Source organism: Eubalaena glacialis, chromosome 13, assembly GCF_028564815.1.
Source record: "Eubalaena glacialis isolate mEubGla1 chromosome 13, mEubGla1.1.hap2.+ XY, whole genome shotgun sequence".
NCBI classification, from domain to species: Eukaryota; Metazoa; Chordata; class Mammalia; order Artiodactyla; family Balaenidae; genus Eubalaena; species Eubalaena glacialis.
Window position 1 is genome coordinate 78,571,794 of NC_083728.1, and position 66,880 is coordinate 78,638,673.

At 51.2% G+C, this 66,880-nt stretch overlaps 8 protein-coding genes and 1 pseudogene across 13 annotated transcripts in view; 5 read left to right on the forward strand and 4 right to left on the reverse strand.

Moving 5' to 3' along the window:
* The first annotated feature begins 4,322 nt into the window (after positions 1 to 4,322).
* Positions 4,323 to 4,744, forward strand: LOC133103507 (large ribosomal subunit protein uL1-like; annotated as a pseudogene).
* Positions 4,745 to 13,961: 9,217 nt separating this feature from the next.
* CD2BP2 (CD2 cytoplasmic tail binding protein 2) lies at positions 13,962 to 17,376 on the reverse strand. Of its 4 annotated transcripts, none has more exons than XM_061210058.1 (7): positions 17,361 to 17,376; positions 15,648 to 15,751; positions 15,289 to 15,421; positions 15,004 to 15,161; positions 14,484 to 14,919; positions 14,296 to 14,402; positions 13,962 to 14,208 (listed from the first exon to the last, which is right to left on the reverse strand). In XM_061210058.1, the coding sequence occupies exons 2-7, from the start codon at positions 15,723 to 15,725 to the stop codon at positions 14,098 to 14,100; spliced, it is 1,023 nt and encodes a 340-aa protein (XP_061066041.1). In that variant the 5' UTR covers positions 15,726 to 15,751; positions 17,361 to 17,376; the 3' UTR covers positions 13,962 to 14,097. The 4 variants fall into 4 exon arrangements, with proteins under 4 accessions (XP_061066041.1, XP_061066038.1, XP_061066039.1 ...); XM_061210055.1 differs by lacking the exon at positions 17,361 to 17,376 and adding an exon at positions 16,287 to 16,380; XM_061210056.1 differs by lacking the exon at positions 17,361 to 17,376 and adding an exon at positions 16,103 to 16,278.
* LOC133104233 (uncharacterized) lies at positions 15,903 to 18,116 on the forward strand. The gene is made up of 5 exons (XM_061209869.1): positions 15,903 to 15,970; positions 16,058 to 16,194; positions 16,236 to 16,451; positions 16,955 to 17,037; positions 17,338 to 18,116. The coding sequence occupies exons 1-5, from the start codon at positions 15,903 to 15,905 to the stop codon at positions 17,962 to 17,964; spliced, it is 1,131 nt and encodes a 376-aa protein (XP_061065852.1). The 3' UTR covers positions 17,965 to 18,116.
* Positions 18,117 to 18,119: 3 nt separating this feature from the next.
* On the reverse strand, positions 18,120 to 29,074 carry TBC1D10B (TBC1 domain family member 10B). The gene is made up of 9 exons (XM_061210054.1): positions 27,771 to 29,074; positions 24,711 to 24,810; positions 24,297 to 24,404; positions 24,089 to 24,195; positions 20,745 to 20,859; positions 20,553 to 20,618; positions 20,144 to 20,333; positions 19,663 to 19,817; positions 18,120 to 19,574 (listed from the first exon to the last, which is right to left on the reverse strand). Exons 1-9 carry the CDS (start codon positions 28,712 to 28,714, stop codon positions 19,017 to 19,019), a joined length of 2,343 nt encoding a protein of 780 aa, XP_061066037.1. The 5' UTR covers positions 28,715 to 29,074; the 3' UTR covers positions 18,120 to 19,016.
* A 4,157-nt stretch (positions 29,075 to 33,231) lies between these two features.
* On the forward strand, positions 33,232 to 34,705 carry MYL11 (myosin light chain 11). The gene is made up of 6 exons (XM_061208476.1): positions 33,232 to 33,321; positions 33,574 to 33,649; positions 33,850 to 33,954; positions 34,063 to 34,141; positions 34,427 to 34,475; positions 34,567 to 34,705. The coding sequence occupies exons 1-6, from the start codon at positions 33,286 to 33,288 to the stop codon at positions 34,669 to 34,671; spliced, it is 450 nt and encodes a 149-aa protein (XP_061064459.1). The 5' UTR covers positions 33,232 to 33,285; the 3' UTR covers positions 34,672 to 34,705.
* Positions 34,706 to 34,961: 256 nt separating this feature from the next.
* On the reverse strand, positions 34,962 to 38,770 carry SEPTIN1 (septin 1). Its single transcript, XM_061209870.1, has 12 exons — positions 38,761 to 38,770; positions 38,582 to 38,691; positions 38,320 to 38,410; positions 38,141 to 38,227; positions 37,768 to 37,891; positions 37,323 to 37,457; positions 37,106 to 37,223; positions 36,373 to 36,474; positions 36,153 to 36,252; positions 35,805 to 35,970; positions 35,483 to 35,573; positions 34,962 to 35,378 (listed from the first exon to the last, which is right to left on the reverse strand). The coding sequence occupies exons 1-12, from the start codon at positions 38,768 to 38,770 to the stop codon at positions 35,292 to 35,294; spliced, it is 1,221 nt and encodes a 406-aa protein (XP_061065853.1). The 3' UTR covers positions 34,962 to 35,291.
* A 6,947-nt stretch (positions 38,771 to 45,717) lies between these two features.
* Positions 45,718 to 49,149, forward strand: ZNF48 (zinc finger protein 48). Its single transcript, XM_061208723.1, has 3 exons — positions 45,718 to 45,859; positions 46,021 to 46,114; positions 47,279 to 49,149. Exons 2-3 carry the CDS (start codon positions 46,036 to 46,038, stop codon positions 49,078 to 49,080), a joined length of 1,881 nt encoding a protein of 626 aa, XP_061064706.1. The 5' UTR covers positions 45,718 to 45,859; positions 46,021 to 46,035; the 3' UTR covers positions 49,081 to 49,149.
* Positions 49,150 to 53,939: 4,790 nt separating this feature from the next.
* ZNF771 (zinc finger protein 771) lies at positions 53,940 to 62,503 on the forward strand. Of its 3 annotated transcripts, none has more exons than XM_061208972.1 (3): positions 53,940 to 54,023; positions 54,675 to 54,824; positions 61,450 to 62,503. In XM_061208972.1, the coding sequence occupies exons 2-3, from the start codon at positions 54,684 to 54,686 to the stop codon at positions 62,251 to 62,253; spliced, it is 945 nt and encodes a 314-aa protein (XP_061064955.1). In that variant the 5' UTR covers positions 53,940 to 54,023; positions 54,675 to 54,683; the 3' UTR covers positions 62,254 to 62,503. The 3 variants fall into 3 exon arrangements, with proteins under 3 accessions (XP_061064955.1, XP_061064956.1, XP_061064954.1); XM_061208973.1 differs by lacking the exon at positions 53,940 to 54,023 and adding an exon at positions 54,094 to 54,322 and having other exon boundaries at positions 54,662 to 54,824; XM_061208971.1 differs by lacking the exon at positions 53,940 to 54,023 and adding an exon at positions 54,096 to 54,322.
* A 2,675-nt stretch (positions 62,504 to 65,178) lies between these two features.
* DCTPP1 (dCTP pyrophosphatase 1) overlaps positions 65,179 to 66,880 on the reverse strand; it is a 3,076-nt gene continuing 1,374 nt past the window's right edge. The window contains exon 3 of the mRNA XM_061209096.1: positions 65,179 to 65,673. Within this exon, the coding sequence (XP_061065079.1) occupies positions 65,373 to 65,673 (301 nt within the window). The 3' untranslated portion in view covers positions 65,179 to 65,372. The remainder of the gene's footprint in view (positions 65,674 to 66,880) is intronic.

The window sequence follows — 66,880 nt, forward strand, 5'->3', positions numbered from 1 at the left end:
GTTGTGGTGCACGGGCTCAGTTGCTCCGTGGCATGTGGGATCCTCCCGGACCAGGGCTCGAACCCATGTCCCCTGCATTGGCAGGCGGATTCTTAACCACTGCACCACCTGGGAAGTCCAATAAATGAATTCTTAAAAAAAAAGAAGACATAATGTTTAACCCTCATACACTGAGGGCGGGAACATGCAACAGTGCAGCCATCTTGGAAAAGTTTGGCAGTTCCTTTACATACTAAATGTTTATAACCATATGACCCAACAATCCCACTTTTGGGTATATACCCAAGAGAACTGAAAACATAAAAACGTATATGTATGCAAAAACTTGTTCACAATATGCATTATTTCTAATTGCCAAAAAGTGGAAACAACCTACATGTCCATCAACTAATGCATGGATAAACAAAATCCCAATTCTCAATTTTTCATGGTCCCTTGGACCCCAGGTCTCAGTTTCCTCCCTTGGGCTGTTACCTATCTGCTGAGACTGTTGGGTTATAAGCCGGCCTGGCCTCCATCTCAGACCACTCTTCAAAAACCTTTTCAATGAATATTTATTGAGCACCTACTGTGTGCCAGGCATGGCACTCAGTGCTGGAGGTACACGGGCTCTGCAGGGTTTCTGGCTCTCATGGAACTTACTGCAGCCATTGACAAGAGTTACGAAGGGGAAGCACAGACCTATGAGACCACATAACAGAAGCCCCTACTCAAACCTGAGGATCAAGGAAGGGTTCCTGGAGGAAGTGATACATTCACTGTACCTGAGGGATGAATAGTAGAAGTGAACCAGGCAGAGAGAAGAGGGTAGAGAACTCCAGGAAGAGGTAAGAGCTTTAGCAAAGGCCTGGAGGCAATAAGGAACCTGTGGTGTAGAAGTTGCTGGAAGCAACTCACTGTGACTGGCATGTGGGTCGGGGGATGTGCTGTGAGCAGTAAACACAGGCCTGAGGGCCTTGTTAGGACAGGCGATAACAAACCTGCCAAGCTTCCTATTCTGTCGCAGGCCTGGGATCCACAGGCAGCCTTGACAATAATGGCACCCCAGGCAGTGTCATGATAGTGCCCTGCCATTTACTGCTCACGTTAGAACTTGCAAAGACCAGTGTCGTCCTGAGAGTCCCCACAAAAGTTGAGTCGGCACACACTGCTGTGGCTCTCCAGTTGTTAAGATACTGGAATAGTTCTGTACCTCTACGTAAAGAGCCACTGGCCCAGGACTTTCCTGGCGGTCCAGTGGTTGAGACTCCACGCTTCCACTGCAGGGGGGGCACAGGTTCGATCCCTGGTTGGGGAAATGAAATCCTGCATGCTGCACAGCGTGGCCAAAAAAAAAAATTTAAAAAGAGCCACTGGCCCAAGAAATCCCTCCAGTAACCCCCATATCAGGCACTCTGGCTACTCCTTCAGGAAACTCCAGAAGGCCCCACATTCCTGCTACTGATGCGTTTACACACCTGAAGAGCAATAGTACACCCTGCCCCTGTGTTATCAATAGGACTAATGTATATACAATTAAGCCTAGTGCCTAAATGCACATTATTAGTACTTAATGAATGTAGGCTATTATTATTATCACCAAGGCAACTTCAGAGGAAAGTCTGTTCCCCAGAAGACAAACCTCCTGTGGGTTTCAGGTAGATGTTACATGTCCTGCCTCCTCGTGAATCCCAGAATAGTTGGTGGCAGAAGGACCGCAGGGAGCCTGTAACTGAGCAGGACTCTATGGGGCCTTCCCAGGACAGCTCCCTGCCCCTTGCCCATCCTGTGCCTGCCTCTTTCCTATAGAAAAACTTTAGCCTCCTGGCCTTCCCCAAGTTCCAAAGAATAAATTTAGTCAGAGAAATGAGAAAATGCAGAAACAAAGGAAAATAGTCAAGCAAGACAAAATAATAATAGTTTAGGCATTAAACAAAGTCAAGGACCTTTAGTTCCTCCTCAAGGGCTATAGATAATATTTTGAGCTCTTTTGCAAATACCAGGTGGAAGAAGTTAACTGTATGTTGCCCCAAGAACTTTGACCCCGGACCGGTTGGAAGCAGAAGGTTGATGATGTTGACTCTCGGTTACCTCACCGCCAACCAATCAGAAAAACGTCCACGAGCTAATCATGCACCCTGCAACCCTCTCCTCAGCATGTAGCCCCTTCCTCGTTTCCCTATATAATCTCCAAGCAAAACTTGGGGAATGGGGAGTTGGTTCTTTGGGACATGAGTCCACCTTCTCCCCAGGATTGTTGGCTTCCTCAGTAAAGCTATCTTTCCTTTTATGCAACACTTGTCTCTAAGTATTGGACTCTTGAGCAACGAGCAGCCTTACCTGAATTCAGTAAAAAGCCCATGGCCACGACATTCAAGGCCCAGGTCCTTCCACCACCCTGCACCCCCATGCCTGCCTCTCACCCACGTTGCATGGGTGCTCATGAACACAGAGAATGGGCACTTCTGCTGACTTCCATGGAGAACTTTGGAGACATTTGTAGAAAACCAGAAGCTGCCGTTTACTGCCTCTTCTGCCACTGATACTGGTATGCAGCATAGTGTAATCAGTGGCCAAGTAACATAACTGTTTACCAGAACAAAGTTCAAAATATTTAAAGGAGGAGATTTCCGGGAATTACCGGTGGTCCAGTGGTTAGGACTCCGTGCTTCTACTGCAGGGGGCACGGGTTTGTTCAGGGAACTAAGATCCCGCATGCTGTGTGGCACAGCCCCCCCTGCCCCAAAAAAAGGAGGAGGAGATTTCCACCTCTGGTTGAGTGAGGAGGTCAGCAAATCCTCTCTCCAAAAATAACTATAAATCTGGGCAAACTAGACAAAACAGCCACTTCAGGGCTCTGAAATCGACCAAAGGCATACCCCAATCCAAGAAGCAAATTGGGTTGAAAACTGCTCAACTCTGAGTTAGAACAGTGAGAGTCTGTGGTGTTCTTGCTTGGGGTTGCTCCATCTTGCCCCCTTCCCAGCTTGATAGGTTCTGCCAAGGTGGGGCAGGTTTTGAGGACCAGCAGCTTCACTGCTGAAGGGGACTCATTGGATTTAGAGACCCAGACAATGCCCATGCCAAGTGACGTTGCCGATATGAGTAGCTAAATGTGTGGCATGCAAGTGAAGAGCCTGAAGCTGTGGCTGTGGACAAGGCAAGCATACTCCTAGCTGAGGCTGTGTGCATTTGCCACAGAGCGCAGAGGGCCCGCTCCACCCTTACACGCTTGGCTAACCCTGGGGCTACATGTACAGAGAAGACTCAGAAGGGCTCAGTGGAAAGTAAGGCTGGGGCCAACTTGAAAACAGCTGGAACTTTGTGCTCTCCTACCCACACACAGATGCATTGGCAGAGGACAGAATTCTCACTGACGCAAAGTAACTGAGTACAACTTCCATCCAATAATTGGCTGACCATTAAGCTACACTGACACAGAGGTCTACGTAGGAACCCAAACTTAAAAATTTTTTAAAAGGATTTTTTAAAACAGGGTAGGGACTTCCCTGGTAGTGCAGTGGTTAAGAATCCGCCTGCCAATGCAGGGGACACAGGTTCGAGCCCTGGTCCAGGAAGATCCCACATGCTGGGGAGGAACTAAGCCCGTGTGCCACAACTACTGAAGCCCACGCACCTAGAGCCTGTGCTCCGCAACAAGAGAAGCCACTGTAATGAAAAGCCCGCGTGCCACAACGAAGACCCAATGCAGCCAAAAATAAATTTAATTAATTAATTAATTAAAAAAAAAAAAAAACAGGGTAGAAAGGTCAGTGGCCACACACCATGAAGGAGGCAGATTTCACAGATTTTGCCTAGGCCAATTATTAAACAAACAAACATACCATGACAACAATAACCTTTAGGGGGCATCAGAATCCAGTCCAAACTCAGGGGAAAAAAGTAATCAGTAGAAGTTGTCTCTGAATGCCCCAGATGTTGCATTTAATAGACCAAGGCTTTGAAGTAGCTATTATAAATATGTTCAAAGAACTAAACAAAGAAGTGTGACAGCAAAACAAAGATTCAAAGAAAAGTGTGACAACAATGAATCAAAAATAGATCATCTTGATAAGGGGGTAGAAATCATGTATTTTTTTTTAAAAGAAAAGTTCTGATACATGCTACAACATGGATGAACCTTCAGAATAGTATGTTAAGTGAAATAAGCTGGACACAAAAGGACAAATATTGTATGATTCCACTTATATGAGGTACCTAGAATAGGCAAATTCATAGAAACAGAAAAAATAGAGATTATCAGAGACTGGAGGGAGAGAGGAATGGGGAGTTTTGTAGTTAGGGTACAGAGTGTCTGTTGGAATGATGAAAAACTTCTGGAAATGGACATCAAGGTGCTGAAGAAACTCAACAAGAATAAGAAACTGGTCAAGAAGCTGGCCAAAAAGTATGATGCGTTTTTGGCTTCAGAGTCTCTGATCAAGCGGATCCCATGAATCCTGGGCCCAGGCCTGAATAAGTCTGGCAAGTTCCCTTCCTAATTGACCCACAATGAGAACATGGCGGCCAAAGTTGATGAAGTGAAGTCCATGATCAAGTTCCAGATGAAGAAGGTACTGTGTCTGGCAGTGGCTGTTGGCCACAGGAAGGTGGCGGATGATGAGCTTGTGTACAACATACAGTTAGCTGTCAACTTCCTGGTGTCATTGCTCAAGAAAAATTGGCAGAACATCCGGGCTTTGTACATTAAGAGCACCATGGGCAAGCCCCAGCGCTTGTACTAAGGCGCAGCTTAATAAACCATACTCCCATCATTTAAAAAAAAAAAAAGGAATTCTGGAGTTGAAAGTAACAATAATAACTGAAGTGAAATATTCACTAAAGGGACTCAACAACAGATTTAAGATGACAGATGATAGAATCAGTGAACTTGAAGATGGGTCAGTAGAAACTATCCAATCTGTAGAACATAGAGGGAAAAGGCAAATAAAAATGAGTCGTGGGACTTCCCTGGTGGTCCACTGCATAGGACTCTGTGTTCCCAATGCAGGGGGCCCTGGTTTTATCCCTGGTTGGGGAACTAGATCCCACCTGCATGCCACAACTAAGAAGTCCGCATGCCGCAACTAAAGATCCTGCGCACCGCAATGAAGATCTGGAGCAGACAAAATAAATAAATTAAATAAATAAATAAACAAATAAATATATTTTTTAAAAAAATAAGTCTTTGCTCACTTATCTATGGAACAACAGGTGTCCCAACATAAGCATAGTAGGAGTCCCAACAGGAAAGGAAAAAGAGAAAAGGGCAGAAAAAAATATTTGAAGAAACAATGGCAGAGATTCCCAGTTGGTGAACATATCTACATACTGGGAGGGTGGCACATCCAGTTTCATGGGGACAGAACCTCCTGTGCTCAGGACCCTTCCAGACCCTGCCCTGTGTACTTCTTCATCTGGGTGTTCATCTATATCCTTTATAGTATTCTGTATAATAAACCAGTAAACAAAAATCTAGACACAAAGCAATGAAGTGACTTGTCTGCCACTAATAAGTAGCAAAGCTGGAATTCAAACCCAGGACTATCTGACTAAGAAACCAAATCTTAATCATTTTGCTCATGGAATATGTCTTCGTAGAAACTAGTAACATAAAGTACTTTATCAGGGAAAAGGAAAAAAAAAGACACGATAGCCAAAAACTTCCCAAATTTGATGAAAAAATAATGTACACATCTGAGAAACTCAATGAATACCACGTAGGATACATACAAAAAGATCCATGGTCAGACACATTATAGCCAAACTGTTGAAAGACAACAAGAAAAATCATGAAAGCAGCAAATACAAAAGACTCATCATGTGTAGGGAAGCATCAATACTGATATATGCCGACTTTGCATCTGAAACAATGGAGATCAGAAGGTAGTAGAATGACTTATGCAAAGTGCAACAAACAATTCAAAAATGAAATTAAGAAAGCAATTCCAGGGAATTCCCTGGTGGTCCAGTGGTTAGGACTCCACACTCTCACTGCCGAGGGCCTGGGTTCAATCCCTGGTCAGGGAACTAAGATCCCACAAGCTGCACAGCAAAAAAAGAAAAAAGAAAAAGAAAGAAAGAAAGCAATTCTATAAATGACTTTGTGCCAGTAAATTCAACCACATAGATGAAATGGAAACATTCCTTAAAAATAATAAACTACCAAAGCTCACCCAAGAATAGAAAACTTGGGGACTTCCCTGGTGATCCAGTGGGTAAGACTCCGTGCTCCCATTGCAGGGGGCCCGGGTTCAATCCCTCATCAGGGAACTAGATCCCACATGCATGCCGCAACTAAGAGTTTGCATGCTGCAACTAAGGCCCGGCGCAGCCTAAATAAATAAATACATATTAAAAAAAAAAGAAAACTTGAATTAGCCTTACATAATTAATGAAACAATTTGTAGTTAAACCTTCCTATGAAATCAATTTGAGCACTGTGCCTAAAATAAAAGCTTTATCTTCAAAACTAGCACAGACCTCTAGGCATTGAGAGGCAAAGTTTTTTCTTTTTCATTCCCAGAAATACTCTTTCATCATACAAAATTTCTTGGTTTGGAGGGTTTTGGGGTGTGTTTTTTTCTGTTGTTGTTTTTGTTTTTGTCTCTACATGCGCCAACTTTCAAAATATTTGGAAGCATAAAGGATTCACCCTCAGGTTTCCAGCATTTCTTTCCTGGTGACATTGTAAAGTCAGCTGAATTCCTTCACATTCCCCATAAACTGGAGGTAATAAATGGAAATATTCAGGAAAGGAAAAAAACTTTCCTACAAAGAAAACTCCAGGCACAGATGGCTCCATTGGTAAATTCTACCAAATATTTAAGGAAGAACTCAATAATATCAATAAATATTATTAGCAAGAAATAGATATCAATTCTACATGACTTAACATTATCCCAATCAAATCCCAACAAGGTTTTTGAGAAACTGACAAGCTGATTCTAAAATTTATATAGAAAACCAAAGACATAGACTAGCCAAAACAATTTTTAAAAAGAAAAAAGAGGAAGTACATTACATGATGTCAAGACTCACTATACAGCTACAGTTATCAAGACATGGTTTTGGTGTAGAGATAAACATATAAATTAATGAAATAAAATAAATAATTCAGAAAAAGATGAACATATATGTGGTCAATTGATGTTTAGCAAAGGTGGCAGGGCAATATGATGGGGGAAAGGAGAATATTCTCAACAAATGTTGCTGAAACAATTGGATAGCCATATGCAAAAAAAAAAAAAGAATCATATACAAAAGCTAAGTCGAATGTATCATAAACCCAAATGTTAAAGCTAAAACTATAAAGCTTCTAGAAGAAAACATAGAAAATCTTAGTTACCCCGGGTTTGATGAAGATTTCTTAAATAGGACACAAAAAGCACAAACTATAAAAGAAAAAAAAATTACCAAATTGAACTCATCGAAATTAAAAATTTTTGTTCTTCAAAAGATACTGATTTTTAAAAATGAAATGAAAAGCTATGGACTGAGAGAAAATATTTGCAAAATATGTATCTGACAAAGCCCTTGTATCTGAGATATATTAAGGTCTCACAACTCAATAAGAAGACCCAATTTAAAAATAGGCCATAAATTGGAACAGAAAGCTCACCAAAAATTCTGGCTGGACTTTAGGATCACACAGGCCTGGGTTCAAATCCTGGCTCTACCATTTTCAGACTTTGCCATATTGGGCAGGTCAGTTTACCTCATCTCTCTAAGCCTCATTTTTCGCATCAGCAAGATGGGGAAAATATGTAACTAAATAGTAGGTAGTCGGGAAGATTAAACATAATATTCCTAACTTATTTAGATACTTAAGGAATGTCAGGAATTCCCTGGCGGTGCAGTGGTTAGGACCCCACACTCTCACTGCCTGAGGGCCTGGATTCAATCCCTGGTTGGGGAACTAAGATCCCGCAAGCCTCGCAGCACAGCCAAAAAAAAAAAAAAAAAAAAATAGAATAAGAGGATCTGAGTACCAGCCTGTCACTTTATTTTTTTAATTGGGGTATAGTTGATTTACAATATGATATTAGTTTCAGGCGTACCTCATAGTGATTCAAAACTTTTATAGATTTACTCCATTTAAAGTTATTATAAAATATTGGCTATATTCCCTGTGCTGTACAATACATCCTGTAGCTTACTTTTTTTTTTAATTAACTAATTAATTTATTTATTTGTTTGTTTTTGACTGCTTTGGGTCTTCGTTGCTGCGCGCGGGCTTTCTCTAGTTGCGGTGAGCGGGGCTACTCTTCGTTGTGGTGCGCGGGCTTCTCATTGCACTGGCTTCTCTTGTTGCAGAGCACAGGCTCTAGGCGCGTGGGCTTCAGTACTTGTGACACGCGGGCTTCAGTAGTTGTGGCGCACGGGCTTAGTTGCTCCGCGGCATGTGGGATCTTCCCGGATCAGGGCTCGAACCTGTGTCGCCTGCATTGGCAGGCAGATTCTTAACCACTAGCTTGCTTATTTTATACATAGTAGTTTGTACCTCTTAATCCTCTACCCCTATCTCACCCCACACGACCGAAAAAAAAAAAGAAATGTCAAGCACCCTCCTCTTCTCTTATCAAGTAGAGATGGGTTTAGCCTCAGAAGTCTGGGTCAGTAAGAGGCAGCAGCGCCCTTAGGCCAGAGGGCAAAAGCCCACATTGTGTCCAAGTGAGTGTGAAGAGGCTGAGACAGAGAAATGTGTCCAAAATAGGGCATGGGAGCCGCAGGGCCTGATGCCACTGAGAGCTGCAGAGGTACGCAGGGTAGAGATACGTGGGCTAGTGGGTGGAGAACAGGAAAGTGAGAACAAGGATGATAGCATCAGAACAGGAAAACCAGAGGCTGCCCAAGCAAATCTCAGCATCAGCATCTGCAGCTAGGTTTTACACACTTGTCACATGCAGTATTTACACAGGGAGGTGGGGGCTTACCTACAGGGCAGGCTGAGCCAGACAAGCCTCCTAGAGAACAGGGCCGCAGCAGCCCCCAGCCAGCCAGCTGGAGATGTGTGCTGGGAAGCTCCCCCGGGAGGAGGTTGAAGCTGGTCTGGGAAGTGGTGAACCCACCACAATGAAAGTGTATCATTGAACTTGGGGAATGGCCAAAAAGGACCAGGGGCAGCCCAGCCTCCACAGGGAGCTCAGAAATGGCTACTGACTTGAAGGAACATTATCCACCCTGGAATCCTGTGCAAAACATCTGCTACTAAATCCACCCTTGAGGGAATTCCCTGGCGGTCCAGTGGTTAGGACTCCACGTTTTCACTGCTGAGGACATGGGTTCAGTTCCTCATCGGGGAACTAAGATCCCGCAAGCCGCAGGGTGCGCTAATAAATAAATAAATAAAAAATAAATCCACCCTTGAGAGGAATTCCTCTCGGGTCTCAGCATCAGAAAGAGCTTGGCATCTCCAGGGCTCCAGCTTGGTTCTGGCTAGGAGCAGAGTGGAAGGCAAGCTGCCATGTTCAGGTCTCCCCACTGCCTGGGAGCTTGGGGTTCAGTGACTGTGCAATGGGACTTCCAGCCAGCCGGGAGGGTCTGGAAAGGGTGGCAGGTGTGTCAAAGGTGTGAAGGTGCCCAAACTCCTCAGGCTTTGTGGATCCTGATTCTTCATTAATCTTAACCCCTTTTGGGCTCTTTCCCAGTCCTTGTCTCCCCCAGGGCCCCACCAGATGCCCAGGGCAGAGTGATACCCCAGCCCTCCACCAGGAGTGTCTAGACTCACCCTCCCCCACTCTCGCTACTCTTCTGGAAAATGGCCTGCCAAAGGCAAGAGGCTGCATTTCAGAGGGTCTGGTGTCCCAGATGCAGTGATGACACCTGCAGCTTTGACCTTGAACCCCTCCTGTAAATTTGCCCATGGCTCAGTAACACCCCCAGGAGTTAGAATGACCCTAAAGACCCCTCCATCCTGCCCCTCTGGGGGACGCTTGGGTCTAGACACCTGTACACTGCCCATCCAGGTCACACCTCACCCCCTCTGGGGCAACAAAGACAAACAGCCCCACAGGTTCCCACTTCCCAGTCTGGCTCAGGAAGGCGCTGTCCCCCTGACACACAGGAGGGGGAAAGAAATGGCTCATTTCCTATTCATTCATCAGCACTGATTCCCTGTCTCAGGCTAACTGGTGAAGACAGGCCAGGAAAAACCGCTCTGGGTGCTGCGTCAGACGTCTGTGCTACTGGGCGCTGTGGAAGAAATGCTGACCAACCTGGGAAGTGGGAGTGGGAGTCAGGAAGTCTTTAGGAAAAGGAGGTCTAGAGCTAAGTCGCGACAGACATAGTCACTGGTCTCCCTGGAGAGTCTGAAAAGAGAGAAGGGCATCACTGGCCAGGCCTGGAGAAGTGAATTATTTGTCCTGTTCTGGGAGCAGGCTGGAGCCTAGAGCCTGGCGTCGGGGGAGGCCGGAAGGAAGGAAAGCAAAGGCAGTTGTGGAGCTGGAGGGGCTGGCTCAGGCCAGGCCATGGAAAACCTTCCATCAGCTTCAAGCTTTTGAACTTTGAGGGCAATGCAGAGCCTTTAAAAGTTTCAGTGAGGGGCTTCCCTGGTGGCACAGTGGTTAAGAACCCACCTGCCAATGCAGGGGACACAGGTTCGAGCCCTGGTCCGGGAAGATCCCACATGCCGCGGAGCAACTAAGCCCGTGCACCACAACTACTGAGCCTGCACACCACAACTACTGAAGCCCGCGTGCCTAGAGCCCGTGCTCAGCAACAGGAGAAGCCACTGCAATGAGAAGCCCGCGCACCGCAACGAAGAGGAGCCCCCGCTCGCCGCAACTAGAGAAAACCTGCACGCAGCAACGAAGACCCAACACAGCCAAAGATAAATTTAAAAAAAAAAAGTGATGCCTATTTAAAAAAAAAAGTTTCAGTGAAAGGCAAGGGACTTCACTTCTGTGGTCTTCCTCCCCCAAACCCACAACCCAAATCTAATCATGGGGGTAATACCAGACAAGCCCAAACTTTAGGAATTTGACAAAATACCTAACCAGCACTCCTCAAACTGGTCAAGGTCAGTGAAAACAAGTCTGAGGACCAGACGGAACAGAGGAAGCTAAGGAGACATGACAGCTAAATGTCCTGCAGTGTCCCAGATCGGGACACTGAAACAGAAGAGAGGCATTAGGGAAAAGCTAGTAAAATATAAATAAAGTGTGAGGTTTAGCGAACGGTAATCCATCCATAAAATGGAATGTTAGCCAACAAAAAAGAATAAAGTACTGTTACACATTACATGGATGAATCTTGAAAACATGCTAAGTAGAAGAAGCAGACACAGAAAACACAGAAGACCACGTATGGTATGATTCCATTGTAGGAAATGTCCAGAATAGGCAAATCTACAGGGACAGGAAGTAGATTAGAGGTTGGCAGGGCCTGGAGGGTGAGGGGGGGTGGAGAGGAATAGGGAGGAACTGCTGACGGGTGGGGTTTCTTTTAGAGAAAAATGTTCTAAAATGAGATTGTAGCAATGGTTGCACAACCCTGTGAATGTAAAAACAATGGTACTTTAAATGGGTGGATTCTATCTCAATAAAGCTGTTTAAAAATAGCAAGGTCACTGGTTCATTGGTTGTAACAAATGTACTACTGAAAGATGTTAACAATAGGGGAAGCTGGGTGAACTCCCTGTACTATTTTTGTAAATTTTCTGTTCATCTACAAAACTATTCTAAGATATACAAAGCTTATATAAAAATTATATATGTACACACACATAAATATATACACAGTTTGCTTTTTTTAAAGGCAAGGGAGTTAAGTGTTGACAGGGGCTTGAAATAGGGACATGGCAAAGGGAGAGAGAATTTACTGATGCTCATGAAGGAGAGGCATTCAGCTGGATGGAGTGTTAGTGTCCTACTGAGGCTATAACAAATGACCCCAAACTTAACAACTTAAAACAACACGATTTTATTAGTTCTAGAAGAGGTCAAAAGTCCAAAATGGTTTTCACTGGGCTAAAACCCACAGTGGGGCTGCATTTCTTTGTGGAGACTCTGGGAAGAACCCATTTTCTTGCCTTTTCCAGCTTCTACAGGCTGCTGCATTCCTCGGTACATGGCCCCTTCTTCCATCTTCAAACCCAGTCGTGGGTATAACATCTTCATCCCCCTCTCACTTTGACCCACCTCAGTCCCTTTCATGTAATAGGACCCTTGTGGTTACACTGGGCCCACCTCAATAATCCAGAATAATCCCCCCATCTCAATCATTAACATAATCACATTTCAAGGTCCCTTTTGCCATATAGTCATATATTCACAAGTGGCCATCTCTGGGGGCCATCATTCTGCCTACACATGGTGTCTTCAGGGAGGTGAACACAGGAGGCTGTACGGGTGGGGAAGGTGAGGTCAGCTTTGGATTGTGGACCCCGGGGTGCCTGTGGGACATCCAGGGGAACTGCCCCCCACGGCTTCCATCTATTCACCAAACACTAAGTACCTCCCATGAGTCGGTCACTGGGGATATAAACGTGAACACTGTATTTCACTGGTCCTAAGACATCTGTTTTTCACTTTGGAACATTTCTGAAATCAGGAGGCAGCTCTGAATCAATGACATCTTACAACTGCAATGCGCAGGCTTTTCTAACTGACACATAAAGTAAGACATCTTACAACTGAAGGCGTCTTGAAGTCAATGAAATCCAGGTCTGGGCTGGCACTAGAATGGGCCTAATTATGGTAGTAGTTAATTATTATACAAGTTGGGTGCCTCACTAGAGCATCAAGTATCCCCACGTCGCCCCTGCAGCCTTCCCTGGTTCCAAGCCTGACTCCTTCCACCCTCCCATCTGCCCCCATGGCTCTGGTGCTTGACTCTCCCATAGCTAACGGACTCCACCAGAGCCCCGGCCACACCCACGCTCAGCTCCACCACAGCAGGGTCCACGAAACGGCCCCTTTCCCCAGGTGTAACCTCAGTCCTGGAGTCAGGCCCAGTGGTTTTCCACCTGGCTGCACATGGGAAACACCTGGGAGCTTTTTAAAGCCCCAAACACCAGGCCAGTACCTAGATCAATTCATTCAGAAACTCTGCAGAGTGATGTTACAGCTCCCCATAAAACTCCAACAGAGAGCCAAGGTGGAGCGCTAACCGGTGTGAGTGAGGAGAGGCATGAGGCAGCACTGGTGGGAGGTGGGAGGTGTTTGGTTCAGACTATACAGTTATGCGTATCAGTCTTCCTCCCAATCCCTCCCCCTGACTCTGAATTCCTGGGAGGGGACCAGCCCAGTTCTCTCAGTTCCCTCAAGGCACTAACCAGTGTCAGACACATTGTTGGGGCCCAGGAAATGTAAGCTACAGGGCTTCCAAGGCCAGACAGAAAAGGCCTGGTGCCAAGAAAGGTCTTCGAAGGGAGCCCACTGGGTCTGGGCCCGCCCTCTGACGCGCTGTGTAACCTCTAGTGAGACACTGCCCATCTCTGTGCCTGTACAAAGCATGACTGGCCCAGGTGGCCTTGAAAGGTCCTTCAAGTGCCAACATTGAGTCTAGAGTTTACCTAAGAGGCCATTTCTATCCACTTCTAAGAAGTCTGAGGCAGTAGGGAGCCAGTGAGTATCAGCTTTCCTGCTCACTCCCAACAGATGTCCCAGCCTTTCCAGGCCTAAAGTCTCTACTTCTGGGGCTCTGTCCTGCACTGGCTGAAACGCAGAGCATCTTAGGTCCTAAAAGCCAAAGACCTAAGAACAGCAAAACAAGGACCGCCAGAGGATTCTGGAGAACGGCATGTGAGTGGAGAGATTTTTAGATGGTGAACAAAGTCCAGGTTGGGAGACCACAGGACACCTGACAGGCCCAGCTCTGCCCCAAGGACTGGTAAACAAAGGTGAGGTGGTTCAAGGGACCAGAGACAAACTCCCAAGGAGGAACTTCAGGAGAGGAAACACTCAAGGGCCAAAGCAAGTCCAAAGGGGTCTGGAAAAGGTCCCCGGCTTCTGGCCATCAGCCCAGCCAAGGTCCTAATATACAACTAAAGGCTTTTATTGGGAAAAGGAAGTTGACTGAGAAGTGGCCCCCAATATCCTCACTGCCTAAGGCAGCCGGGGCCTCCTCCACAGAATCCAGGAAAGAAGGGGCCACCAAACTCGGCCCTCAGTAGGCTCAGGTGTAGAGATCAAAATCAATCCGTTTGGAGTTGTAGAACTGTCCACCGGGGGCGTCCAGCTTCCGGCAATAAACACCGTCCGGGAAATAGCCTTCATTCACCCAGGTCTGCAAGAAGAGAGGGCAGAGCTCGGGGAGGACTAATGGGGTGGGGGGAGGGAGAGAAGAGGCAAAGTGAAGAAGAAAGGAGCTTACCTGCATCTGGGTGCTGGAGAAGGGCCCATACAGCTCAGCATCGCCTGTGTTCTCCCACTTATATTCCCACATCACATCGGCCAGACCACCTCCGGGCAACTCTGCTTCTAAAATAACAGGCAGAGCCATCTGGGCCTCAAGGGGCCTGCCCCTGCCCACAACACCCCCCTTCTGCCCTTCAATCTTACCTCCTCTCTGGGCAGGGGTTGGGGTCTCCAGCTCCCCCTCCGCCACTTCCTCAGCAAACATGTCCAGGGAGGGTGGGGCTGTGGGGTCACGGGGTCCCTGGGTCTGGCACCCCAACCCCTTCAGCCGCATGGCCAATCGTTCCCTTGTCTCCTGATACACTCCGAGGTTACCCCGAGCCACCATCTGGTCAGCCAACCCGGAGAGCCGGTCCAGGCGCTGGGGGGAACTGGGCCGCGCAGGCCCCTTGCTGCCCCCTTTGCCTCCTCCTCGGGCTCCCAGGCGCCTCAGTGCCCCAGCCACTGTCTCTCTTGGCAACATCAGCTCCAGAAGGCCCTCCAGGAGGGCTTGGGCGCTCATTGGTGTCTGGCCCAAGCTGTCCTCCTCCTCTGAGTCTGACGGCGGCCGCTGATTAGGCGGCCGCTCCCTGATCTTTACCTGCAACGTGAAAATGGGAGAGTTTTATTTCTGACAAACTGCCAGCAAGGCCCAGGCCCAGCCATGCCAGCCTCTGGACCTCACCCAGTCAATGTTGTCCAGCCAGCTGTCTCGGATCTGAGCTTCCCGGTTCAGGAAATAGTTGCCATCAGCATCAAAGTGGCCTTCCTCCATCTCTTCCTGCAGGTTGAAGGGTGTGATCCGCACACCTCCCTCACTGGGGAGTGTGGCTGCTTCCTGACCTGCACCAAAGACACAGGCGTCCCATGCTAGGAATGCAAAAAAGAGACAGGAGCCTCCTGTGCTCTGTGACCTTAGAAGCCCCTATTTGTTCCTCCAGCAGAAAGTCAACTCTTGGCTATAGCTCACCTTCTACATCCTCTGAGGCCAGGATGTCATATTTGCTGGACCCTTCATCATCATCCTCCTCATCGCTGTCCAAAGAGTGTTTGCCTTTGAAGCGGCTCCCAGGACCTCCTGCCCCAGCCACAGGGTCCACCAACTGTGGGCAGGAGTCAGAAATCAAGAGAGATGCAGGTTACTGGCTATTACTCAAAATACTCTAGGATCTAGACTCAAACTGAAAATCCTGCAAATCCATTTCTCAGAGCACACAGAAAAGCTAGCCCTTTCCACCTTTTCTTTGTCCCTCCAGATTTCTCTCCTGGCTTCTAGCTTTTTTTCCTCCCCTCACTTCTCCCCAGAACGCAGGAATCTGGCCCCCTCACCTTTTTCTTGGGGACACTGATTTCATCCTCATCATCCTCATCTCCCACGCCTTGGAAGGTCACTTTCCTCTTTGGCATGACTGGACAGAGGGGCCTTTCTCAAGCTGAGCCGAGGAAAAGGGTGCAGATTAAAGGAACTGGGTGAGGAGAATACTCACCGCGAGAGAGTCTCCCGCACAACAAATCTTTCCCTTGGTCGGTACTGAATCCAGTTTGGGAGGGGAGGGAGCACAGAATCAGGGGCCAAAAGGGCAGATGGCAGCCAAGAGGCCCCCAGGACTTGGTCTGGCATCCGAAAGAGGTACTGGAGCAGGGATGGAGAGGTGGACGCGCGGAGGAGCTCCCCACGGGCACCCCCACCCTTGAGACGGGCTCCCCCGCGTGACCACCGCCATTCCCGGCCCCCGCAGTCCTGGGCGCGACGTTGCTCCGCGAGCAGACACCCGCTCAACCACCTCCAGCTTCCTCGTAGCCCGCGGGGCCCCGGCGAACCCAGGACCTGGCACCCTGGCAGCCCCGCTCCTCCCTGCGCCGAACTCCCAACTCCGTGGGGTGACCCCCAACTGTCCTGGGCTGTGTACAAATCAGAGAGGCGGCAGAGCCACGAGGACTCCAGCAATCCCGCCGGCGCGCGCTCACCTAAAGACCCAGGAAAGGCGGGGGAATACAGGGAGACAGGTTTTCGCCAGGTCTACATCCGGGGCACCCGCCCGCCACCACCCGGAAGAGAACTGCGGAAGGCGCCAGGGAAGGCCGGAAGTGGCTTCACTCGTGTTAGACGACTAACTGAAGGAGCGGGCGGAAGTACGCGCTGAGCGGGGAAAGACACCGCCTCCCAGAAGTGACGTGAGCCGTGTGGGGCGACGATGGCGAGCAGAGGGGACGTATGAACGCCTAGACCCTGATCGGACGAGAGGGATGGCCGGAAGTGGTCCCGATTCCCTCCTACAGCAGTAGAGGCTCTGGGGAGAAAGCGGAGCGCGCTTTACCTAAAGGGGCGCCCAGAGTCACGTTGGAGGGGCAAAGTCCCAGCAGGGCCGCTGGGTCCCTGCCCTTGTTTCCCTTTCCCCGGTTGAGTCTCTTCTCCAGGGCTGGCTCTGCGCCTTTCATCATCTCATTAGAGATCCTGCCTTCCTACTCTCAGCGTCCCATTGTCCGCCCTCTCCTAGTTCGAGGTGCGGCCTTGCTCTTGTCCCAGAAGGGATGCTCGGTTCTCCTGGGGCACTTTCCCAACCCAGCTCCTTTTAGGACCCAGGGGAAGTCATTTACCCCACGCCTACCCCCTGGGCAATCTCCTGGTTTCTGAGGTGGGAAGAGCCATAATAGGAGAGGTGGCAGTGGCACCTGTGCCCAGTACCGAGGCCGTAAGTCCCTTGTGCCCTCATCTCAGGTAGGCCTGGAAAAGGGCAGTAGTGGATACCCGTGCCCCCCCCCCAAACAGGACCCCAGCCCAGCAGCCCCTGCCCAGGTTCTGTAATCTGTCCCAAGGGGCAGAGCTGGGGTTGGGAAGTGGGAGTAGGTCCCAGTGCTCAGGGTACAAGACCTCTACCTCTTGAGGATACTCAGTCTGAATCCCAGTAGGCCAAGGCTGTGCCCAGAAAGAGCCTACTGGAGCCAGAGGAGGGCACTGGGGGCAGCTGGGGTCCCTAGGATAACCAGATGGACCACCCCTCCTTTCTCCTGCCCCTAGGGTTTCCTCCCAGATTGGACTACCGTGAAACCGCACCACAGGTCCGTGCTCAGTTTCTTCCGTGGGTACAGAACACAGGCTCCGGACCGGGAAGGCATCCTGCTGAAGAAGGGGGCCAGAAATAGCAGCTGCCAGCACCGCTGGTTCATCCTCCGGGGAAACCTCCTCTTCTACCTGGAACACCAGGCTGACCCACACACCCCTGAGCCTCATCCTGTTAGAGAACTGCCAGGTGGAGCCACGCCTTGGGGCCACAGAACCCTACGCCTTTACCATCCTGACCCCAGGGGTAGAAGGGGGACAGGCCTACAAGCTGGCAGCAGAAAACCAGGAGAAGCTGGGAGCCTGGCTGTGCTGCTACGCCCCCTGGAGGCCCAGCACCAGGAGCTGTGCCAGGCAGCTGGACAAGAGACCAGCTCACCCCCAGAGGACTGGGGCTCCCCACAGTACAGAGAGGGCAGTACCCTCTCCAGCTTGCAGGAGTTGCACGAGCACTTTGGGAAGGAGATCCGGGTGCTGCAGGCGGCGGGCGCACAGACGGCTCCAGGAGGCCAGTGCAACGGAGGCAGCGGATCCCAGGCAGAGGTGGAGCGGGAGCTCAACCACTGTCTGTTGATGAATGACTAACAGACCAAAGGCCAAAAGGTACCTACCTGCCGAGACCAGGAGACCAGCCGATTGCTTCAAGAGACACCCAGATCCTGACTAGCTCCATCACTCCCTCCCTCCTTCCTTGTCCTTATTCTAACCCCCTTCATCAAATAACAATGCAGGAGACAGGCCCAGGTACAACAGCAGGTTCTTTTCCGGTTCCTCAAAGCGCCGCACAGGGTGGGGGCAGAGACAGAAGAAAATGTAAACATTGGGTTCCACCCCCTGGAGCTCAAGGGAAGACCCCTTACCCAGGTAGGGGCTGGAGGGTTGGAAGGGAACAAGGTGAAAGGTGGGAGCCCTGGTGAGACAAAGCAGGGGAGGCCTGAGAATACAGAGAAAGGTAGGTGAAGAGGAAGGAGAGCAAGGAGGGTGGTGGTGGGGAAGTGGGGGACACTTCCTGCTCCAGTGCACGTCCCCTTAAATAAACCAGCGTGCAAGAACACGGTGGAGGAAAACCAAAGGACAGAAGAGAGTGAACACCCCCACCCTGGGCCAACCAGGTCCTCCGTACATAATTACAACACAGAGATGTCCAGAAGGAGAACACGAAGAGCCTGGGCCCCCCGCCAGGAAGTGGGGGGAGACAGGCAGGACTGAAGAAGGGAAAAGGAACCCAGCTCCACTTCATGGGTAAGGGGAGTGACTGGAGTGTAAGAATCTGAAAACCGCTGACTCCCATCGCCAAAAGTCACCCCTGTGGTGACAAGAGGCCAATCAGGACAGCACCTGGGAAGGGATCCCAGAGGGAATCGGGGCAGGAGAGACAGAGACCCCAGCTGGGCCTAACTGGAGGCGAGGGCTCCAGACTTGTTCACTGCTGCCCCAGGGAAATGCAGCTGCCCCACGTACTCTGGCTGTCCTGGCCGTGTAGGAATCAGCAGCTGGCAAGGAGATGGGGAATCAAGCCACTTTCCTCAGAAAGAGGGACAGCCTGCCAAGGGGGCTGGGAGCAGCACCCCAGGCCAAGGCCTGCTCTCGGCTGAGGGAAAAAGAGGGGGCCCTGCAGTCCAGCCCCAGGGCAGAGGTCAGAAGTAAGCATCCTGCCGGGCCTCTGATGCTGAGGGCCTGTCCCCGCCATCCTGGGGGGCGGGGGGTCCATCTGCCTTCCGACGCAGCGAGAGCTTCCTGCCCTGAGCCTTCTTCTCCTGCTTCTGCCGCTCCTTCTCCTGCTTCTGCCGCTCCTTCTCCTGCTTCTGCCGCTCCTTCTCCTGCCTCCGGGCCTCCTTGCTGGGAGCCAGTGGGGTGCTGTTGCCAGTAGGCGAAGGAAGGGATGGATGCAGTCCCTCAGCGGTGACCAGAGGCCCTGGGGCAGGCCCAGCACTGGCCCTGCGGACAGGAGGGGGTGGAGAGGGGGCCCCTCCAGCGGCCCGGGAGCCTCGGCTCTTGAGGCCAGGGAGGCTGAGGAGGCTGGAGGAGGGGCCCAGGGGTGGCTGCTGCCGCCGACGCTCCTCATGGATCGCCCGGGAACCGTGTAGTCTCCGTGAGGGCCGATACTGCAGCTCGCCCCGGGTTTCCCGCCACTTCTTGAGCTGGGCCGAGTTCTCTCGCTCAATCAGTGCTTCTGTCACTGGGAGGTTGGTCACCTAGATGGAGAAGAAACGGGTACCGGAATAAGGTTGGGGATGGGGATGGGCCAAAGCAGGTGTGAGGTATGCTAAGGCTAGGACCTACCTCATGCACCAGGAAGTCCTCCTGCATGCACTGCTGGGGCAGATTGCGCAGCTGCTCCATGGTTTCATACATGCCTTGGCAGGAGCGCAGCTTCTCCACAGAGCCCAGCGTGTGCCGCAGCAGCACCAGGGCCACCCGGAAGATGATCTTGACGCCTGCAGGGTCCAAGGAAGAGAGGCTGGATGATCAGCCCGGGATCTCAGCCTGTCCCATTTAGGAGGAACTCACAGCCCCCATCCCTGTCTACTGCCAACCTTACAGATGAGGAAACTGAGGCCCCAAGAAGGGAAACAAGCTGCCATGGGTTTTAGGTTCCTGGGAGGTAAAGCAAGCTGTGGGCTGGTGGCAGAGCCAACAAGATCAGGCCTCAGTTTCTCCAGCCCCAAGACAGCTTCCAGTGAAGCCTCTGTCAGCAGGCCACCCTCTGGCAGCCACCATGGAAACCGCAGCCCCGTCATGGCCTGAATGGCTACAGAAGTACCTTCACAGAAGAACATATCCCAGACACGTAGCACTGAAGCCCAGGGAAGGGTGCGGGCAAAGATGCACATGAACCATTCTGTCATGTACAGCACGGGGTCAATGCGCTGCCGTCGCAGGTGCCGATGTGCCAATGGGGAGGCCCGGCGCAACAGCGCAAAAAAGATTTCTCCATCCAGTTGAATGGCCTCCTGGAAGTGGGACAAACCATGAGAAGAGGCCTGCTGTGGACCCTTGGGGTAGAACCGGCCCTGGTAGTCAGTACCCATCCACAAAGTGGGATCCTCACCTCAGTGGGAGAGGCCCAGAACAGAGGGACAGAATGGTACAGCGGGGGGCAGGACAAGGACCACCCTGCAGTCTTGGGGAAAAGTCACAGCCCCAGTTGCACCCAGCCTCCAGACACTCACCAGCCCTGCACTATAGTAACCGGGGAGGTACTTGTCGCAGATCTGCACCAGGCACCAAAAGGCTTGCTGAGAAGGGCAAGAACAAGGAGGGAGGGATGGGGCCTGAGAAACAGGGAGGAGGGAGCTCCCCCATCACCACTGCAGGCCAAGATCCTCCCAGCCCCTCCCCAACCAGGCCCAGCGTCTGCTGACCTCAGCAGGCATGTGCATGAGCAGCACTGCGGCCACGGGGGCCTGGGCCTGGCAGTAGCCCTCGTCAGGCCGGTAGATAGTGTAGGCCTTCAGGATTCGATACAGGTCCTGTTGCCTGTGGGTATGGGGAAAGACCATGAGGAAAGTCACAGGAGTTGGGAGCTCTCGCCCCCAAACTAACCCGCACCCCCACCCAGAGCCCCCCTATATCCCGTGGCAGATCAACCCCAGAGCTTTACCACCACACACCTCTATCCACCTTCCTAATCCTGCCTATCAAGCTTAAGCCAAAGACTCAGACCATAACCTAAGCTTTGTTCCAGGCTCTAGGCTTCCGCCCTTGCCTGCACACCCACGTGCTCCCCACCCATGTCCCCCCATGGGCTGTGCTCTCTGTCTGCCCCCATCCCGTAAACCTTCAAGGTCATCTTCTTCAGGAAGCTTTTCAACAGCATCAGCCCTCCTCTGGCACTGTCTGAATGCTTTTACTGCCCCAGAGCAGGCGCTCTCCCAGGGCAGGCCCTGCCTTATCTGTCTGACTGGATTTCATCAGTTCCCCCCGGGCAGAGCCCTGGTTCTCGGTGTAGGCTTGGGAAGCCAGCTGTGCCTCAGACCTTTCTCTTGTCTCTGCATCCAAAAGAATAAACTCTCTGCCCTAGATCTGTTCCTCTCCCCTGAGGGTGCCCCATCGCTGTGTGTGGGAATCCCATCCCCTCAGCCCCACATCAGAAAACAGCGAGCCTTCCATCACTCCCCACAGCTAATCATCAAGTCGTATCAACACTACCTTCTGAATTTCATTCACGTCTATTCCCTCTCTCCGCCGCCACAGCCACTGAGCAGCTCAGACCTTCATCTCTTAACCAGGATGTAATAACCGCCCAGATCCTCTCCCTGCCTCCAGTCACACACTCCTGACCACTGCTTACAGTAGTGTTTCTCAAAATTCAGTCACTGAAGTGTGACTTTCATTTGTGCTTTATCTGCACACCACCCCACTATTATTTATTTTTTCTCCACTTTGTAATAACGTTAGTCCATGAAATGACAGGTTTGATATACTAGTTATTTCATCTAATATGTATTAAAATAAACATGTAACTTCCCTAAGCTCCCATGCTACATTCACCCACCTGCCTGCTTCTGTGCCCCTGCCTTCTCCCCCATTGCTATGGGTGAACTATCTGTGATCCTGGCCAACCACAGCCTTTCCACTTGGGCACTGGGTCCCATCCCCTCTCGCCTACACAGGCCATCCCTCCAGCAACCTTCCCATTGTTTGTGCGTCATCCATTTTTCTCTAATTACAGAGGCTGGCATACCAACATGTCATTTCTTCTAGCTTAAAAAAAAAAAACACCTCTTGTGACTTCCCTGGCAGCCCAATGGTTAAGACTCCATGCTTCCACTGCAGGGGGTGCGGGTTCGAGCCCTAGTCGGGGAAATAAGACCCCACATGCCACAGGGCATGGCCAAAAAACAAACAAAAAACACCTCTACCCAACCTTCCCCTCTGAATACCACACCGTTTCTTTCCTACCTATTCAGCCAAACCCACCTAGAGTACAGACTTGCTATCATCAATTTCTTTCCTCCCATCCTCCAGTCAGGCTTTAGCCCACTGCTCCACACAAAACCAATGTTTTGTCACCAATGACCTCCACATTGCTAAATCCAGAGGTCGATTTGCAGACTTCACTTTACTTGACCCGTCAGCAGCATTTCATACAGCTGATCCCGAAACCCCTCTTCACTTTGCTTCCAGGAATCACACTCTCCTGGTTTTCCTTATACCTCACCAGCTCCTTCCAGGCTCCTTTACAGGTTCTTTCTCATCTTCCCATTCTTGAAATGTTGGAGCTGCAGGGCTCAATCTTTGAACAGCTTCCTTTCGTATCTACACTTGCTGCCTTGATGACCTCATCTAGTCCCATGGGTGAGATCTGGTCCCATCTAGAGCCTGACAACTCTCAATTTCCAATCTGTCTCCAGTTTAAACCTCTCCCTGGATGTTGTGTCCATTGTACATCCAGCTTACTTGGCATCTCCATCTGGATATCCAGTGAGTATTTCAAACTTCACATTCCAAAAATGAGCTCCTGATATACCCTTCAAGCCTACTTTCCTCCCAGTTTTCCCCATCCATATCAGTATATTGCAACTCCATTCATTCTAGTTTCTTTCTAAGACCAAAAACCTTAAGAGTCTTCCTTAACTACTCTCTCTCTCTCTCTCTCTCTCTCTCACACACACACACACATACACACACACACTCTCCACATCTAATCCACTGGCAAATTCTTTTGGCTTTACCTTCAAAATATATCCAGTTTCACGGCTACCATCCTGGTCTATCTATCATCATCTCTTTCCTGGATTATGGAAATAGTCTACCTGGTCTCTCTGCTTCTGCCCTTGTCTCCTATAGTCTATTGTCAGCACAGCAGCCAGAAATGATCCTTTTTTTTTTTTTTCCAGCCGCACTGCGCAGCATGTGGGATATTAGTTCCCCGACCAGGGATCAAACCCATGCCCCCTGCAGTGGAAGCACAGAGTCTTAACCACTGGTCAGCCAGGGAAGTCCCAGAATGATCTTTTTAAAACACAAGTCAGATCAGGTCACTTGTAACCCCATCTCGGCTCACATTCTCTTTTCCCCTTTCTTGCTTTAAACTCTTCTATTTACCACCATTGTACATACAACATACTTTCATTCTTTATTTTATTTATTGTCTACCCTTACTAAAATATAAGCCCTGAGGGGGCAGCTGTCATCTGTAGCTAAAACAGTACCTGGCAGATAGCAGGCGCTTGACAAATATTTGCTGAAAGGATGAACTTACTGTTAAAAAAATGTCCATCCACATGCTCCCACAAGGAGCTGAGAACCACCTAAAAACATCGCACACCACTAGGAAGCGATATATAGCCTTCGTGAGGAAGCCGGGCAAACATAACAAAGATCGAAGGGCCTGGGCACAGCATTTAAGGGCCCTTAATTGCTTTTCCAGCCTCAGCTCTACCCAACCCCACTGCCCAGACACAGCTTACATAACCCCCAAGCCAGGAAAAACCTGCCCCTTGCTCTGCTCCCATCTATCCTTTAAAACCTAGTTCAAATGCAACCTCTTCAATGAGCCCTTGATGTGCCTCCCCTTCCCCTCACCAGCACCCCACCCCACCCCCATCACCCTGAGTCAGAGTCTCCCTCCCAGGAGACTTCCTTCAACATGGCTAGACACTCAATCCATTAAGGACCACTCCTGTAGAAGTTCTGGAAGGCAAGAACTGCTTTCAACCCAGCCCTGTATCCACCACTGACTCACATAGTCAGGTCGCCTTACCCATGCCCGCCTCGAGCAGCAAACATCTCATGGAAAGGGAACTGACGGTGCAGGTCCTTCTCAATCACATCCAGCCACTTAGGGTCCCCAGGAGCCCGTTCCAGCTCCTGCAGTGGGACAGCTGAGATTATCTCAGGATCTGGGGGAACTGATGATACCCTTCACACAGACACTGTCACACGTCCCCACACCCTGGAGCTGTGCGCACCTCAAACTTGCCCGGGTTCTGCTCCAGGAGTTCCTTGCTATTGGACAAGTACTGCCAGGCCTTGGCTCTGAGGGAGGATGGGATCCCCTTCCGGCAGCGCAGTTTCACCTAAGGCAGAGTGGCAGGCAGGGGAACAGCTTCAGTGGCAGGCACAGCCTCCAAGCTTTCCCCAGCAGTCCTCGGGCTCCCTGGGACACCTGTCCCACATCCCATAGGCTTCACTCCACTGGACCCCGCCTGGCCTTCTATCTTTAAAGCTACTCCTCCCCCGCAGGCCCAAGTACCACCTACCCTCAACATGGTCCGGAGAGCAGATACTATCAGGTTCCTGGGCTTCCCCAGAGCACAGGGGCCCACCCTGTCCTCCCCACCCCCACCATGTCCATTGCCCTGCCCACCACAGCCTTCTCAAACCTTCTGGAAACGCCGTGACAGCCACTTATCCCAGTGACTGAACATCTCCAGCCATTTGAGCTCCCGCTGCCGAGCCACATCCACAGGAATGGAGCTCTCTCTGAGGATATGGGGAGTATGGAAGAAGTCAGTAGCAGTAGTATAAAATCTAGATTACTGGGGGAACTGAGGCAAGCCACCTCCCCAAGCTCAAAAATGAGAGATCAGACCATAAAAGCATTTTGTGAGCTACCAATACCAAACATTAGGACGTCTGGTCATTCTGGCCATCCAAGGTCCTAGTTCACTACACTAAATGGAATTTCCTTGGAATCTCTGAACAGAGATCACATTCTCATGTTGGATCGCTATACAGAGGCTGTGTTCAAATCCCATTTCAGACACATACAAGTTTGGGGAGAGAGCACGGAATATTGAAAAGCTACACTTTGCATTAGACCTGGATCCAAGTTCTAGGTTTGCCACCTATTCACTGTGTGGCCTTGGGCAAGTCACTCTCTAAGCCTCAATCTCCTCATGTGTAAGATGGAGAGAAAAACAGTATCTACCTAAGAGGTTATTATGAGATAACACATAGCAGCGACTCAGTAAGTAACAGCAATTATTATCCATAAAATAAAATACATAACAAACATACTTCCCTGTCCCCTTAGAGGCAACTGTCTGAGTTTCCTTCTACCAGACTCAAGATCCCTTGCACCATCTGCAATTTCCGCTACCTCCTCCTCCCTGAAATCACCCCACGTTCCCAAGCAAATGAAGCTCTCCTTGCACTGTTTGCTCACTGTTCTGTCAGAGCTTCGCACTCACGATACCCCATCAGTCTTGAAACAGTTAGTTGTAGGAGCCAGTACCAGGTGAGTGGAATGGAAGAAAGAGCTTGGGTTTCCAGATAGACCTGAGCTCAAAGCCCAGTTGTCCCTTAGAAGTTGGGGAGTCTTGGCAAGTGATAACCTAAGTCTCTTCCTTATAAATGTAAAAAGGAATGCCACCACCTACATCACAAAGTTATGAGAGGACTATTGAGAAACTATATAAAGAACTGTTAAATGGGAGGTTTAATGTTAGTTTCTTTTGTCCCAGAAGCTCCTTTCACTAAAAGGTGATTTCTCATTAATCTCTATCATAAGGCAATTCCAAACTCTACTAAAGGCCAGGAAGAGTAAGATAACTTTCCTGCCCTCAAAAGGTCACAAGCTAGCAGGGGAGATAATCGCAATATGTGAGGGAAATGCAATGACAAAGATGCACAGAAGAGGCACCTAATCGGAGGCGGGGCAATGGATATCAAGGAAGGTTTCCTGGAGGAAGGGACATCTGAGGTAATCCATGAAGGACTGAGTAGAACATGGCAGGGAAAGACCGGGAGAAGGGCATTCCTGGCTGATGGTACAGCCTGAGTATGAAGGGAAAAAGACTACAATCACTTCAACAGGACCACAGCACACAGTGCATGGTGAGAAGGCGGTGGAAAAGAAGACCAGAGAGGCTGGCAGAGCCAGGTCATAAGGAGCCCGTGTGCAGGCTAAAGCGCTTGGACTTTATCCTCTGGACAGTGCGGAGCTGCTAACAGCTTTTAAGGTAACGTGTGCCACAGTCAGCCTTGCCTCAGAAGTAGATTCTGCCAGCATGGAAGATGGATTTTAGAGGGACAAAATTAAAAGCAGAGAATTAGCACCCAGCACGGTGCCTGGTACACAAGAGGGGCTCACTAAAATCCAATTCAATCCAAGTTCCTCAGGGCAGCAGAGTATTGAGGAGAGTGCCATCGGTCACACAGATCCAAATTATTTGAGTGGGGCAATTCACTCAACTGCTCTAATCCTGTTTCTTCATCTATAAATTAGGTACAGCAATGCATCCCTCATGCATGGGAAAGCACCAGGGTCAAACTTCAGTTGCCCTCCCCACACAGGACCGAGAATGTTGGTACTCAAAGATTTTCTGATTTTTTTGTTGGATTATAATCCCTCCCACAGGGCTTCCCCCAACACCAGGCAGGTCCCCCTCACCCCAACACGCACAGCCATGACTAAATCCTACTCATTCTTCACGATTCAGATCAGTCCAGCTGAATTCCCAGACTGGGCAAAAGATTCCTTCCCTAGCTGCTCACAAAACCCTGTGATGATCTCCAGGCTAAACCTAACATATTATATTGAAACCAACTGTTTAAGTATTTGTCTCTCCCTCTAGATGATGAGCACCTTGAAATGATTATTTTATCCTTAGTACCCAGCACAGGGCCTGGCACTGGGGGTTCTCAGGCAATGCTGTAAACTGAACTGACCAGCAGGTTAAAGGGGTACAGGAACAATGATCCAAAGAGAGGGAAGGAAGAAGTCAGAAGCAATCACATCCTCACCTCAGAAGTGACTCAGGCCCCTGGAGGGAACTAGGAAAGAGCAAGCCCGGCTGGGGAGATGAGGAAATGGGGAAGAGGCCTCCTCCACCCCCTTTCCTTCAGTGAAAACACAAGACTGCTCTTCTGTTTCACAGAGGGGCCCTACCTTCAGAGTCTCTCCTCCATCAAACAGACTTCCCCACCTCACCACCCCATCAGACCTAGGGCTATGGGGGAAGGGAGGTGCCTGCATCCCTCCAGACTTTCTCCCTAAAGAACCAAAGATCTCTACTAGAACCCCTGTCCAGCCAACCCTCCAGAATACCTGACCTGTAGCTGGAGTTTCCCATCAAGGAGCTGGGACAACCTGAGGTATCATCTCATTCAACCTTTCACTTCACAGAGGAGGAAAGTGAGGCACTAACTCAAATGTGGAAGGCACTAACTCAAGGGCACACACACACCAAAGGCAAGGCTTAGGCTCAAACCCAGAACGCCCGACACCTGGTCTCAAACCCTAACACGCTGGTGCCACAGAAACCTCAGGAAGCTCTAGGCATGATAAGGATTGTTAAGCATCCCATTCCCACTAATCACACCCCGTGGATCCTCAGAGGAGGATGGGCAGCCAGAGTGTGGGCAAGGTGTATCATCCCCCCACCCTGCAACCTCTACTTCCCTGAAGCAGGCCCGCTGGGTGCCCACTGGGTACTCACAGGCTGCCCGAATACTGGCTGCCCCCAAGGAAGCCGTACTTGTCCGTCTTGCGCAGGGCCAGCCCATTTATCTCCGAGTCTGAGCCCATGGAGCTCACATCATCCGCCAAGGACTCTAAGGTCCCAGACATGAGGCTCACGGAGTCCAAGTAGCTCAGAGTGTCTGGGGCCTGCCCTCGAGGCCCAGAGATGCCAGGTCCCAGGCTGGACGTGGAGCCTAGGTCCTGAGAGTTTTCAGCAGGCTCCGGAGCTGGGGTCACCGTCACGACAGCTACCAGAGCCTCACACGTCCCTGAAGGGCCTGTACCAGGCCCTGAGGGGTCCTCTGGAGCCTGTCCTGTTGATGCTGATGCTGCAGCTCCATGTCCACTTGTCACCTGTCCTGCTGTCACTGCTGCAACCCGTGCAGTCACTCCTGAGGCCACTGTGGTTCCCGGCTTGGGGGCAAGCGGGGGTTTGGCGGTCAGGGCCCCAGGAGCCGTTCTTGAAGGGGTCCTGGTGCGGGCCCCGGTGAGGGTACCTGGCCCAGGATCGGGTGAGGTTCTGGCCTCCTCCGTCTTCGGAGAGTCTGCCCCTGGGGCCAGAGCCATGGACCTCTCGGCTCCTGCCACAGCCTCGGGCACCAAGGGCTCTGGGTCGGAGACTTGCGCCCTCAGGGCTTCGGGTGAGGCCTCCAGGGTCAGCCCCACCTCCGTGCTGCCGGTGACTGTCGGGGCGGGGGCCAGGGCCGAGTCCGAGGTCTGGGTTGGACCCGGTACCCATGCGGGCCGCGCCTCCCCGGGGGCCACCAGGGTGACCGGGGCCGAAGCGGCCGTGGTCACTGGCGGCCCCGGAGCTACCACCACGACGGGCCCGGCCCGGGAGCCGCGGGGCGGCGGCGACGGGGCCGCGGGGGCGCCATGACGGCGCGGCGGGGCCACCAGGGGCGCCGGGCCCGTCTCCATGACCGCGGGCCGCCCCTCACATCCCCCCGCCGCGGCGGCCGCAAAAGGCGCCGCCCCTCAGGCCGCTCCCCACCGGCCGCCGAGGAAGGCGAAAGGGCGAAGGGCGCGGCCTGGCGCGCGCCGGGGTCGTTGCTGGCGCGCGGGCGGCCACCCGGCGCGCGGAGCCGGGGCACGGGTCCCGGGGCGCCAGGCGCCGGGGTCTCGCTCGCGCCCTCTCCCTCCTTTCGCACTCTCGCCGCCACCCCCTCCCTCCCGCTTCGGGCGAGCGGCCCACCTCGCGCCTGCGCACAAGCCCCGGTGCTGGCCAAGCGGCCAGGGTTTCGGCGCTTCACGCCTGCGCGCGGGCGGCCCCATCGCGCTCCTTTTTTCTCCCGCCTCGTCAGAGGGCTTGGACGAATAATAGGAGAGAGAGAACTGGGTTTCTGCCAATCGTTGGAAGTGTGGGTGGGGCTGGAGGTGGGAAGGGGGTGGGTAATTTGGGGAGAAGAAACAGAGAAGGCGGAGGTTATAAAACCAATGAGAGGGCGAGTGAAGGCAGGAGGAGGCGGGACGAAGGGAGTAACTAATAGAAAAGCGGGAAGATGAACCTCCTGGCCAATAAAGATGGCTGAAGAGTGAAAAACTGTGGAAGGAGGCGGGTGCTGTGCGAGAAGAGGCGGGCCTGCCTAATACGAATGGTTAAAAGGGAGCCAATGAAAAGGGGAGTAGGCGGAGGTCAAATTGACAGACAGTGATGTCTAGTTGGGCGGTGACAGACAGCGTCCGCAGTCAATAGGAGCTGAGGGATTCTTTGGGTCTCCCAAGAAGGTCAGGAAGAAATGACAGCTGGGAGGGGAGGGTCAAATTTGCGATTAATTTGCCTCGTCAGCCAATGAATGCATTCTCTCACTTTAGCAACAGGAGGAAGATAGACAGCTGTCTCAGCCAATGGCAGCATCCAAAGGGAAGGGGTCCTGCCAGCAGGCAGTGCCAAGCCAGGGATGTCGGTGACAACCGGAGACAAGCGCGGGAGGGGGGGGTGACAGTTGGGGACAGCGCGGAGAGGGGGCGGGGACCGGGGGCATGGGTGCAACCGTTAGCCAATAAGAGCGCCACGCTGCCCTGCCTGAGTCCTCTCGTGGGCCCCATTCTCTATTCAGCTCGCAAGCCCACCACAGGGCACTTGATCCAGTGCTCTGATCGGGTACTCTTGCCCTTCACTCAGCCTCTAATTCTCATCCCAGCCCGCAACAAATCCCAGGCGACTATAACCAGAGCCCCAAAATCCTATACGTGACTCATCTCTCTGGATCCACCATTTCCTGTGGGTATCCCAACCCCCAAGTCCCTCTCCTCAGCCCCTTCTATCTGAGCTCTTCCCCAGGATCTGGGCTCCAGTTCCTCGGAACTTATCCTCTGAGTGCCCCCTCCATTCTAGTGGGGATCCCAGACCCCAAATCATGAATTCCCAATACCATGAATTCCCATATCTGTGTTCTTATTCTTTTGGGGATCCAGGACCCATTCCATCAACTCCTCTCTCCTCATTGATACACCCCTCTGTGCTCCTCATTCTCTGCTAAGAAATCAGACCCCAATCTCATGAGCCCTCCAGGCTACCCTAGACCACAAACACAAAGCCCTGACTTTACCAGCCCCTCCTCTCTCTGGCCCTCATTCCCCTGAGGTCCAGGATTCAGGATTCAGCACCAGGAGGGCTCCAATTTCCATACAAAGTCCACCATCCTGAAATTTCAGTCAGGCCTAGCTCCCAGCTTCCCAGTTACTTGGTTGCTGAGTTCACTGAGGCTCCTTACTCCCAGCTCAGACTCAGATCCTGTGAACTCCAGTGTCTGAGATATGCCGCTCCCGATCTCCTCCTCCTCAACTTCTCCACTTTCCATTTGGCCCAAGCTTCCTAAGCACTTCCCCCATCCCCCTCTTTGGAGTTCTCCTCCCCTCCCAGAACCCAGTAATAAGTGGGCTTCTTCCTGGGCCTGGACCCCCATGGTAACCGTATAAGGTTAGGCAGCTGTCGACTGAGGCAGGGAGGGGCCAGTGCAGGAGGCCAAGGGCAGCTGCTAAGTTTAGGGTGGCTCTGTCTCTCTTCTTAGAGACAACAGGTGCCTGGACCCCAGTGACCAGAAAAGCAAATGTCTTAGAGGCATTGGTATGAGGCTGGAGGAGGGAGAGGGGAGGAGGAGACTTCCTCAGGACATCAGGTCCTAGAGGGAACAGGAGGAGGAGGAGACACGGGTGTCCTTGCCAACCTTGGGCCTCCTGGGGCTTCCTCACCCACAATTTCCGCAGACCTCCACTGTACGGAATGGACTGGGGCACTGAGGCCCAGAGGGGTGGGAGAGCGTACCTCAAAGTCACACAGTCAGCCTAGGTGGTTCTTGCCCACATCGGAGAGAGAAGCCATTGGCCATCCCAGCCACCAAGGAGGAGGTGACCAATTAGCTTCCCTCTTGGTGTCTTTGACTCCCCTCCTCTGAGTTCCAACTTTCACACCAGTATCCAAAAAAGTGATTATAGACTCACACTAGACCATGTCCTTCTCCTGTTTCAAACCTTTCCAAGGCTCCCAAGGTCTCAGCCCTCAGCATGGCATTCGAAGACCCTCTGGTGTCTGATGTCCAGCCCCTTGTATCCTCTGCTCGAGCCCCATCCCAATTCTGGCGAACTGAACACTTCTGATCTTTCACTTCTCCAGGCCTTTGCCCATCTGTGCCCTCCACTTAGCATGGCTGTTCCTCCACTTTCACCTGACTCACTTCTACCAGCCTTCATAACGTCATTCCCATACTCCTAGATAGGGCTGCTATGCCCTCTACTTCTGTACTCCTGACCAGCTTGTTTGTCATTTTCTGCATTTACCCTGTCTCCACAGCTAGACTGTAAGTTCTACCAAGGCAGGGCCTGAATATTAATTATAATAATTATGGGAATTCCCTGGCAGTCCAGTGGTTAGGACTCCAGGTTTTCACTGCCGAGGGCCCGGATCCGATCCTTGGTCGGGGAACTAAGATCCCACAAGCCATGTGGGGCAGCCAAAAAATAAAAATAAAAATAATGATTATACTTCACTAACTGTTTCCAAATAGTGTTCACATCCAGAAGTTCTGTGGGATGGGAATTACGTCCCCATTTTATAGAGGGGGAAACCAAGGCCCAGGGAGTTGGAGCACAAAGCCCAAGGTCACAGAGCAGCCTCTCTGCTCCAGGCTGTCTAGTCTCTTCATACCTAGTGATTCCATGCCCCACATCTTTCCTCACAAAATCCCCCCTCTTCTTGAAGGGGATGTAGCAGACTTCCTGATCCTTCAGCTTCCCCAGGCAGCTCTCTCCCACCTGTAACCTCTGTCACTACCCCCATATATACATACCCTTGACCGTGAACTCCACAGTGGGGGGACTGTGTTTGTCAAAGTGCACCTGCAAAGCATGGACCAGTGCCTGGCACACTGTAGGTACTCAATAAATTTACTGGGTTTAAATCTGGGCCCACCCCACACAGGGGTACAGGAGGCTGGTGCATCTCTTTCCTAGTCCTGTGTCTCAGCCTGGGCCCTCTCTGAACTCTGGCACATTCCAGCCTCCTTTGGGGAAAAAGAACATCCCTTCCTGCCCAGGTCCTAGTGAGACCTGCATCCCAAGACTCACTCCCTCCTCCCTCCCTCCTTGGGCTCCAGCTGCTGCCAGCCCAAGAAAGGAGAGGCCCTGAGCTGGGCTATTTTGGTATCTGGGGTGGGCACCCACAGGGCTAAGGTTACCCTGGTATGTTAATGACTCCCTGGGGCAGGACTATATAACTCCAGAGGGACTGGCCCAGGCTGACTCTCTGCTCCTTTCCAGCCAGAGCCACTGCCTGGCCCCCAGGAGACCTAAGACATGGTGAGTGAGAATCCCCCAGCCCCTGCCCAGATCCCTCAGACCTCAGGGCAGCCTCATCCTTTGAAAGAAAGTAGCTGGTTCCCAGTCTGGCAAGAGGAAAAAAGACGAATCTTCCCTTTCTTGATATCACTAACAGGGAATGTACAGAATGATGCCCTAAAGGATCCAACCAAGGATAATCTGCCTAGACACTCCACTCGCAGGAGCCCTGTCCCTCCCAAAGCATGCTCCATGCCGTCCTGCACTCCATCTTCCTAAAACCCCCGGGATCAGCCAGACAAGTGTTCCCACTCCCATTTTATAAATGAGAAAGTAGAGGTTCAGGTGAGTGAGTGATCAGGGTCACACAGCAAGTCTGGGACTCAGAGGAGGCAGGGTCAGGGCACTGAGAAGGGGAGGTACACTCCACTTGTTGGGTAGGATGGAAGGATGGGGACTTGAGGGCTACACAGAGGAATTCGGGGGTACAACTGCAGCAGGTCTCCTCAGCAAAGAGGTCATAAGGAAGGGGAAGCCTAGAGCCAGAAGAGTTGCTTTAGAAGAATGGACTCAAAGAAGCCTGAATCTAATCCATCGCCTCTAGAGAGGAGTAGGGATTGGTCCTTGAACCCCTCTGCCCAACCCTCATCCCTCAGGCACCCAAGAGGGCCAGGAGAAAGGCAGCGGCAGAGGGCGGAAGCTCCAATGTCTTCTCCATGTTCGATCAGACCCAGATCCAGGAGTTCAAGGAGGTAAGTGCGGGGAGAAGGGAGACTGAAGACTGACCAAAGGCTCCCCTTGCTGCCCCTCCCCCCACCCCTCCCTGGAATGTGCACCTGTTGGGGGGAGGGGAAGGGTTTAGAATTCCTTGTTCTCCTCCCTGCTGGGAGTGTAAGAGGACGGCTGGCTGGGGGCCAGAATCTCAGAATCTGATCTGCCTGGAGTAAGGATGCTGAAGCCTGGCCATGGGGGACCTAACCTCTCCCTACCTTGGCCCTCCACAGGCCTTCACAGTAATTGACCAGAATCGTGATGGCATTATTGACAAGGACGACCTGCGGGAAACCTTCGCAGCCATGGGTGAGCCTACTCCACCTGTAAAGATTCAAGGCTGCAGAGTCCTGGGAATTCAGCAGCCTTAGGTTCCAGCCCTGCCAGGTCCACCCTGGGCCTCAGTCTACCCAGATAAAAAATGGATGGGATGATGTGAATTTATGGGAAGCGTTATTCCCTGGCCCCTAGACCCCACTCCACTCCATGCTTCCCCCACCCTGTTCCAGGGCGTCTCAATGTGAAGAATGAGGAGCTAGATGACATGATGAAGGAAGCCAGCGGGCCCATCAACTTCACTGTCTTCCTGACCATGTTTGGGGAGAAGCTCAAAGGTGAATGAAGTGTCCTGGGTCCAAACTCCCAGATGCCTCTCCCCAGACCTTTCAGGGACTGACCCTTTAGCAACCCTTCAGCTTCATGTGCCCTCTGACCACCCCCAGGTGCCGACCCTGAGGATGTGATCACTGGAGCCTTCAAGGTCCTGGACCCTGAGGGGAAGGGCACCATCAAGAAGCAGTTGTAAGTGACACCCTCCAGCTGCTCCCACACAGAAAGCCTCCTTAGATTCCTACCAAGAGTTAGGCACTGCCAGAGATAAGGGAAAAATTAGGACTGTGGTGATGGGATTAAATTTTCACAGCACACGGGGGAAGGGCAAAAGGGGGGAGGCCAGAGTGTTTGGGAGACCAATGAGGAATCCAGAGTAACCCTGGTTTTCAAGGCGAGACTGGGAATGGCAACGGGGATGAGGTGGGAGGGAGTGGAAAGGAATCACGAAGCCCAATCTCTGTCACCTCTCTCCAGCCTGGAGGAGCTGCTTACCACGCAGTGTGACCGCTTCTCCCGGGAAGAGGTGAGTGGGGAAAGGGCCTAGGGGAAGCGGAGGGATGGGGGAAGGGGAACGTAAGGAACCGGTTGGAGATACCCCTGCGTTTTTTCCCCAGATCACAAATATGTGGGCGGCCTTCCCCCCCGACGTGGGCGGCAACGTAGACTACAAGAACATGAGCTACATCATCACGCATGGCGACGCCAAGGACCAGGAGTAGCGGACCCTCTTAGGCCTCTGCTGGGCAACGCCTTCCTGCCAGTGCGACCACCCCACCTCGACTCCTAATAAATTGAACTGGTCTCGTTTCTTATCCGCGACGGCTTCAGTGCGTTTGTGTGAACAGGGCTCAGGTGGGAGGCTGCGCTGAAACACCGGCTGGCACGAAACGAGTGCCCAGCAAATGAATGAATAAATAGTGGCCCGGAGGCCTGGGTGGAACGGTTCCATCCGCTACGCCCGCCGCTTATTCCCGCTGGGAAAGAGAAGACTTGCGTGGCCTCAGGGAAACTCAGTTTTTATTGAAGTCGCAGTTTGGGTGAAGTGGGGCGGGGGTGGGAGAGTTAGGGGCTGGGAGAGTTAGGGGATGGGAGGGAAGCTCTGGCTCGCTAGGTGGGCCGAGGCGGATTGGGGCGGAGCCAAGGCGGGGTCGGGGCGGAGCCAAAGGCGGGGCTACACACTCCAGGATTGGGAGAACCTGCTAGCCCGCTAACCCCTTGCAAGGGCGGGCCTTACAGGCTTGGGCTCCGGGATTAAGCGCCGGGCAGCCTGGGGCTCGAGGATTGGACAAGATACGAACTGAAGGCGGAGCCGTGGTAAAGTAGGGTCCGGGCGGGGGTCTCAGAGAGCGTCCGACTGCTCGCCCTGAGCCTGGCTCTGCTGCATCTGGGCCTGCATCTTCTCCAGCATCTCTTGCATGCGGCGCAGCTGTGCGGGGCAAGATTGCAGGCGGTGGGACTGGGCAAGGCCAGAAAGGGACTTCGAAGAGGATTTGGGGCCTTGGTCTGGGGGAAAGCGAGGTGCTTGCTCACCTCTTCGTCTTTCTCGCGGATCAACTTCTCCGTGTCGGCCAGAGGCAGCATGGGCAGCGGGATCTCTGTGGCGCTCTGGCGGGAGAGCTTACTAGGGGGTGGGGGAAAGGGACAGGAATCAAAGTCGAGAACCGTGGTTGTGAGTCACTGCCGCGAGGCAGGGCCTGGGGTTTGGCGGGACCATGTCCTTCAGGTTAGGGCCATAAGCAAAGTGGGTGGGGAAAGAAAGGCTCCGGGAGAGGAGTCTAGAAGGTGAAGGCGGGGGTCATGGATGGTGAGCGCGGAGCCTTGGAAGCACCTAGGAGTCAGCTCTGGCTCTCACCTACGGCTGGCTCGATCACGCGCCCCAGGCCGGGCCAGGCTCTGTAGGCAGCGCGCCCGGTAGCCCTCGTAGAGCAGATCATGTGTCACCTCCTTCAGGTCCTGCAGGTGTGTCTGCACTAGCATCCGTCGCAGGTTCAGGAAGTCGCAGTGATGTGGGTTCTCTACTGGGGGGCGGACCGGCGAGAGTCGGGGAGCTTGGGTCGGGTCTGCTGCCCAAGGACCCCTCTTTTGACTTTTAGGACCCCCGGGACCAGAACTCTCCCCAACTTCACCTGTTGGGTGCGGTTGACTCGGAGGCGTCCTGGGCTCCCTGCTGGCCTCAGAATGCGTTCCTGGCCTTACTCACCCTCCACGGTGCCCCAGGAGTAGCGGCGTCCCCTCACCGGTCGGGTCCCGCCGTCCCTCACTACTTCGCAGGAACCGACGACGGCGAAAGGGATGCTTTCCTAGAGGGCAGGAGTCAGCGATCACCGTTGGCCCCCTTTGGGCAGAAACCTCTTTCTCAGCTCCCACCTCCACATCCGCCTCCCCTGGCTTCTCTGCCCCTTCCTCCTTTGCCTCTGCACCTTCATCTCCGCATCCTGCCTCTTGAAGTCTTCATCCTCATCAGAGTCACAATCGGGGAACTGGTAGATATTGATCTCCTCCTCCTGCAACTGTTCCCGGATCTTGGAGGAGACAGATGCAGAGATGGTGAGAAACACAGAGACTGTGAACCACAGACATTGCATGACCAGAGGCAGTGAGATATAGATACAGACATGGGGTGGAAGAGACAGAGAGGAAGACGTGAAAGACAGAGATGGTGAAAGATGGGCATACGGGATGACTGAAAACGAAATCTCAAACGAGAGACAGAGACGTATATGGTGAAAAACTGAGACAGTTACCCTAATGGGAAGTTTTGAAGATGAACAGACACCAAAAGACCAGGAGAGAGAGGCATAAGCGGAAACAGTGGGAAAGGGCTCTGAAGAGACAGGGGCGTGGGAAGGTGGGGGGGGGGGCAGTCAGCATCCTGGGGCCAGAAGGATAACATTGGTCATTATGTCTACACCCCTGGCTTCAGACAGGCCTTAGCCAAGCATCCAGCCCAGGGATTCTATTCCAAACCTCCAGAGACATGGCTTCCTTAGGCAGCTTATGACCCACCTTCCTCAGAAACTTTCTTCCACAGTCTAGCCTGACACATCACGCTCCAAAAGGGCTACCCCAAGATCAAAGAAGTCAAAGCTGAGTTCGATTTTGATCATGACTTTTGGCTTCATGTGAGGCCAAATGTCAGAGGCCACCACACACCTTCTGCTTGAGGGCCTGTGTTTCCTTAGGCATCAGGGCATCTGCTTTGCCAATGACTGGGATAATGTTGACCTTCTCATGCACCGCCCGGAGGAAGGCCACATCTAGGGGCCGGAGCCTGCACCCAGGGATTGGTCAGGGCTCAGTTTCAGGGCACAGAGACACTCCCCCTCCGGCCCTCCCCAAATGTCCCAACTCCCCAGGGTGCCCCTCGGACCCCCGGCCAAAGGGTGAGATGAAGTAGAGGCAGCAGTGGACACGGGAATCCTGGATGTTCTTCCTGTTCAGGCCACTCTCATCCCGAAGATACTGCTCAAATTGCTCCTCAATGAAGCGCACCACGGGCAGCCAGCTGGGGTGTGGGGAGAGAGCGGAAAGTCAGAGAACAGGGACCACAGCACAGGGAAGGGGACAAGGCTAGCCAGGACTGTGGGTGTGGGAAGTAGTTTCTTTGGCTCCAACCAAAGACATCAGAGGAAACTGGCAGGTGAGATGTCGGGAAGCACAGGGCACTTTGGGCCACAAGGCCACCAGAAACAGGCCCCACCTTTGGCGGGGGGTGGGGGGTAGGGCAGGGCAGACCAGCCCTGAATCTGACCCCTCAGTCTCCACAGAGTAGCCACATTGGGAAGCTGAGCCCCAGGTCCTCCCCCATTCCTCACCAGTCTGAACAGTCCACTGAGTCCCCAAAGCCAGGTGTGTCCACCAGGGTCAGCTTCACCTTAATACCCCCCTCCTCGATCTCCACGCCCCGGCGCTCGATGGTCAGTGTTTGTGTCAAGCGAGCTATGAGGATGGGGAGAGGTCAGGGAGCTGGGTAGGGGCCTGAGGCAGGACTAATTTCCTTTCTCAGACTCACAGTTGCCTCCACCCATTTTTCAGGGGAGGAGAGTGAGTCTCTGAGAAAAGCAGTGAGCCGCCTGAGTCCCCCAGAACGTCATGGGAAACCCAGAGGGAAAGGAAGAGAGTGCAGTCTAGGGACATGGGAGGAGGGGGTCAGAGTGCCTGGAGAGCACGGTGGCGAGGGGGTCTTACCCCTGGCCTCTGGGACTTGCCGATCCTCATAGAGGTTGGTGAGAAATAGGCTGTTGATGAGGGTAGATTTTCCCAGGCCTGACTCCCCTGTGGACAAGACAGGCCCAACTGGTCAGGTGAGGGGACAGCCAAGGTCTCTTGAGGACCCCTTGCCAGGCCCCTCTCCAAAACCCCCAGACCTGCCACCATGAGTGTGAAGTCAAACCCCTTCTTGACGGACTTGCGATGCAGCTGGTTGGGGAGGGCGGCGAAACCCACATACTCCTTGTCCTGTTGGCAGGGGATGGACAATATGAGGCTGCTGGGGGCAGCAGGCAAGGCCCCCAGGATAACCTGATCTCAGAGGCTAGGAGAAGTCAGCCTATTGTGGGTTGACCTGGCTAGCCTGGGGGTTGGGGACTGGGGGCAGAGATACCTGGATTCCTGGGCATAAAGACTCACCATGGCCCCGATAGCTGTCGCTGCACCTGCTGTCTCTCCCCACTTCCTCTGGTGGGGCAGGAAGTTGAGGGTGGCAAACAAGGGGGCGGGCAATGTAGGAAGCTGAGATGCTCAAATTGGCCCAGAGAGGTGGGAAAAGCCGAGACCAAGAACAGCGGTGGTCCTCAATTCATGGATACCTTTGCCCATAACCCCAATAGGAAGCTTCAACCCCTCTGTTCTCTGTACACCTTTATTCCAAGCCCCATTGTAACCCCATCACCCTGGTGGGAGGTAGGGTGTAAGCAGAGAGGAAGGAAGTGGGTTGGTCTCTCTAGCAAGTGAGATGAAGGCTTTGACAGACGTGGTTAAAAAAAAAGTTCCAAGGGTCTGAGTGGACCAAAAGCCATAACAAAGATTGAGGGTGGGAGGGGCCATCAATTTTCCTCACCAGCTCATACACTGGATTCTTAAAAGGACTTCAGGTCTTTGGACACCACAGCCAGAGAGACTGTCCTTCAGAATCCTGGCCAAGGCACTCCCCTGCTTGAAACCCTTCATGGGCTTCCCAGTGATCTCAGAATCAAGTCTGAGTCCTGACTTGGCAGCCAAAGCCTCCCCCATCTGACCTCATCACCCCATCTTTCACTCACCCTTACTGAGTGCCCATATCCTAGGCTCTGTGTATATTGAACTTTACCTTCTTCTGCACCAGGTGAACTCCTCTTTACCTTTCTAGGGTTTGATTCAAAGGGCTCTTCTTCCTCCTCTATGAAACCTTCCCCACCCACCCCAGGCAGAGTCATTTTCCATCCTCTGGACTCCCCAGCACCTTTCACAGTCCCCTCCAATGCCCACCTTTGCTTATCTGGCTGTCTCTTCTACTCCCGGCTGAGTTTTCTGAGGACAGGGACCATGTCTTCCTAATTTCTATATCCCTGGCGTCTTGCACAGGGCCTGGAACAAAGAAGGTGCCAATAAATAATATACTAGATAAATGAATGCATGAAAGAGTGAGTGATTGAAGTTAGTCCGGGACAAAGGCTGGCAGGCTGCAGAACTTGTAAAAGGAGCTTGGCTTTGGAGTCAGAAAGAACTTCCCAAACCTCAGCTCTCCCACTTACTGTGTGACCTTGGGCAAGTCATTTGCCCTCTCTGAACTCCATTTTTTTCATAGTAAGATGAAATACACACATTTACATTTTGTTATCAGGACTCAGAGTGGTTTCGGATGACATGGGCTTTGGAGTTAATCAGTTATGTATACACTATACTATATATATATATATATATATATATATATACACACACGTACCCTAGCTTTAGCATTTATGAACTGAGTGACCTCTCTGAACCTTTAAAGCGAGTCCGCTTAGTATGACCTATAAGGCCTTGCTCAATCTGGATCCTGCCTATTGCTCCAACCCCATTTTCTTTCTCTATTCTTCATGGTTCTATTTATTATTTCCCATTTAGTCCCTGTTATGGACTAAATTGTGTCCCCCTACTCCCCACTTCATGTGTTGGAGCCCTAACCCCCAACGTGACTATATTTGGAGGTAAGACCTTTAAGGAGGAAATTAAGGTTAAATGAGGTCAGAAGGGTGGGGCCCTGATTCTATAGGTCTGGTGTCCTTATAAGAAGGGACACCAGCCATCTCTCTCTGCGCATGCACAAAGGAAAGGCCATGTGAGGACACAGTGAGAAGGTGGCTGTCTGCAACCCAAGAAAAGAGGCCACACCAGAAACCAACCCTGCTGGCATTTTGATCTTGGACTTTCAGTCTCCAGAACTATGAGAAAATAAACATCTGTTGATTAAGACTCCTAGTCTGCGGTGCTCTGTTATACCACCTCATAGCTCACTCATTTCCTCTCCTCAGCCTAAGGCAACCACTCTAATGTGCTTAATGTGTAATTTTTTAGTTTGTACACATTTTGAAAAATGTGCAGTGCATAGTACATGTTTACACAAATAGCTATATATGTATATATTAATATGTATTTCTGTTTGTTAATTTTTTTCAATCAGCGCTATCTTTTAAGATCCATCCATGCTACCACCTTTTCCTTACTTCAACCTCATTTCTAGTACTGCTCCCTTCATGTAACCTTGGAAGAATCACCTCTCTGGGCCTTACTTTCCTCATCTACCATATGGGATTGGATGCTCCCACCACACTGAATTCACAGAAGTTGTTCAAGTTTCATGATTATAAAGACATATAGTAATTAAGAGCCGTGTGACCTTGGGCATCTTTAACCTTTCAGTGACTTCGTTTCTGTATCTGTTAAATAATGCCATTAATAATTTCACTTCATAGGGGCATGATGAGGATTACATACCTAACACATATAAAGTTCTTAGCAGTGCCTGGCATAAAAGATGAGCTCACACATAACGCTAGTTATTGCTATTACATGAGCTGAGGGGTGCAACAGTGCCACTAGCTCCAATCTAGCGACTGCTCTTCTGGATTAGTTGCTGAGAATCCAGACAGAGTGAATCAGCCAGGGTTGCCGCCCTCTGGGGAGACAGAGACAGCCACAAGCAAGTGTGACACACAGCACTGGTGCTAAAAATGTAGTGTAATAAGGAGATAAACAGAGTACTTTGAGAAGCCAAGGGAAGGGATAATTATACCCTTCCCCCTGCACCACAACCCTTCCCCCTGCATTTCTCACCAGGCTGAGCAGCCCTATCATCCTAGTTAAAACTCTGAACTCCTTCCTTTGCTCTCCACAAGTATATCCAATTGGTTTCCAAGTCTTTTCTATCGATGAGAAAAATTGGCCCCTCCTCTCTACACCCTTCACTCTCTTGCCCCTCCCCTGGGTTCAGACTCTAATCAGCTCTTCCCTGAATTATTCAATAATATTTAAGAAAATAACATGCACACACCTGTCAGAATGGCTATCATCAAACAGACCACAAATAACAAATGTTGGCAAGATGTGGAGAAAAGGGAACCCTTGTACACTGTTGGTGGGAATGTAAATTGGTGTAGCCAATGTGGAAAACAGTATGGAGGTTCTGCAAACAACTAAAAATAGAACTACCATATGATCCAGCAATAGCACTCCTGGGTATATATCCGAAGAAAACGAAAACACTAATTCAAAAAGATACGTGCACCCCAATGTTCATAGCAGCAGTGTTTACAATAGCCAAGATATGGAAGCAACCTAAGTGTCCATCAACAGATGAATGGATAAAGAAGATGTGGTACTATATATACATATATAAAATATATATACATATATATATACATACACAAACACACACACACGCAATGGAATACTACCTACTCAGCCATAAAAATGAATGAAATTTTGCCATTTGCAACAATATGGATGAACTTGGAGGGTATTATGTTTAGTGAAACAAGTCAGACAAAGACAAATACTATATATTATCGCTTATATATGGAATATAAAAAATTAAAAAAAACTATCGAATACAACAAAACAGAAACAGACTCACACATCTAGAGAATAAACTAGTGGGGAGAGGGAAAGGAGAAGGGCAAGATAGGGCTGAGAGATTAAGAGGTACAAACTAAAATAAGCTACAAGGATATATTGTACAGCACAGGAAATACAGCCAATTTATAATAACTATAAATGCAGTATAATCTTTAAAAATTGTGAATCACTGGGACTTCCCTGGTGGTCCAGTGGTAAAGAATCCGCCTTCCAATGCAGGGGACGTGGGTTTGATCCCTGTTTGGGGAGCTAAGATCCCACATACCTCGGGGGAACTAAGCCCGCGCGCCACAACTATTGAGCCCTCGTGCCTCAACGAGAGAGCCCACGTGCCGCAAACTACAGAGCCCACGTACTCTGGAGCCCGTGCACCATAACTAGAGAGAGAAAACCTGCACGCCACAACTAGAGAGAAGCCTAAGCGCCACAAAGAAGAGACCGCACGCCGCAATGAAAGATCCCACGTCTCAACGAAGATCCCGTGTGCCGCAACTAAGACCCGACGCAGCCAAAAAGATAAGGAAAATAAATAAAATAAATATTTACAAAAAAAATTGTGAATCACTATGTTGTACACCTGAAACTTACATAATATTGTAAATCAACTATACCTCAATAAAAAAAAAAGAAAAAAAGAGAAAAAAATGGCATTTATACTCATTTATTTACTGTATAACCAATACATATTCTCATGGAAAAATTAGCAAATGCAAATGGTTAGAAAAATTTACATCTAATATCATTCCATGATATATCCTCATTTTGATTTTCATCCTTCTAGATTTTCTCATATGCCTATACATATGAATAAATATACATTCACAAAACTAGGATAACATAACTTTGGAAACCTGTTTTTGTCACTTTATATGTTATGTCTATGATCATAAATACACATCTACATTATCATTTTTCTAGATGCTTAGTATTCAGGCTGATTCCCATTCTTCCCTGTGATATACAACGCTGAGCTGGGATGACTGTGTTTGTGGTGCTATCATTGTGCACTTGTCCAACCATTTCCTCGGGCCTCATTTCTATAAGGGGAATTACTGAGACAAAGGAAGTCACATATTTAAGGCATTTGTGCATACTAATAAATGCCCTCAGAAAAGGCTCTTGGCTTGGTTAAGTGCAGAGATGATATGAATTAGCAGTGACACAATATTCTATTTACATGCTTATTAACTCCAACAAATTATGCCCAATCATTCCTGTGATAAGGTTTGGGGCCTGTTTGTAGAAAGGAAGATCCCACCTTGAGTTTCCTATGGGGCAGTGAATGGTAGACAGCAGTCTTTCCATTTAATAATCATCTGGATTAGTTCTTTTTCATCTCTCCGTCATATCTTCATAGCTACCTATGGCCCTACCAGACATCCCTGGAAGGGTTTCTGTGTCTTTAGACCTGAGTTCAGGTTCAGACCCAATAACTCCAGGCTTTGTCTTCTCAAAGTCAGAGCTAGCTCTCCAAGTGGGTATGGCATGCGGGCTGGCCAGCCTTTGGGGGTTTCCTCCAAGAGGGGCTGGCTCTTTGCCATTTTGGTACCCTCTTACCTCTGTTTCCCAGCACATATTGGACCCCCGGGAAATGTTCATGGAACAGATGATTAACTTACCATCTCATCTGCAGCTTCCACTACTTTCCTATTATGTAAACTTTTGACACATTAAAACAGAACTATTATCTATCTTCCTCTTTGAGGATAGATCTTAATCATCTTTGGATCCCAAGCTTCTAGCACATGGTAGGTTTTCAATTAGTATGTGGGCCATTGTTCATTTCATTCCCTCTGCCTGGAGTTCTTCATTTTAGGCCCACTTCAGCCAGGCTCTGGACTTGGCTGAAATCTTACCTGTCCTGAAAGGATCAGCTCAAAAATGCCACCTTCTTCCTCGGTTACTTCAGCCCAAAGAGTAATAACTGATATTTTTTACTAAGTACTTTACACCTCAACCATTCAAATTAAGTATTATCCCCATTTTACAGTTCAGGAAACAGAAGTAACTTCCCCACCCAAGGTTAAATGGGAGCAAATGACAAGGTCAGGAATCAAACTCTGCATGAATGAACTTAAAGACAGTGTCTACAGCCACTAAACTCTACAGGTCTCTCTCTCTCTGTACTACATTCCTATCACATCTTTATTAGGTCGGTGTACAATCTGTCACATCATCTGTATGTCTCCATGTTCTACTGAGCAGAGAGAGCTCCCTGAGGGATTTCTTTGTATTTCCAGGGTCTAGACTTATGGTTGATGATCCATAAGTATGTGTTGATTGATTTGTGCCCCATCTTTATCCGTGTCTAACATTCATGCATACCAGGTACACAAAACCACACAGATTCATTCCCACAAATGAGAACTCTTCCTACTATCTTGAATCGGTGAACGTAACTCTCTCACACCCTTAGAGTTCTTATTTATCATGATTTGTGTGCTTGCCCCTTTAAACTGGTAGTACCCCAAGGACAACTCTTAACACATGTTTCATCTCTTTGTCAAACTCTTGACATAGCACTGAGGTGCTAATAAATGTTAATTAATATACAAACCTTGGTTACCCCTCTCCATCATTAGATGGGCTGCAGACACTTACAGGCACCCCACCCCCTCCCCAAAGGCAACCTTGCCCAGAGTACAGATACTGGGGATCACACCCCTGGGACCACTGGAACACAGCCCCAGCCAGGGCCCCACCAAGCTGGGAAACAGGGTTTAATGTTTTAGCCTCTCCCTGGGCTCCCTTGGTAGGGCTGTAGACCTGTCCCTAGTCTCCCCATGGCCTCTTTCTTTTGTGTCCCTGTCTCTCTTTGTCTCTGCCTGTTTCACTCTTCGTTCCTCTGCCTCTGTTTCTCTCCAGGTTCCCTGCCTTTTCTTGTAGTTCTTCTGACTCTGCTTCAACGACTTTATGTCTCTCTTATCTGTTTCTACATGTGTTTGTTTCTGGCGGCCAATCTTTTGCTCCTGTGTTTTTGGTCTGCTGCAGTCTCTGTCTCTCTGCCTTCGCATCCTCTCTGATTCAGGGCTCTTAGGTTACGACTCCGGATCCAGGTCTGTGTCCATCGGCCTGCCTCTCCTCAGCATTTATCTGGCGTCTGCCACTAGCTCCCGCTACTGCCTCGGTCTCCCCCAGCCCAGCCCCCACGCGCGGCCCTCGGCCTCGCCGATCGGCCCCGCTTTGTTTCCCGTGTCTCGGCGCCCCGCCCCCGCCCCATCTGGGGTCTCCGCCGCCCTCTGCCGCCCTTTGTCTGCCTTGGTCTTTCCCCCACCCCTTTCCCTGGGTCTGCCTTTGGATCTCTCTTTGTCTCTCCGGGCCGGGGTGGCTGGCGCTGTCGGCCAGCTCCGGAGGTCGGCGCAGGTGGCCCGACACAGCGACAATTAGGAAGTCTTCGGCCCACCACATCCAGCTCCAGCCCAGGAGGCACACGGTTAATACCACCGAGTTCGGGCTACTGTCCTCGGCTCAGAGTAGCCCTCTCCGCGGCACGCGGCTGCCCGCCGGCCACCGAGCTCTGGAGGACGCGGGCGGCCCCCACAAGCGTGCAGCTCCTCCAAGGTCCTAGAGCGGCCGGGTGCCGCCCGGCGCTTCCGCTTCCCGTCCCCGCCCCCAGCGGCCGCCCCAGGGGAACGCCTGGGACGGAGTCCCCCTCCCCGTTTGGCGCCGAGCCCGCATCCCCGAGCCGTCGGCGGCGCGGGCACCGGAGCCCCGCCGAGGAGCTCCGGAGGGCGCCGGGGTGGCGGAGGCGGCTGCTGCGGCGGCGGCGGCGGGAGGAGAAGGGGAGCGGCTGCGCGCCGGAAGGAGCAGCAGGTGCAGGGGCGGCTGGTGGCGCGGGCGGGGATCACCGGGAGCCGCGCCCCGCACCTCGGACCCGAACGCTGCCCGGTGCCCGTGCCGGCCAGCAGAGGGCAGGGCGCCGCCGTCCGCACATGGCTGTGTGACCGTGAAATTGTGTCTGTCCCCTTGCTCAGGGCGGCGTGCCAGCGATGGAGCGCTCGGTGGGGCCCTGGGGCGCGGATCTCCGTGGCTCAGAGGACAGGGAGCAGCTGAGAGGCACCCGCACAGGTGAGGGCCAAAGCGGTGCACCGCCGTGGGTAGGTAATGGCCGGGTGGGGACCCCGGTGCTGGGCTCTGCCTGGCCCAGACCCAGAAAAATCGGACATGAACTGTGCTTCCGGGGGTGGGGGTGGGGGTGGGGGTGGGGGTGGGGGGGCGGGCGGGGAGGAGGGCAAAAGCCGAGGGACGGAGCCAGTGTTTCTGAGCACCTACTATGCGCCAGGCCTTGAGGGGCATCATTTCAAGGACTCCCTCCCTGTCCCCGACAGTGATCAGCAGGCTTGCTGCCTCTGCCCTACTTCAGGCCTCATTCTGTCTCATCCTGGCAATTGCAGCAGCCTCCCCTCAGCCCTTTTCTCTCCAGTGATGCACTGTGCAGCCACATTGATCTAAGTCCAGATCTAATCCTGTCTCCCTTAACAAAAACCTTCCCTAACTCCCTTCTGCTACTAATTAAAAGCCTTAGTCTAGTGTTCAATCTAGATCTTACATGCTTAATCTAGTCTCAGCATCCCTTTCCATGGTTTACTCTTTTCTCTGCTGTGAAAGCCCAGCCCTGTCTCTTTATTTCCTCTCTCTCGTGACAGCACAGTTATTCTGAGCCTGCAATTATAATTTTTTGTGCCTTATCTTATCTCTCCTACCTATCCTGAGGGACAGGTGTGTGTCTGGGTCCTCTCAGGTACACACAAGATGATTGAAGTAATAAGTTACAGACTGGGCTAATATAAAAAAGATATAATGTAATGAGCAAATACCAGGCTTTCCAAATAGAGGCAGTATAATGTAGGGCTTAACACAGGCTTGAGAATCAGACAGACCTGAGTTAGGAACCTGGTTTTGCTACTTTATAACTTTGAGCAAGTGACTTAAATTCTCAGAGTCTCCATGTTGGTAAAATGGGGGTAGTTAACAGTATTACCTCATAGGATTGTTTGCAAGGATTCAGTAATGCTTGGTTAAGTTATTGGCACATTTGAAGGGCACGGTAAAAGGAAGTTACTGTTACTGAGAGGCACAGACAATAATAAGTGCTTCAGAAATTCAGAGGAGAGAGAGCAAGAGAGATCCTTGCAACCACAGATGGTCAAGGACGCCTTTCTGGGGAGGTTGCTATCAAAGATAGGGGCTGAGCCAAAGGGCAGGGTCTACAACTCCTTTTTCTTTCCCCAGGTCTAGGGAGTGAGAACGTGGAGATTTCTCAGCCAGATGAGTTTGAACATGCCCCACAGGAGGATGACTTGGGGTTCAAGGAAGAGGAAGATTTGGCCCCAGGTCATGAAGTAGGAAATGCCTCTCTCAAACCCGAAGGCATTCAGACCTGGGATGACTTGTGGGTCCAGAGAGTGGGACCTGGGAAACCACAGGCCCGGGACAGAGGCCCTCGGCTCCTGGGAGAACCACGCTGGGGCCAGGCTAGTGATCGGGCTGCCGTGTGCGGCGAGTGTGGCAAGAGCTTTCGGCAGATGTCAGATCTGGTGAAACACCAGCGAACCCACACAGGGGAGAAGCCCTACAAGTGCGGGGTCTGTGGCAAGGGCTTTGGGGATAGCTCTGCCCGCATCAAACACCAGCGAACTCATAGTGGTGAAAAGCCCTACAGAGCCCGGCCACCAGCCCAGGGCCCCCCAAAGATTCCTCGGTCCAGGATCCCTGCTGGTGAGCGCCCCACCATCTGCGGTGAGTGCGGCAAGAGCTTCCGGCAGAGCTCTGACCTGGTGAAACACCAGCGGACGCACACGGGCGAGAAGCCCTACAAGTGCGGGGTCTGTGGCAAGGGCTTTGGTGACAGTTCTGCCCGTATAAAGCACCAGCGGACGCACCGGGGGGAGCAGCCCCCCCGGCCCGTGGTGCCCCGACGGCAGCCATCTCGAGCAGCCACAGCAGCCGCACAGGGACCTAAGGCCCAGGACAAGCCATACATCTGCACCGACTGTGGCAAAAGATTTGTGCTCAGCTGCAGCCTCCTGAGCCACCAGCGCAGTCACCTGGGGCCCAAGCCTTTTGGCTGTGATGTGTGTGGAAAGGAGTTTGCCAGGGGCTCAGATCTGGTGAAGCACCTGCGGGTGCACACAGGAGAGAAGCCTTACCTCTGCCCCGAGTGTGGCAAGGGCTTCGCTGACAGCTCTGCCCGGGTCAAGCACCTCCGCACCCACAGTGGCGAGAGGCCTCATGCCTGTCCGGAGTGTGCCCGCACCTTCAGCCTCAGCTCCACCCTTTTCCGCCACCGCCTCACTCACGCGGAGCCCCAAGACTTCAGCTTCCCAGGCTACCCCCTCGCCCCCCTGATCCCCAGCCCACCCCCCAGCTCAAGCCCACCCCCACCTCCCCTCGGCACCAGCCCCCCGCTGACGCCTCGAAGCCCTTCGCACTCGGGTGATGGCCCTTTCGGCCTGCCTGGCTTGGAGCCGGAGCCTGGGGGCCCACAGGCTGGGGAGCCGCCTCCACCGCTGGCGGGTGACAAGCCCCACAAGTGCCCTGAGTGTGGCAAGGGTTTCCGCCGAAGCTCGGACCTGGTGAAACACCATCGTGTACACACGGGGGAAAAACCCTACCTCTGCCCTGAATGCGGCAAGGGTTTTGCCGATAGCTCCGCCCGAGTCAAGCACCTCCGCACCCACCGTGGTGAACGGGCTCGGCCACCGCCACCATCCACTCTCCTGAGGCCACACAACCCCCCTGGCCCAGCACCCACGGCCCCTCGATCCCGAGTCCGGGCTCAGCCCTCTGGGCCCAGCCAGCCCCACGTGTGTGGCTTCTGTGGGAAGGAGTTTCCCCGGAGCTCAGATCTAGTCAAACATAGGCGCACACACACCGGGGAGAAGCCATACAAGTGTGCAGAGTGTGGCAAGGGTTTTGGTGACAGTTCTGCCCGCATCAAGCACCAGCGTGGGCACCTGGTCTTGAGGCCCTTTGGGACAGGGGATGGTCAGGCAAGGCCCCTCAAAGAGGAGCCACCAACGGGACTGGAATGATGGGGTCCAGGGAGGGTGGAGGCCCAGGAGACCAAAGGGGGGGGGTATCTGCCACTTAAGCAGAGAAGAAAGGGCCTGGGAGGCGGTGGGAGGGAGAAGGAGGGGAAGAAACAAATGGGAGAAAGGAGTGGCTAGATAGCAATAGAGATTTGGAGACAATGATCTTGAAGCTCAGGAAACTCCTGGCTGGGCTCAGTCAGGACCTTGCCAGTGTGGTTTATACCCCCAGCTTCTAGAACACTGCCTAGTATACAGTAGGCAATAAATATTTGTTGATGAATAAACTGACCTTAGCCTGAGGGCCCTTAAAGAACTCTATAAATTCCTGCTGCCTCTTAACCTGTAAATTGACCCCTCCCAACCTTGCCCCTGGGAGACCAGCACCCTGAACCAGGGTTTGTTAGACCTATGAGCTGCAACAATGAGACTTCTGAGGTTTAGGGTGACAGAGTGAGGCAGGGCCATCTTGACCACCCTACTGATGGTGAGAGTATTGTTGTGAGGCAGGCAGTACCCAGCCTCAGGCCGCTGGATGTGGTCTTAGCCAGGAAGAGGACACTTGGAGAGGCCAGACCTATCTGCCCTGGAGAAGCCCAAACTGCCCTGACACCTGGACACGGCAGAATAGGTCAGAGACAGCAGAAAGAGCAGTCATCTGCCCTGGATGCTAAGCCCAGGTCCTGGTGGACGGCAGCAGAGATACACTGGGAGAAGGGCAGTACAGCGGTGAGGAGAAGCCAGGGAAGCACCAAGGCCTGACAGCCACATCTCCATGTGTCTCGCCAATAAACTGCTTCTTGTCTGAGGCGTGGACTCGTGTGTACGTGTGTGCGTGGTGAGGGGTGAAAAAGGTGCCGAAGGGTCACCACAGGCAAAACCCACAAGCCATGTTGTAAACTTGCTCTCTTTGAGCCCTGTCAAATAAAGAAGTTGGGTTGTCATAGCTGCTTTTTAGCTCTGACAACGGGTTAAGAAAACGGCCACCAGGCCTGTCAGCTGATGCCTGAGACCTGAGTTCTGGCTGCCCACGGCAGCCATCTACGCCACAGGCTCGAGCGCGACCCTTAAAAGGAAAAACACTCGGTGGGAGCGTGGGGGGTGGGGGGGGGCGGGTGTTCTGCGAGCGCTGTTGCTATGGCGACAGGTGCTGGGAGAAAAGTGGCCGGCAGGAATTGGTACCAGCTCAGAAGACCCCGACACTGATGTTCTGCCTTCTGGGAAACCCCACCTCCCTGCGACCCTTTTTTTATTTGTCGAGAAACAGGTCATTTGGCTGCATAGCCCAAAGGCAGGGCAAAGGGGATGTCTCTATCCCCCAGAAAAGGCAACCGTATTTCCCAGCCACCCATGCGTCATTAGGTGCAGGACTCCAACTCCTAGCTTTTTCCGAGGAGGGCGCCAATCGGGAGGAAGGGGAAAAAGGAACTGACCTGATTGGCCAGGGACAAAAAAGACTAGGGCGGTTCACCCATCTAAGAAATGAAGTACAAGACTCCCTACAACTTCGCTGGCTTGGCGTCTCCGCTAATTTACGTGCGGGAACGGTCCCCGGGTAGAAGCTCTCGCGACATCTTAACCGTCGGCCGGGCTTCCTTAGAAACCAATGAACGCTTGCTGCAGCGCGGCTCCTCCCAGTCCTCGCACCCCTGCCAAGTTGTTAAACAGATTCGAAATCCCAGAATTTTGACTTCAGGCCTGGAGTTCTCAGCGGCTTCTGTCCTTAAGTGCACACAAACACCCATAGACCTGAATGGAGGCCTTTGGGGCTTTGGGAAGATCCTCCCTGCTGGTTGCCGTGTCTCACCTCCCTACCAGGTCGGCCTCCAAGCTAGTCTGCAGTGAACTTTGTAAAATCTGACCACTTCACTCCCCTATTAAAAACCCTGCCGGGAGCTTCCTTGGTGGCGCAGTGGTTAGGAATCCGCCTGCCAATGCAGAGGACACGGGTTCGTGCCCCGGTCCGGGAGGATCCCACATGCCGCGGAGCGGCTAGGCCCGTGAGCCACAACTACTGAGCCTGCGCGTCTGGAGCCTGTGCTCCGCAACGGGAGAGGCGGCGACAGTGAGGCCCGCGCACCGCGATGAAGAGTGGCCCCCGCTCTCCGCAACTGGAGAAAGCCCTTGCACAGAAACGAAGACCCAACACAGCCAAAAGTAAATAAATAGATAAATAAATTTAAAACAAAACAAAACAAAAAAAACCCTGCCGTATATGCTCATGTCCTCTCTATAAAACTTAACTCCTTAGATGGCATTCAAGGCCTTCCACTTGTGTGGTTTCAGACCCGTGCCTCTTAAATATTCTGTTTTTGTAACTTGGAATGCCCCCCTTCCCAACGTGTTAACCTATCCAAATACCTCAAGTGTTACTTCCTCCCAGAAGCCTTCCCTAAACCTCCAGCCTGGGTTAGAACCCCCTTCATCTGAGGTGTTAAGCTCCCTTAACACATCGAGAGCTTCTTTAGGATAAAAAGACACTCAACAGCATTACCTACTGTGTGCTGGGTACTGGGCATAGAAAGATGAATAAGACAAAGTTTCTGCCCTCAGTTTCTACGCAGAAGCTAGACATTGAACAAATATTTTCAAGCGTGGTAAAGACTATGCAGGAAGCAGGCATGCAGGAGAGACTCCCACATGATTCAATGCCTCTCCAAAGAAGTGGCAATTATGTTAAGACGTAAAGAATGATTTGGAACAAGCCAAGAAAGGAGGAGGTGGGAGATGGGATGGCGGATGGCGTGTTCTATGCACCAGTCCTTGGGATTCAAGAACTCAAGTAAACTTCTAGTGAGGCTGAAGGCAAATAGTGAAATGCAGAATAGCGAAAAGTAAGATAAAGACTTCCAAATTCAACTTTCTACCTCCCAGTCCTAAAAGGGGCCTGGCACACAATAAGGCTCACTCAATACTTTGGTGAACGATGTCCTTGGAACATGATGTGCTCTTCACGAGAGTTTACAGTCCCACAAACTGCTACCTCTTTGTCCATCTGGCAAACTCCCACTCATCTCTGAAGGTCCTTTACGTTTATCTCTTTGGTGAGGCCTGCACCCAATATCCACTCCCTTCCAGGGAGTTGCCAGAACACCTATTGTTTCCTTTTCATATGTATATAATATATATATCATACACATATATATTTTTAAATCACCTTCTTTACTAGACTGTGAGATTCTCAAGAACAAGAACTAGCTCTGATTCCAGATAGATACTTGTACATGTTCCTCCTTTTGCAAGCATCTGTTCCAAAGTCCTCCCACAGTAGGAGGACCTTCCAGTAGGGACTTTCGCTGCACCCAGCTGAGTCTCCTCACTGATTCTCTGAATTAGGGGAAGCACGCCTTGCCTTTTGCTAGAGTTCCAGCCATAATCTGGCCTTGCCTGCCTCTTCTCCCACTCCCACACTACATTTCCATTAACTCACTTGGCTCCAGCCACACAAGCCTTCTTTCTTTTCCTCAAACATGCCAAGCTTAATCTCACCTTAAAGTCTCTGTAGTTCTGTCTAGAACATTCTTCGTCTAAATTTTCAAATGGCTTTTTCTCATCATTCAAGTTTCATCTCATATATTATATCCTAAGAGATGCCTTCCCTGCCCACATTAAAGAAGCTCCCAACCATAGCCACTCCCTGTTGCATCATCTGGCCCTATTTCCTTCTTACACCTATCCTTATCTGAAATTATCTTATTTACTTGTTGACATTTTTTGCACCTTGAGAAGTGCCATGGTAGCTAAGATTTTTGTCTCTTTTGTTCACTACTGCATCTCCAATATCTAGAATGGTGCCAGGTACATAGTAGGGTTCAATAAATATTTGATGAGAGAATTAACACAATCAAAGTGGCTTTCGGGATCCTGAGGGTGAGTATCACACTCATTTACCCCCTTTTCCCAGCTCTGAGGAAGAGCAAAACTTTGACCAGATGTAATCCCAACATACAAATTATGTTCTGGGCTCTGCAGACTGAGGAACAGGCTTGAGTCCTGGCTCTGCTACCAATTTCCTCATGTAACCTCATTTCTGAGAGAGAATTTGGTGCAACAGGAAGAGCATGAGGTTTGGAATTGGCTACTTACCAGCTATGTGACTTTGAGCAAATTACTTAAGCTTTTAGTTCCCTCGTTTGTCAAAGGAAGGTAATATGATTGATCCCCACAGGGTTGTTGTAAAGAGACAACTAGGGATTGTAAGCACTTACTGAATGTAATTTCTCTTTCATCATTTCTGAATCTTCGTTGCCCCATTCATAAATTGGGAGAACTAGGTATCTTTTTCAAGAGAAGTGGGAAAATACAGATCTTTACATGAAATATCTCAATTTTTAAATGTTGGAAATTAAATTTTGTAAAAGACCTCTCGTGCTTCTTTTGAAGTTAACTTTTAAACTTGAGAGCCAAACAAGATACTTCTGTGGACTGGATCTGGTCCGTGTGCTATAATTTTCCACCTAGGCTACTGGGTTGCTGGGGATGCTGTGACAACACTTACTGTGTAACTCAGGCAAGTCAGTTAGCTTCAATTAGCTCATCTGTGAATTTCAATTAGCTCATCTGTGAAATGGACCCACCTTTGTGCGGATCGAGATCAGATGTGCAAAAGGCTCAGCATAACGATGGCGCGTAAGAGGCACAAGGCACACCACGCAACAAACAGCAGCGGTTGCTTGGGTGGCTGTTGGTAAGTATGTATTAAAGGAGCAAGATATCCCAGAGACCAGGAGACCGTGAAGGCGACGCTGCGAAAGGAGAAAAGATGGGAGAAGAGGCAAAAAGAGGGAAGGGAAGAGGTGAGGAGGCAACAGGGTCCGCCCTCCAGGCGGGGCGCCAGCGAGAGGCCCAGGCAGGGGCGGGAGCGCACGTGGCCTATTTCGGGCGGAGCAGACGCGCTTGGCCGCAGCGGAGACCTCCGAGCCGGCCGCAGGAGACGAGCCTTTAAGGTAGGTCACTACCGGACTGTGAGGACCTTGAACACCGAGTAGCGCGGCCCGGGGTCTTTGGGAGTCGGGGTTGAGCGGAAGGCGCTGGGTGTGGGCTCGCCACCCTCCCGGGGCAGTTCGGGCCGGACGCCTGGGTCCTCTGGCCCCTCCCCCTCGGGGGCGGGGTAAGGTATTCTGACCAATGGCCAGTCGTCACCGAGGCCCCGCCTACGCCCCGCCCCCGGAGTCGCGGCGTCGCAGAGTGCCCAACCGCCCGGCGCCCTGGCCTGGGGCAGCGCGAGCGCCCGAACCTGCGGCTGGTGAGTGCTCACCCCCTCAGGGTCTCCGCCCCGATCCCGCCTCCAGCCCGTGCCCTAGAGCTCCGGGCCGCGGACCCAGGCACCGGGGAGTGACTCAGCGCGGGGAGGGTGGCGACTCACTGGGGCTAGAGATTCGAAGTGTTCAGGGCCTTGAATGCCGGGATGAGTGGGGTGAACGAGAGTCTTCCGAGCTGGTCCCGGGATAGGGCTGGGGCCTAGGGCCGGGCTGGGATAGAGGGAAGAAGGTCAGACACAAAGATCACAGGAGAAGCCACGGCTGCACCGCCTTGTGTGGGCCAGAGCCATGGTGGGGGGGCGGGTCCTGAGCTTCTGACTCAGCTCCCTGCCCCAGGACACCAAGATGCCCGGTGAACAGCAGACAGAGGAGGAGGAAGAGGAAGAGATGCAAGAAGAGATGGTGCTGCTGGTGAAGGGTGAGGAGGATGAGGGTGAAGAGAAGTATGAAGTGGTGAAACTCAAGATCCCCATGGACAACAAGGAGGTACGTGTCCCACACCCTGGGGTCCCTTCGCCCCTAAACCTGGTGCAGGTCCGGCCTCCCTCAGACAGAATCCAGGGATCCTGTCCCTACTTTCCCTTGACTCTCAGGGTTGGCCACCCATCTTTCTGTCCCACAGTCCATGCTGCCATAATACAGATGTCACGCCTACTGTGCCAGGCTCTGTGCTGGGTGCTGGAGAGTAAACGCTCTCCTCGGTTCCTCGTGGAGCTTGATGTCTAGCAGGGTTAGACTGACAAGGGTGTTGAAGGTTTAAAGAGAGGAGTTTTAAGGAGATCAAAATATGAGTTAGATTTACCCATTAGAGACCCTAACTGCCACTAGGTATAGTTCTACTTCCCAAAACCCTACAGGACTCCCACCCACAGCCAGAGCAGCCCTGAGTCCAGCTGGAGGACTCCTGGGCCAGATTTGTGGGCCCAGCCAGACTCCCTCTGATTTCTTCCTACACAGGCGCCAGTTCCCAGAAAAAGAAAGTTCTGCTGCCCCCTAGTGGGTGTGGTGGGCCCTAGGGGGAGGGGGCTGGCTGCTGTGGCCTCCTCTTCCAGTCAAAATAACTATTTAGGGAATTCCCAGGCGGTCCAGTGGTTAGGACTCCGCGCTTTCACTGCTGTGGCCCGTTTAGTTCTGTTTTCTCAGGCCTCCTTGGCCCATCCTCCTAGCTCAGCCTGCCTCTTCCGGCCCTGTGAATCCCCTGGTCTCCACCTTTGGCCTATAAGTTAAGAACTCAGACTCCAGAGTTTAGGGTGGACTTCCAACTCTATCACTTACCAGCTGTGTGACCTTAGGCAAGTTTAACCTCTTTGTGCCTCAGTTTCCTCACTGGTAAAAGGGAAATCATAATAGCACCTATTTCTTGGGGTTGGGAGGATTAAATGAGTTAATACGTGTAAAGAGTTAGAACTGTGTCTGGCACATAATAAACACTATGTAAGTATTTGCTGCTATTATTCATTCTTCTCCCTAAAGTTCAGGACCTTGGGCTAGGTCATCCTTCTGGAGATTTTTCTACTCATTTTTATCAAGGCCTTTCTGGGCTGAATCCTGAGGCTGGGAGTGAACAGGGAAACCTAGAACATGGAGGCCTAGACAGAGAATTGAGGGCAAATAACTCAAGGCAGTGGGGAAGGCTTCATGGAAATGACTTTGACGTGGGCCTTGAAAACTTAGTGGGAATTTGGCAAATGGAGGAGGAGGAAGGGCATTCCAGGATGAGGAAACAGCAAAAGCAAATGCTCAGAGAAGATAAGGCCAGAGAAGTAGGCAGGGCCAGAGAGTAAAAGGTGTTGAAAGCCAGCTTAGGAATTTGGACATACTCTGTTAGGTTATGCGGTGCCATCAGAAGCCTCAAATCAGAGGAGAGACATGATCAGATTTTCTATTTAGAAGAATCGTTGGCTGCTGTGGGGAGACCAGGTCAGGTATGGCTGGTAGCCTGCTCTAAGGTAGTGGCAGCAGGGGAGAGAAGATGGAAATAAGGGGGTTTTGGGGAACATTGATTGGACTGCATGGAGCTAAGGATGGGAAGGGTGGGTGTAGGCATGGCTAGTCATGAAAAGGCTGTAGAGCTAGACTCTAAATGGTATCATGTAGTGGTTAAAAGCATTGGCTCAAATCCTAACCACTATTTACCAGTTTTGCCTCGACAGCTTTTTCATCTATAAAATGAGATAATGAAAGTAAGATCCTTGAAATCCAGTCCAAGTATCACGTGGGTGACTGGATTTGGAGGAGGGTGGAAATGAGAGTTACACACCCACATCCCACAAAGATTTAGCACTGTGCCCACAAGATAGCTCATCAACTTGCTGTGTGGTCTCCCTGAGTCTCGGTTTCTATGAAATAGTGGTCTCCAAAGCTCCTTCTAGTGTCAACATTCTGTGACTCTTAGCTCTCACCCAGTCCCATGGCTGGTCATTGTCCAGAACAGGCCTTAATTATGCTGCACTCAGTAGCTGGAGTATTCTCTCACTGCCTATTAAAATCCAAACTATCTTTAATGAATAGAAGGGTTTTCTCAGAGGGCTCTATGTACATCCAGTCCTGTCTCTCCCTGCTTAAAATTGAACCCTTGAGTGGTATTCTGTTTCCCTCAGCTCCTGCGCCTGGCATTCAAAGGTCTTCATCGTCTGACCTCATGGCTTCATCTCTAGTCACTCAGCACCCATCCCATGCCCCAGCTTCAAACACACCTGACCCTTCTCACCTCGAAGACTTTGCCCACGTTGTCTTTCAGCCTGTAAAACCCTCTTCACCTTTCCCACCTGCTTTCCCTGGGAGTAGTGCATCTCCTAGATCAGGTTTCTTCATTTTTAACATGCGTACATATCACCTGGGGATCTTATTAAACTGAAGATTTTGATCCAGTAGGTATGGGGGCGACTTGAGATTCTGTATTTCTAACAAGTTTCCAGTGATGCTGCTGCTGCTGGTCTGTGGACCACACTTCCTTTAGCAATGAGCGAGAGGATAGGGATTGTACTTTATACTCTGTACTCAAAAGAAGGGAGATTCTGACAGCTAAAAAAGCCCAGGTGAGGGAGACAAACTGTGTAGGTAACCTTAAACTTGTCAGTGAGATAGAATTGCATCATTCTATGAGAGAAGAGGTGTTTTAGACAATGACAGACTTCCAGTGTAAACCCTGACCCTGCCGATGGATTAGCTGTAGGACCTTGGTAGTCACTTACTTCTGAGTCTTATATCCTTATTTTAAAATGGTGCTAATACAGCCTAACCCAAAGGGTTGTGAGAATTTAAAATAAGAACATGGGTGAAAAGCACCGCACTTCCTGGCACATAGTGAGTGCTCAGTAAATGGTAGTTATTGTTATTAATTAGAAAAGTAATGGCTGAGGAAAAAACTGGAATGTTTGCTCTGGTTTAAAACAAAAACAAAAACACCTTAAGCAGGAAGACAAAATCACTAACTTTATTTTTTATTTTTATTTATTTATTTTTAAAATAAATTTGTTTATTTATTTTATTTATTTTTTGGCTGCATTGGGTCTTTGTTGCTGCACTCAGGCTTTCTCTAGTTGTGGTGAGCGGGGCTACTCTTCGTTGCAGTGCACGGGCTTCTCATTGCGGTGGCTTCCTTGTTGCAGAGCACGGGCTCTAGGCATGCGGGCTTCAATAGTTGTGGCACATGGGCTCAGTAGTTGTGGCTTCTGGGCTCTAGAGCGCTGGCTCAGTAGTTGTGGCGCACATGCTTAGTTGCTCCGTGGCATGTGGGATCTTCCCGGGCCAGGGCTCAAACCCGTGTCCCCTGCATTGGCAGGCAGATTCTTAACCACTGCGCCACCAGGGAAGTCCCAAAATCACTAACTTTAAATACTTGGATTATCATATTCTTATACTACATGTATCCCCCTAGTACCCTCATGTTATAGTGCAGATACCCTGTATTCTAATTTTTAAGTCTAACAGCTGTAGAACTTAAAAGGCATGTAAGTCTGGTATTTGCCAAGCTTCAGTCACATGTATACTGCTCACCTGTTTGCTCATTTATTTAATGCTCTTCTTCAGATAGATTCACATTGTTTTGTTAAATAAATTTACCTTCATCTGAGCAATAATACTGATGAAATTGTGGGTTTCATGTGATCTGTTGTTTTTCTAATATCCATGAAAATAAATACATAATGATCATAGTAAGATAAGAGTTAGCCTACATAACACTTAGAATCCTCTTGCATTCTGTGATGTGCATACCTCAAGTCGGGATATATTGATCTCACCTAGCCTACCCTGCCTTCCTTGGTTCACTGAGGCAGGGGAAGGGAGGGACTTGCCTGGGGTCTTAATGAGCTAGACTCAGCCCCTCTTACCAAGATTCTTCCTAGGGCACCCAAGGCCCCTCCTCCTGGAGCTGGAGATACCAAGGGTACTTGTGTGAAGAATTTCTTTTTCACAAGATAGTGAATACAGCATAAGGAAGTCCTCAGGCTGGTCAAAGTCACCTTAAAGAAGGGTGCCAAAGAAAAACGGGCCAGAAAAATATAGATATAATGAGAAAAATTCTCTCCACGATGGCTGATGTGATGAAATAAACCCAATAGATGTCAAAACCAGGGCAAGACTGGAAAGTGTGACCTTGAATTCAGACTGTGCCGAATTTGCTGTGGGGAGTTTCTCGATTCAAAGTATCAAGTTGTATTTTAACCTTGAATCCCTCTTGGAGAGTGCCAGGCACTTGGAGTCCAGCCGCTGTCACATCTTCGTGCTTTGTGTGCAGGGAAGCAGTGTAGCCTACTGGTTAAGGGTGAGAACTCTAAGGTCAGTCCTGACTCCCACTGGCTATGTGAATTTAATCTCTCTGAGCTCAGTTTTCTCAAAAGATAACGCCTGACTCAAGGGGGAGTGACAGGAAGATTTAATACAATAATGTACATAACATAGCACTGTCACATCTTTACGCTGTAATGTTGTTATCACTATTATCATTATCGTGATAATAGTATTTAAGCCAGAGTTCCCTTGGCTGGTGACCAGTTTCCCAAACTGCCTTGTTTTCAAATTTCTGAGGTGGTTACCAAAAAGCTACTGTCTTTTTAACAAAGGATCTTGAAGGCCCTGAAGGTGCCCTCCTTACAACTTCAGAAAGAAGAGGCCTCGCTACTCCCTAGTTGTCACTTACCCTCTCTTAACCTGTTTCCTTATCTATAAAAGAAGAATAGTGATAATCACTTGGTGGAGATGGAATATGGGGAGCAAGAAGCTAACACTGTCTTATCCTTAATATGTGCCTGGTTTTTCATTTGGTCATGAATTAATATCCTATTTGCTTAGTCCATGGTAGAGATTCAACACCACTTTTGCTAGGATGAGCCTTCTCTTTTCTAAGAAGGAAGCAATGTTTCCTCAGTATTCCTCTTTACTGTTAGTACAAACTGTTTTCCCTTCATCTGCTTCTTTTTTTTTTTTTTTTATCTGCTTCTTATAAAGCATTTCTTTTTCTGATTTTATCTCCAGAGGCCCAGACCTCATGAAACTGGCTTATTTTTGAATTTTTTTCATTTCAGGCCTCAGAATAGTATTTGGGTTTCACCCTGGCTGCCTTTTTTGCAGCTTAAAAAATGATAGGTGCTTGCTCTTGAAAGTTTATTAGAGAGCCTGGACTTGATGGTGGCCTGGCTTCTAAGACACCGTGCTCTCCTGGGTCTCTTACCTCACCGGCTGCCTCTGCTCAGTCTCCTTTGCTGGCTGCTTTTCGTCTTGCCACCCCATTTCTCTCTGCCTATTCCTTGGGTGAACTCATCCAGTCTCAACGCTTTAAAAACCACCTCCACGCTGATGCCTTCCCAATTAACATCTCCAGCCTGGGCCTCTCTCCTGAGCTCCAGATGTGTCAAGGAGAACTGCAGATAAGATCAGAAACGGATAGTAGGTACCAACTTGGTCCTCCCTCCACCCTCAGCTCTGTAGATGGCAACTCCGCCTTTGCAGTTGCTAAGCTCAAAATCATTTTGAGTCATTTTTACTCCTTTCTTTACACCTCATGTCTAATCTACTGTCAAATTTGCTGTCTCAAACTGCAGAATATATCCAGAAGCAGACCACTTCTCACCACCTTCACTTCCCACCTCTGTCACCTGGGTCCAAGCCGCTGTCTTCTCTGGCTTGCAGTACAGTAGCCTCCTCGCTGGGTTCGTGCCCCCTCCCCTCCTTCATTCTTTTTTGCTTTTTTAAATTAATTAATTAATTTTTTTTGGCTGCGTTGGGTCTTTGTTGCTGCGCATGGACTTTCTCTAGTTGCGGCGAGCAGGGGCTACTCTTTGTTGTGGTGCGTGGGCTTCTCATTGCGGTGGCTTCTCTTGTTGCGGAGCATGGGCTCAGTAGTTGTGGCTCACAGGCTTAATTGCTCTGCAGCATGTGGAATCTTCCCGGACCAGGGCTTGAACCCGTGTTCCCTGCATTGGCAGGCGGATTCTTAACCACTGCGCCACCAGGGAAGCCCCTGAAACCTTTTAAAATATGAGTCTAATCTGTTCCCCTCCTTGCTCAAAACCGTCTAACATCTCTATTGAGTCCTCACCTCATTCACATGCAAGGCCCTATGCTAAGATATCCCCTTCAGGACCACTCCATGGATTACTCTTCCCCTCCTGCCGTCCGCCCTAGGCACTGTTTCTGGCCATTCCTAGAACAGGAAAACTCCTGCCTCAGGGCCTTGCTTTTCCCTCTGGAACCTGCTCTCTCACCTCCTGAGGTCTTCGCTCATGTGACATCAGCGAGGTTTCTCAACCCTATTTAAACTTGCAGCACCCCCTCCAATACCAGCACTCCGTATCCATTCTTCCTGAAACTAGGAATTTTTAAAAAAATTAATGTTGAATCCCCAGTTCCTAGAACAGAGTCTGGCACATTGTACGCGTTCAATAAATACTGGATGAATTAATAAAGAATAGCTAGAATGACACTAGGCATTGTAATATGTGCGTTTATGTTAATCTCATTTAACGCGCACAACCGTCCTGAGAGGCGCACCCCGTGGCTTTTCCTACTGTACAAACGGGGGACGGAGAGGCTGCAGCCGGCAGAGCCCCAGGTCTCTGGCTCCCGAGCCTCTCGGTCAGGGCTGACCTGTCCCCCCCTCTCCCCGCAGGTCCCGAGCGAGGCGCCAGCGCCGTCGGCGGACCCGGCGCGCCCACACGCGTGCCGGGACTGCGGCCGTGCCTTTGCGCGCCGCTCCACATTGGCCAAGCACGTCCGCATACACACGGGCGAGCGGCCCTTTGCGTGCACCGAGTGCGGCCGGCGCTTCTCGCAGAAGTCGGCGCTGACCAAACACAGCCGCACGCATACGGGCGAGCGGCCTTACGAATGCCCAGAATGCGACAAGCGCTTCTCGGCCGCCTCGAACCTGCGGCAGCACCGGCGGCGCCACACGGGCGAGAAGCCGTACGCATGCGCACAATGCGGCCGCCGTTTCGCGCAGAGCTCCAACTACGCACAGCACCTGCGCGTGCACACGGGCGAGAAGCCGTACTCGTGCCCGGACTGCGGACGCGCCTTCGGCGGCAGTTCGTGTCTGGCGCGCCACCGACGCACGCACACGGGCGAGCGGCCGTACGCATGCGCCGACTGCGGCACGCGCTTCGCTCAGAGCTCGGCGCTGGCCAAGCACCGGCGTGTGCACACGGGCGAGAAGCCGCACCGCTGCGCCGTGTGCGGCCGCGGCTTCGGCCACCGCTCCAACCTGGCGGAGCATGCGCGCACGCACACAGGCGAGCGGCCCTACCCATGTGCCGAGTGCGGCCGGCGCTTCCGCCTCAGCTCGCACTTCATCCGCCACCGTCGCGCGCATATGCGGCGCCGTCTCTATATTTGCGCGGGCTGCGGCCGGGACTTCAAGCTACCCGCCGGAGCCACTGCCACTGAGCGCTGCCCAGATTGTGAGGGCAGTTGAATCGCCATTCTTGTCTCCGCGGGGTGCGAGCTGGGGAGGGGCACGCTAGTATCCCGACCTGGGGCTGCGTTAACCCGGACAACTCCCCGCCCCGCCACCTGCATCTCAGATAGGGTGAGACGGCGGGCCTGGCTGCCCTGGAACTGGGAGACAGGAAGGATCCCCTACCGGGGTCCCTGGAAACGCGCCCACCTCCCTCTCATTACATCCCCTCGGCCCGTGTTAGAGTGAATAAAGTATTATACTCTCACCCCACCCGTGCCTGTGAATGAGGTGGGTGGGGTGTGAATTAGGAGGAAAGTTGGGGGTCTCCCCAGGCTTAGGTGATTTAGGTGAATTGTCATGGAGTCAAGTGGGGCTATAAGCCCAAAAGTGTTACAGGAACTGGTTTTGTGTGTGTGTGGAGTCATTCCACGCTTGGCCCTTGGTTATGTCTTCATGACCTCAGACCTAGAAGAGTCCATAAATTTAGCGCGTTCGTGATCAACAGGCACTGCATTCTGCAGAGCTTTGAGTGAGCCGGCATGAACCTCATGGAACTCGGTCTAGTAAAGAGAAGCAATAGTGGAAACTTTAGCACTAGGTTAAAGAACTTCAGTGCTACGTTATTATCAGCTCATTTTCATCCTCAAAGCATCCCAAAGTGAGGTAACTCTTTTACCTCCATTTCTGCAGATGAGTAAATAGGTACTGACTGCCAGTGAATGGCACAGTGGGGACAAGTACACAGGCAAGTGCAGTCCCCTGTCATTGGAACTCTGATGGGGGAGTTGCTGGATAGGAGAGGTCTTCAGTGCAATCTTGGAGTTTAGAGAGGCTCTTCTCAGAGGTGGCATTTAAGCTGGTCTTAAGGTCAAGAGAGTTGGGGTTGGGGACGTATGGAGAGAACCCCTGAACCTGCATGCCAGACTTGTTAGAGCTTGCAGATGTTCTCTGGGGTGGAAGGCAGGGACAACAAGCAAGGACGTTGGCAGGAGACAGACCACTAAGGACCCTGGAAGCCAGGTTAAAGGTTCCAAAGCCACAAAGAAGCCTTGAGGGATTAGAGGGGAGGGAGAGATATGGCATATTATTGAGCTAGAATTAATAGGAGTTAAAGTGGACGTGGGGAAAGGAGAGATGGGGCTGATTTCATTTCTTAGCTTGGGTGACCGCAGGCAGTGTCATTGAGATGGGGACACGGGATGAGGAGCAGGACCAGAGTTGAAGTGGCAGCAATTGTTACACCCCAATCTGGACACATTGAGTGTGAAGTAAATGTGGACGGGTCAGGGAGGTGATTGGAAGTAACACCTTGGGGATATCAGGTCTGGAGGGCATGGCACCACATCCACAAGAGGGTAGTAGAGAACTTGAGTCTGTGACAGAATAGCCAGAGGTAGAAAAGCAGAAGTGTCTTGTCTGGGAAATCTAGAGGAAAGTGTTTTATGGAGGAAACTTAGCTCAGTCAGATGCTGCTGTGGTGTCCACCGTGTATGAATTCGGGGAAGGTGATGAGAACAGTTTCAGTGGAGGGGTGGGGGGTGAAAGCCAGCGTTGAGTGGGTTAGGGTAGAAATGAGAGAATGAAGAAGCAGAGTGGATCGGTGTAGATCCATTTCAAGAGGTTTGGCTGTGAAAAGCATGAGGGAAGTAGCTGGAGTTTTGTTGGTTTTGTCCTGTCAATAGGAAAGAGACTCAAGTATGCTTTATGTGCTAATGGGAAGGGCTAATGGAAAGGAAAAGACTTTGATTATATGGAGGAGAGAGGAGATAATTGATCAAGGAGACAGGATGAAATAAGAGATCAATAAGATAAGGCTCCTGCTATCACTGGTGGGCAGAGGAAAGGAGGGTTTGGGAAGATAAAGCTAAAGCAGTTCCAATCTGATGGATTCTCTTTTACCTAGGAAGTAAGAGAGGTCACTGGTTAAGAGGAAGTGAGGTCATTAATAAGAGTGAGGCCAGTAAAGGGAAATGCTTTATTGTACTGATGTGGAATCAGGTTTCGCCCTGTGAAGGAGGCAGGCTGCTAGTTCCCTGGGTAGCTCTGAAAAGAAAGTGATGTGCCTGGGGTCACACAACGGGTGAATCATACATACCCAACACTATCTTTAGGTGTAGAAGTGGAACAAGCAAATTGGCCTTGGGAGAGAAGGAGGGGGCTAAGGGGTCCAAGCCCCAAAAGAGAGGAAGCCCTGTTCTGCTTCATATCAGACAGACCTGACCCTGATTTGTGCTGGGGACCAAGGGAGAGGGGCAGAGGGCTCTCACAGGGCTGGGGTCCTGATGGACAAGGCCCACGCCTGCCTTAACTGTTGAAATTTCCTGCTCTGGGCCCCTGAAAGTTTTGAGTTGAAAAAGCAAACAGATAATGACAACTGCAAACTTACACTGTCCTAAGCACTCTACTTAGAATAACTTACTTAAACCTTACAACCCTATTAGGTAGATAACATTATTTTCATTTCATTTCATTTCATTTATTTATTTATTTTTGGCTGCGCGGCATGTGGGATCTTAGTTCCCCGACCAGGGATGGAACCCATGCCCACTGCAGTGGAAGCGCAGAGTCTTAACCACTGGACCGCCAGGGAAGTCCCTTATTTTCATTTTAGATGAGGAAATGGAGGCACAGAAAGATGACAATATAATCCAGAACATCATCCAGTATCAAAGATGGCATTTGAACCCAGACAGCCTGGCTCCAGAATCTGGGCTCTTATCCAACACTACATAAAGCCTCCAGTCTTGTTTAGAGAAGGGGAAGGAACTTACTTGCATGAGGTCAGACAGAGAACTTACTAGAAATCAGATCTCTCTGCTCTGCAGGTGGGAAGTATAATAGAGAAACATGGGCTTTGGGCTCACAGGTATCCCTGGTACCCCTCTCCAGCATGTGCTGAGACAGAGAGCCTCCCCAGCTGCCCCAGGAAGAATCCAGAAGTTGCTAACCAAAACTTTTATTGAGAGAGAAAAAACCAGGAGGCTATCTACTGGAGGTTCTTGGGCCTCAGACCTCAAGAAGGGTAGCCCCCAGGCCCATGATCTGTTAGGAAAGGACTAGAATGAGGTAGCATGGCTGGAGCACCCTCTGCTCCTCAGATGCCGTGCTGAGTTGCAGGTTCTGTGCCCATGTTTCTAGGTTGAGGCCTGACCTGTGGACTCACAGGCAAGGTCTGCAGGCCCCACAGCCTGGTTTTCAGAGGTGGCCCCATGAGGCAAGTCTGTGTACTTGCGGGCAGAGCCGCGGGACAGATGCGCTGGGTAGCGTCGCCGGTTGGTGTCCATCTTGGAGAGCACTGCTTGGGGCAGATCTACACGGCAGCGGGCCGCCAGTGCTACCAGGTAGATGAGGACGTCACTGAGCTCCTCTTGAAGGGCTGCTCGTTCCCTGGGGGGCCAGGCTTGGGGCCCAGGCTCCTCATCCGGCTTCCACTGACTGGGGACAGGACACAAAGACAGGCACACATACATAGATGCTAGCTAGGACAACGGGTTCCACCTCTCTTAGGGGCACACCCCAGGCCTTGCAGCAATGAACTCCCACCTCCTAGGAAGTTCCTCCAAAGACAAGTCAACCCAGCTGGGCCCTGGAATCTTCATGGTGGGGAAGAGACCCCATCAGATGATTCACCCAGACCTCTGTGTCCCTACCTGAGCCAAGGAGTAGCCAAAAGGATATTTCACTTATCGAGACACAATTCTACTCCTCCCCTGCCGGCCTTAGCCACTGCCACCCCAGACTAAACCTTAGACCTGGACCACTGCAGAAGCCTCTAACTCATCTTCTACTCTTACCCTGCACCATCTTTTAAAAGCACAAATTACATTTTGTCCCTCCCCTGCTTAAAACTCCCCCAAGTGTGCTTGGAATAACATCCAAACTCCTACCATGCCCTCCAGGTCCTGCATGAACTGACTCCTGCTTCTTCCAGTGTCATTATCCACCATGCTCCCTCTCACTCCCCACCTAAAGCCACTCTGGCCTTTTCTGCCTTGCAAACAGGCCAAACTGTCACAGGACCTTTGCACTTACTGCTCCCTCTGCCTTGAATGCTCTTCCCCCCATCCTTCCCATGGCTGGCTGTTACTGAGGTCTCAGCTCAGATGTCACCTCCTCAGAAAAGCCTTCTCCCTCTGTTACCTTCTTTCTCATCACCTTGTGTTACTTTCCTCATAGAACTTGTGACAATTCCACATCTTTTAAAATTAGTTCACTTATTTATTGTCAGTCTCCTTGCACTGGGATGGTAGGAACTGTGTCTATCTTGTTCAAGGCCATATCTCGATTCTGGAGGACATAGCACACAAATGGTGGTCATAAATCTGTAATGAACGAATGGCTTGCCCTCACACACATCAGTGCCCTCATTTGTCCATCCCACAGTGACTGCCCTGACTTAGGTCTCACCACCTTTTGCCTCATCTACACCAGCTTCCTCACTGGTCTCCCCTGACCCAATTCTCTCGGGGATCCAATCCACCCTGCAGACACAGTGACCTTTCTACCATTCAAATCTGGTCAGGTGTTCTGTCCAAACTCCATTACTTCCCAGCCCTGATTCTATCATTCTGTGTTCCTATCCTACCCCTGTCCTCCACAGCCACAGTATATTGAATGCCTATTGTATCCCAGCCACTTGGGA

Coding starts and splice junctions, on each gene's coding strand:
- CD2BP2 (XM_061210058.1), bottom strand. CDS start 15,725: ATGCCAAAGAGGAAAGTGACCTTCCAAGGCGTGGGAGATGAGGATGAT. Junction 15,422..15,647: donor TCAGTGTCCCCAAGAAAAAG/GTGAGGGGGCCA, acceptor TCCTGCCCACAG/TTGGTGGACCCTGTGGCTGG. Junction 14,403..14,483: donor AACCCCTGCCCAGAGAGGAG/GTAAGATTGAAG, acceptor CTGTTATTTTAG/AAGCAGAGTTGCCCGGAGGT.
- LOC133104233 (XM_061209869.1), top strand. CDS start 15,903: ATGGCAGCCAAGAGGCCCCCAGGACTTGGTCTGGCATCCGAAAGAGGT. Junction 15,971..16,057: donor ACTGGAGCAGGGATGGAGAG/GTGGACGCGCGG, acceptor CGGCCCCCGCAG/TCCTGGGCGCGACGTTGCTC. Junction 16,452..16,954: donor AACTGAAGGAGCGGGCGGAA/GTACGCGCTGAG, acceptor CTGGTTTCTGAG/GTGGGAAGAGCCATAATAGG.
- TBC1D10B (XM_061210054.1), bottom strand. CDS start 28,714: ATGGAGACGGGCCCGGCGCCCCTGGTGGCCCCGCCGCGCCGTCATGGC. Junction 24,405..24,710: donor TGTCACGGCGTTTCCAGAAG/GTTTGAGAAGGC, acceptor ACTCTGCCTTAG/GTGAAACTGCGCTGCCGGAA. Junction 19,818..20,143: donor GGATATGTTCTTCTGTGAAG/GTACTTCTGTAG, acceptor TGGACCCTGCAG/GCGTCAAGATCATCTTCCGG.
- MYL11 (XM_061208476.1), top strand. CDS start 33,286: ATGTTCGATCAGACCCAGATCCAGGAGTTCAAGGAG. Junction 33,955..34,062: donor GTTTGGGGAGAAGCTCAAAG/GTGAATGAAGTG, acceptor GACCACCCCCAG/GTGCCGACCCTGAGGATGTG. Junction 34,142..34,426: donor GGCACCATCAAGAAGCAGTT/GTAAGTGACACC, acceptor ACCTCTCTCCAG/CCTGGAGGAGCTGCTTACCA.
- SEPTIN1 (XM_061209870.1), bottom strand. Junction 36,253..36,372: donor GGCAGGATGCGGAGATGAAG/GTGCAGAGGCAA, acceptor CCTGCCCTCTAG/GAAAGCATCCCTTTCGCCGT. Junction 35,971..36,152: donor CTCCTGGGGCACCGTGGAGG/GTGAGTAAGGCC, acceptor TCCGCCCCCCAG/TAGAGAACCCACATCACTGC.
- ZNF48 (XM_061208723.1), top strand. CDS start 46,036: ATGGAGCGCTCGGTGGGGCCCTGGGGCGCGGATCTCCGTGGCTCAGAG. Junction 46,115..47,278: donor GCTGAGAGGCACCCGCACAG/GTGAGGGCCAAA, acceptor TTCTTTCCCCAG/GTCTAGGGAGTGAGAACGTG.
- ZNF771 (XM_061208972.1), top strand. CDS start 54,684: ATGCCCGGTGAACAGCAGACAGAGGAGGAGGAAGAGGAAGAGATGCAA. Junction 54,825..61,449: donor TCCCCATGGACAACAAGGAG/GTACGTGTCCCA, acceptor CTCTCCCCGCAG/GTCCCGAGCGAGGCGCCAGC.